Genomic DNA, 70,000 nt, shown 5'->3' with positions numbered 1-70,000 from the left:
CATGCCTGATCCACGAGAACATATACATTTTTGAAATATTGGTTCGCGGGCACCAGCAGTGACCACTATTTTCGTTGTGTCTGTGTGTCTGTGTTTGTGTTTGTGACACTCTCCAGAGCATAGCTCCGTGACGTTTGATGCGATCTTGATGAAACTTGGACACAAGCTAGATATCATGGTCTAGTTGTGTCTTTTTGTATGAGGGGAGTCCCACGCCCCTTGTGGGCGGAGCCACGCCCACTTGAACTTTTCATTTATTTTTTAGCGAACGTAGTGAGCTTCATACTTAACGTGTGCACATGAGAGAATAGGAAACAACAACAACACAATACCCTGGCAATTTGGAATCCATGTCGTTGGCTATGACCCTTTTGCTTCTGGTTTTTTTTTGCTTCCGGTTTTTGGCATGTAGAATGATGCATGCCGGGAGATAAAGGCATCGCCGGAGACATGACAGACCCAAATATCAGACATGGTGTATATTTCCTCCACTGATTTTAATAAAGATATCTCCCGCATCATCAAAAAATAATTTTTAATCGTGATTTACATTATTTGATCGCTGATCCCGAATCCAGGACGAAGTAACCGGAAATTGCGTATACAGTTGTGAACAAGTTACAGGTAAACTCAGAAGCAAATGTAAGAAGAATTCTCCCTTCGCTTCTAGTATTTATTTTTTTAGATGAGATCCTGTTCTAGGCGGTGTAGTTGTTGTGAAGGTAATGTTGATTTTAAAAAAATTAATTAATTATAATTAATTTTAATAATAATAATAATAATTAATTTTAATAATTAATTAATTAATTATTTTTAGATAAGATCCTGTTCTAGGCGGTGTCGTTGTCGTTGTGAAGGTAATGTTGAGAATATATATATATATATATATATATATATATATATATATATATATATATATATATATATATATATATATATATATATATATATTGTCGCGGATTCGCGCCCGCCGGCGTGCGAACGGCCACGTAACTCGAATCGCGGCACGTCGCCCACCGGACGGACAATCCAGTCGTGACCCTCTCGGACTAACGCCGGGAACCAGTCACGGGTGGACCTTTCGGTCTCACCGCGATCGAGCCAATCGGCCCCCGCGTGGGATAGGGTTGCTCGCCAAATTCGACCTACCTAAGTACCCACACGGAGGGTAGACCGGGCGATCGCACCTCGCCGCAGGTCGACTTCGGACACGGGCCACTTAAGCGACCCGTTCCGTACTATCGGGATAACCGAGCGGTGTTATTCGTCGGCCTCGACGGTTCGATTAATTATCGGGCGTATTCAGCCCAGGACCAACCCTTTACGTGAAGCAAGATGGGGATTCAATGAAAGAAATGACGAAGCGAAGCGGGAAAACAGTTCAACATAAAGCACATTTATTCGCGATGAACGGAAAGCACACATCTACAATTCCACCAAAAGCACATGTAAAAGGAAAAGAAACACAATGCAATTTTACACAAAAAGCAAATGTAAAAGCGAAGACACAATACAGAGCTATCCGACTACCGAGCACACGGCAACACTTATACAATTCTACTTCACAGACGGCGCCGACAACACATACCCAAAACCAAGAAAAAGAACACCCTCAAGGATGAGGCGGGCCTGGGGCCGAGACCGGGTCGGGCCTACCCGTCTGATGATGAGGCGCGAAGTGGCGATGGTGCCCCAACTCCGCGGGCCTCATGGACAGTGTCTGGTAGGGGGTGGGAAAAGGGGCCCCCTTTGTCGCACTATCTCAGCGCGGGGGGGAAACAGGAGGGGGTTGCTGATGCTCGGGGAAAGGAGGATTTTTATTCTGTCTCGGGTCCCGCGACGAGCGTCTCCACCTCGACCAGGTCGCGCCGCCGGCCTCCCGCCTTCAGCTCCCGGCACCGACGCGAGCACCCCCTCGTCCGTCTTCGCCGCCGCCACCTCTCCACAGCTCCGCCGACAACTCGTTCCAACGCACAGCTCGTTCCAACGCGCAACTTCCTTCCAGCTCCACCGACGACTCTCTTGAACTCCGAACTCACTCTTTCCAACGCACACCACTTTTCTGACGAACGCAGCCGCTTATATAAGCCCCGTGGCTTCGCCTTTGACCCCCTGCCTTCGACCTTTCACCTCGCTCCCCCATTGGCCTGAGAAAAAGTGGGCGTGAATGCTTTTTGATCCATGAATTTGCATATAGCGACCGCCCTCCAACGCCCTGGAGGCGGGGTCAAATCGCCCCTCGCTCACCGATTGGACGGAACAAAAGTGGGCGTGAGTCGTTTTTGATCCGTTTTTCTGCGGAAAGTCCATGATGTTTTGTACACGCTGTTCGGTGCGCGCCCTGCACGAGTCCAATATCGGTACCCACAAGCGGCGCAAGAACGGTGGCGATGCGACGGTTGCGAGGTGTGACGGTAAAGGTCGTGGCTGTTGTGGTGAAGCGGCGTTGTGGTGGGTGGTTGATGTTGTGATGACTGTTGAGACGTGGTTGGTGGTGGTAATAATGACGGTTGGTCCAAAATAAAGATAGTAAAAGAAAAACGGCTATCCTGAAGAGTCGCAGCCCGCATGAATGACATTTATTCCCTCTAGACAACGGGTTTGGGCCTAACTACACATATACTTACCGAGATACCTCACCTAAGGGACCTGAATGGTGGTTTGCGAATTTGGTCAACCACAACACTACCCCCTCCCCTTTTTACAGACTCGTCCCGAGTCGTCAAATTTTCGTGTGCCATCATGTGTAGTTTTCCCCTCGTACATTTTACCTACGGATCCCTGAGTGCGACATTCATGGTATTCGTGTCCCCAAAATAAATAACCTGAGGGCTGCGTAACTACCTAAACAAACTCACTCACACGGACGACTTAAATAAAATTGCCGGCGCTAGGACAGACATGCCGGGGGCGCACTCATATTTACAGTACATCTTAACCTTAACTTACAAATTTTACACTAAACCATGGCCCAGGATCAATGAACTCTGCAAAAGAAAAGCAGTTAGCAGGGAGCCAGGCTGCTCGCATGCAGTCTCTGGCTCAAAACAATGCAGGTGACAGGGAACGTGGCTGGCTGCTCACACGCAGTCCAAGGCCTTCCTTTTTGAACTGAACGCAGTGAACCACAACGGTGCATGGGCTGCACAAACGCAGTCTCCGTGCCAGCTCAAGTGGCACACGCAATGAACACAACGAATGGATGGATGAATGGTTTGAATTGAACTCAGTGAACCACAACGGTGCATGGGCTGCACAAATGCAGTCTCCGTGCCAGCTCAAGTGGCACACGCAATGAACACAACGAATGGATGGATGACTGGATGGACGCAAACACGGTGCACGGGCCGCCACTGCAGGCCCGTGTTGTAGCTGCCAACAGGGCAGTTCTCGCAGCTTGCAAACTGTTGCCTTGACCCAGGCGCACATGGAAATGAACGGGGGGGGGGGGGGCAAAACAAAAATTGAACGGGGCTGGTGAACGTGGGCAGTGGGCATGGCATGGCAAAGGTGCAGGCAAACACAGCCCGCAGAAGAAGGCCGCTGCAGGCAAACACAGCCGGCAGACGAACTGGCCGGCACAGGCCTTGAAGAAAACAGCCAGCCGGCAGATGAAGTGGGCCGGCACAGGCCTTGAAGCAAAACACGGCCAGCCGATGGCACAGGCCTTGCAGCAAAACAACAGCTGCCGATGAAGTTGGCCGGCCTCTGCCTTGAAGCAAAACACGGCCAGCCGATGAAGTTGGCCAGCCTTTGCCGTTCAGTGGAGGTTGGTGGAGGGAGTGTGGTGGTGCTGGCCACTTGGAAGGCGGGCTCGGACCTACCTACCTGTCTCCCTCCCACCTATCGCCTTTGCCTGTCACTGTACATACCCACTCCCTTAATTTGTCAAACCCCAATTTAGCCCCAACTTATTTTTTTATTTTTATGTTTACTTCCCCACTATAAATCGTCCCCTAACCCCCTTTATCGTCTTTGTTCGGCTAACCTATCCTGTCACCTAGCCTACTCCCAACCCCTACGTTCCCTTCCCGGAGGGGAACAAGGGAGAGCTAGCGTCCTGTGTCGAGGCCCAACTCAAGCCTCAGAATGGCCTCCCCAGAGTTCAGCGATCTTAACACCAAGTGGGTCCAGCGGCCCACAACGAAAGCGAGGGGATGGACGGTGCGGAGGGGTACACTTCCTAATCTACCCTATCCATTAACTGTTAAACTACCCTGGGGCTTTCAACAAGGGCCTCTCGCTTAAACTATTGGTTCTAACAACCCAGATTCCCGTCGCCTGTGTTGGTGTCCTCACAATTTCGGGCCTCGCACCCCAATTTTCTTTTCGTGCCCTCACACGGTCTCATGGCTGGGACACGTGGCCCCCTTTGGCAGGCACGACCCTCTGCCGAATCTCCAGCTATGGCACCCCCGGGCACTACACTGCCTCCGAGCCTACCAGCTCCCAAACACCGGGGAGTGCCCCCCATGGCACCTCCCCTGAAACGCACACGTGGCAGGCTGGCTTCCCAGGCCCCTTTCCGAGGGTCACCCTTGCCCACAACACTGCCCACGCGGCTAATGGCGCCCCGGGCCCCCGCACCAAGCAGGCGCACCCGTGCCCACTACGCTATCCCGGCCCCCCATGGGCCCTTGGCCTACCACGGCCGACTAGCCTGGTGCCCGGGGTACCCACTCAGCGATACTCACTTTTCGCAGCCACGCTCCCAGCCCGTCAACAGGGCTCCTGCACCCCTCCAAACGGGTTTCGAGCCTACTTCCCCACCAACAACAAAACGACTTCCATATTTGTTAATTTGACTAACCCCCTAACTCACTCTACACTGACCCCGGGGTCCCTTGGGCGGGAGTCACTCCTCCCCCCAATCACTCATCGCACCATGCAGTCCCCATTCGCTCCATTCACACAGACCCGCTGGCCTCACTCACTCACCAAGCACATGCTTCCACTTCACTCACCAACTCTTCAACACACTCACCGCTGAACTCTGCCATCCTTCTATCGACCTCCCCTAACTAACTCGTGCTCCCACGTCGTCCCTTAAACTACAGCACGTTCCTTTTAACACTACGTAGCTAAACTACGTCCCCACTACACATTCACTGTCTGTCACTGTCTCCAAATAAATCATTTTATTTCCCAACCTAAATCTCGCTATCATCCCTCTAACTAATCCATTCCACGGACTCCATGAGGACTTACCCCTGCCCCATGAAGTCGGTCTAACTAAGCTAACCCTTCCCCCTAACTAGTTTCCATCCTGTGCCCAGTGTAAGGGGGTCTTCCACCCCTTGCCCAGGAATCCTGTGCACCCGAAAGTGAGGCTTGCTTTTTTTCTTTTTTTTTTCTTACCTGCGCAGCACCAGCGCGGCAACTCGCGCACTTTGCACCTGCCCGTGACGTCATGCAGCTGCACGTGTACCTCGTCCCTCCTTGGACGGTACTATCCGGCAGGGATACCCCTCCTGCCGGATTCCAACCCCGCGTGCAGCCATGACGTCACTGTGCGCATAAAAGAAAACACAAGCCCCACGTCTCGAGGGGTTCCCCACGCGAACACATGTGCTTTGCCCGTTGGAGCTTAACACACACGATCGCGTGGAGAACCCGTCCGGTCCAAATCCGTAATCCTGCCTAAACTTTGTCCGTCCGCGGGATCGGCAAATCCACCGCTGGCGTTTCCGGACCGGGACTTCACTCTCGCAAGCGAGCACGTGGGGGCCTCGTGCGTTGCACAGCACGGACCTCGTGCTCACTGCTGGGTGAACCCGGCACGGTCCCCGAAACAACTGCAGCCGCTACTCGGCTTTCTTTCCTCACATGTCTCCGTCGTCGTCGCCATTCAACCCACGCACACCTGCGTGTTACGACGCTCACAGTCCATTCCATCACATTCACCCCGGGAGACGCGGCTGCGTGCTCCCGCATGCCAACCGACATCTCCCTCACATACCGCTCTCTCACACACACGGTCTCCCTTGCACTCGGCCGTTCACTGACGCATGGTCCCTCATCCACACACCGTGCCTCACTCACACACGCGGGGGCACTTACCCGCGGTTCCTCATCCACACACCGTCCCTCACTCACACACACGGCGACACTCAAACACGGGGCCTCATCCACACTGGCCGTTCCATCCACACACACTGCCTCTTCCACACACGGTGCCTCATCCACACACGGCGTGCTGGGAAGCACGTAGTCTGGCACCATCGCCACCACACCACTCACACACGGGGTCGCTTCCACACACGGGGACGCACTCACGCCTTGCACCACACACACAGGGACAACCACACTGGGGATTCGTGTCCCCACAAGGGTCTCCGGGGCCTCTATACCCCCCAAGCTCTCCGTGCACCCGTCCACAGCACTCGTCCCCTCAACCTCGCAAAGCACGACCGAACTCACCTGGTCGTGACTCGCCTCAAGGGGGCATACTCCCTCCCCTCGTTCCTGGAGGAGGCTATCCAGCTGCTCGCACCGGGTCCCTGCACGGTCCGCCAGCTCAACCTCATCGTCCTCCACTACCTCTGTGTGTGTGTGTTCGTCTCTAACCTTGTCCAATTCATGCAGTCTCTCCTCTATTTTTTCTGTCTCCCGTGTCTCGATACATTTATAAGTTTCTGTTGTCCCCTCCTGTCTATTAGTCTCCGCTTCTTTCTGGCGTCTTTCCCTTATCTTTATGTAGGTCAACCTTGCTTTCTCTTTAAGTCGCTCCCGTCCTTCCCTGTTTTTCACTCCTTGCTCTTTCACGATCTCCGCGTACCTCATCCTTGCTTTCCGTATTCATTGTTCTTTTCTCTCCCTCGCAATTACTTTCACCTCGTCTCTTGTCTCCCGAATTACTTTTTCCTTACCCGCCTCCACCGCGGGCCCGACAGCCGTTGCACCCCCTTCCAGCTCATTCGTTCCTACACGTGGAGTCGCCATTTTAAGCTCCCTGCTAACGGCCTTCATGCCCGCCTGCAGGCATCGGCCCATGTTCTGCGTCTCACCCCGTAGCTCTTTCATTTCTTCCTTCATGTTTGCTTCCATTCCGTTTATTTGCTTGTTCATTTCGTTTTTCATTTCATTTGTATTTGTATCCATCTTTTCGTTCATTTGTTGTGTATTCGCATCCATCCTCGCTGTCATTGCCGCCAGCATGGCGAATAGCTGGGCCATGTCGGGTGCGCTTGGGTGAGCCGATTCGGCAAGAATCGGGAGGTTTTGGTGGAGAGGGGGAGGGGAGGTGTCATACACCGCGGCCGCTGCCGCACCCATTTCGGCCTCTGGGTTCAGTTGGGCGAGTTCGTTTTCCTGTACAATTAACATTTCCTGCACGGGTATTTCATCCTGGACCATGGATTCTACACATTCTACATCCATTTCTAATACCCCCGGCTCCCGCTCGCCTTGAGACGCCATCTTGCTTCTCTTAAAGGGTTAATTTGAATCGCTCGTAATTTGGAGGGAATCGGGGGTCGCTTCTCTCACCCCTGGACCGATTCCCGTGAATTTAATTGGAGACAGGACAGCCCGTTTTCCCGTTCTCCGTTACCAGTACTGCGAGGAGGGCGATGACTTTGTATCGCACGACCTGACACCAGTGTCGCGGATTCGCGCCCGCCGGCGTGCTGACGGCCACGTAACTCGAATCGCGGCACGCCGCCCACCGGACGGACAATACAGTCGTGACCCTCTCGGACTAACGCCGGGAACCAGTCACGGGTGGACCTTTCGGTCTCACCGCGATCGAGCCAATCGGCCCCCGCGTGGGATAGGGTTGCTCGCCAAATTCGACCTACCTAAGTACCCACACGGAGGGTAGACCGGGCGATCGCACCTCGCCGCAGGTCGACTTCGGACACGGGCCACTTAAGCGACCCGTTCCGTACTATCGGGATAACCGAGCGGTGTTATTCGTCGGCCTCGACGGTTCGATTAATTATCGGGCGTCTTAGCCCAGGACCAACCCTTTACTTGAAGCAAGATGGGGATTCAATGAAAGAAATGACGAAGCGAAGCGGGAAAACAGTTCAACATAAAGCACATTTATTCGCGATGAACGGAAAGCACACATATACAATTCCACCAAAAGCACATGTAAAAGGAAAAGAAACACAATGCAATTTTACACAAAAAGCAAATGTAAAAGCGAAGACACAATGCAGAGCTATCCGACTACCGAGCACACGGCAACACTTATACAATTCTACTTCACAGACGGCGCCGACAACACATACCCAAAACCAAGAAAAAGAACACCCTCAAGGATGAGGCGGGCCTGGGGCCGAGACCGGGTCGGGCCTACCCGTCTGATGATGAGGCGCGAAGTGGCGATGGTGCCCAACTCTGCGGGCCTCGCGGACAGTGTCTGGTAGGGGGTGGGAAAAGGGGCCCCCTTTGTCTCAGGGAAATCTCAGCGCGGGGGGAAACAGGAGGGGGTTGCTGATGCTCGGGGAAAGGAGGATTTTTATTCTGTCTCGGGTCCCGCGACGAGCGTCTCCACCTCGACCAGGTCGCGCCGCCGGCCTCCCGCCTTCAGCTCCCGGCACCGACGCGAGCACCCCCTCGTCCGTCTTCGCCGCCGCCACCTCTCCACAGCTCCGCCGACAACTCGTTCCAACGCACAGCTCGTTCCAACGCGCAACTTCCTTCCAGCTCCACCGACGACTCTCTTGAACTCCGAACTCACTCTTTCCAATGCACACCACTTTTCTGACGAACGCAGCCGCTTATATAAGCCCCGTGGCTTCGCCTTTGACCCCCTGCCTTCGACCTTTCACCTCGCTCCCCCATTGGCCCGAGAAAAAGTGGGCGTGAATGCTTTTTGATCCATGAATTTGCATATAGCGACCGCCCTCCAACGCCCTGGAGGCGGGGCCAAATCGCCCCCCGCTCACCGATTGGACGGAACAAAAGTGGGCGTGAGTCGTTTTTGATCCGTTTTTCTGCGGAAAGTCCGTGATGTTTTGTACACGCTGTTCGGTGCGCGCCCTGCACGAGTCCAATACCGGTACCCACAAGCGGCGCAAGAACGGTTGCGAGGTGTGACGGTAAAGGTCGTGGCTGTTGTGGTGAAGCGGCGTTGTGGTGGGTGGTTGATGTTGTGATGACTGTTGAGACGTGGTTGGTGGTGGTAATAATGGCGGTTGGTCCAAAATAAAGATAGTAAAAGAAAAACGGCTATCCTGAAGAGTCGCAGCACGCATGAATGACATTTAGTCCCTCTAGACAACGGGTTTGGGCCTAACTACACATATACTTACCGAGATACCTCACCTAAGGGACCTGAATGGTGGTTTGCGAATTTGGTCAACCACAACAATATATATATATATATATATATATATATATATATATATATATATATATATATATATATATATATATATATATATATATATATATATATATATATATATATATATATATATATATATATATATATATATATATATATATATATATATATATATATATATATATATATATATATATATGCCTAGTGTTGGCGCAGTGGTTAGGGCAGCAGCTTGTGATCCAAAAGGTCCTGAGTTCAAGCCCTGTTGGGCCACTGAATTAATACACCAGGGGGTTGACTCAGCTTGTCATCCTTCCGAGGTCGGCGAAATGAGTACCAGTATACTGGGCTCGTGTATACCCCGGTTAAAATAGGTGTACCATATCCCTGTGTCGTAAGAGGCGACCAGGGTTGCGTCAGGAAGGGCATCCGGCATAAAACATGTGCTAAAATCACTATGCGGATCATACGGATGATCCGCTGTGGCGACCCCTTACGGGAGCAGCCGAAAGAATAATAATAATAAGAAGATATATATATATATATATATATATATATATATATATATATATATATATATATATTTTTTTTTTTTAGAAGAGATCCTGTTCCAGGCGGTGTAGTTGTCGTTGTGAAGGTAATGTTGAGGATTTTTTTTTTTCAGATGAGATCCTGTTCTAGGTGGTGTAGTTGTTGTTGTGAAGGGAATGTTGAGGTAATATTAATTTTTTTAGATGAGATCCTGTTCTAGACGGTGTAGTTGTCGTTGTGAAGGTAATATTTATTTTTTCAGATGAGATCCTGTGCAAGGCGGTATAGTTGTTGTTGTGAAGGTAATGTTGAGGTAATATATATATATATATATATATATATATATATATATATATATATATATATATATATATATATATATATATATATATATATATATATATATATATATATCTTCTTCTTTCGGCTGCTCCCGTTAGGGGTCGCCACAGCGGATCATCCGTATGATCTGCATAGTGATTTGGCACATGTTTTATGCCGGATGCCCTTCCTGACGCAACCCTGGTCACCTCTTACAACACAGGGATATGGCACCTATTTTAACCGGGGTATACACCGGCCCAGTAAACTGGTACTCACTTTGCCGACCTCGGAAGGATGACAGGCTGAGTCAACCCCTGGTGTATTAATTCAGTGGCCCAACAGGGCTTGAACTCAGGACCTCTTGGATCCCAAGCCGCTGCCCGAACCACTGCGCCAGCACCAGGCTGTAATATATATATATATATATATATATATATATATATATATATATATATATATATATATATATATATATATATATATATATATATATATATATTAGATGAGATCCTGTTCTTGGCGGTGTGGTTGTTGTTGTGAAGGTAATGTTGAGGTAATATTAATTTTTTTAGATGAGATCCTCTTCCAAGCGGTGTAGTTGTCGTTGTGAAGGTAATGTTGAGGAATTTTTTTTTTTAGATGAGATCCTGTTCTAGGCGGTGTAGTTGTTGTTGTGAAGGTAATGTTGAGGTATAATGTTGAGGTGATATTAATTTTTTTTAGATGAGATCCTGTTCTAGGCGGTGTAGTTGTTGTTGTGAAGGTAATGTTGAGGTAATATTTATTTTTGCAAATGAAATCCTATTCTCGGCGGTCTAGTTGTTGTTGTGAAGGTAATGTTGAGGTAATATTTTTTTTTTAGATGAGCTCCTGTTCTGCATGGTGTAGTTGTCGTTGTTAAGGTAATGTTGAGGATTTTTTTTTTCAGATTATATCCTGTTCTCGGCGGTGTCGTTGTTGTTGTGAAGGTAATGTTGAGGTAATATGAATTTTTTTAGGTGATATCCTGTTCTCGGCGGTGTCGTTGTTGTTGTGAAGGTAGTATTGAGGATTTTTTTTTTCAGATGAGATCCTGTTCTAGGCGGTGTAATTGTTGTTATGAAGGTAATGTTGAGGTAATATTTATTTTTTCAGATGAGATCCTGTTCTAGGTGGTGTAGTTGTTGTTGTGATGGTAATGTTGAGGTAATATGCAGTTGTGTTATCACAGTTATAGACATGCACAAATAATTAATTTGATCTATAGTATCCCCAATCACACCTTTATGACTAAAAAATTAACAACAAAACTCGAGAGTAAATACTCTCGCAGTTTTAAGTCTCCCTAATTTTATAATAAAGATATCTCCCACATCATCAAAAAATAATTTTTAATCGTGATTTACATTATTTGATCGTTGATCCCGAATCCAGGCCGAAGTCACCGGAAATTGTACCATCGAATGTAAGAAGAATTCTACGTTCGCTTCTCGGCTTTGCCTATTCCATATTTTTTTTTCTCCTCAATTCCATTTCATAGAAGCTGTGAGTAATGTCCATAAGTACAATATATTAAAAAAAATCCGATTTGGTTTGGTCAATTTTGACGGAACAGATATGTTTTTACAGTTGGGCTTCCTCAAAAGCTTCCACTAACTCAATTGTACCTATCGTGGCATTGTTCAACAATGTCCGCGAACCATCGTCACCTCCCCGCTTGGTCATGTTGTATATAGTTTTTGGCCCTATCTCTGAATGGTGAAGAATCACTTTAAAAAAAATGGATCAGATCCGGAGCCAGATCTTCACCAAAATCAAATCAATTCGTCCTTGTCACACACCCAACCTGCCCACCAAATTTCATCCGGATCCGTCCACAACTTTTCGAGGCCACACACCTTTAGTGGTGGAGGTAATAACGGTTCTGTGCCGCACTGCTTCTGGACTATTTTTTTATATCACGAAACTTCCGGTTTTTGTTGTTTGTTGTTTTAATTGAAGTAACACTACGCACGGTGTCCTGTTTTCCTGAACCCTCCAGTAGTTGTTGTTTCTTGGGTTGTCGATTACGTACACGACGTGAGGACGTGATCGAGCCAATAAACGCGCGCTCCCTTCCGACACCATGCAGTCTGTGTGAGTACGTCAACGCGCACGACATGACTGAATTAGACACAATATTGTGAAACTTAAATACGCTTTAGACGACCATCGGCGGGATGGCAAATGTTTTTGTACTGTGTCGCCCTCACGCATGCGCGCCACAAGGCATGACGAAGTCACGGGGTGTGTTCATTTACCAAGCAGCTAGCTTGCGCTTGCCAAGCCAGCCGTTCTTCACCACCAGTTTCCAATGAAGTGCTTAAGCCTTTTTTGCGGGCTTGGTGGCTGAACACACCCCGGCCCGGGGGACCCGTCGGAAACAGCCTTTTATCCCGTATAATAATGTCAATGATTATGTTGGAGCAATTCTTGTGATTCTGTGTTGGTATAAAATGCGCGCGAAAATCCTTTTTGTCTGATTGTGTCCGCTCTCTTTACAACTTCTTCTTCTGGTTCGTTTGGCGCAATATATCGTTAAAGATTTTTTTTTTGTGATTCCACGCTGATGGAGAGAAGAGCTGCGATCGCGCAAATTTTTCAGGCGGTGTATAGCTCCAGTGAAATATTTTCGAGACACGTGCACAATGCACTTTCTACACCTAAAATGTGACTGACCGAATCGGAGATAAATTAAATCGCAGGAAGGATTCTGCGATGGATCACATTTTCTGACGATCAGCCTTTTTTTTTAACCAAAGAAAATAGGAAAAAAATTTTTTTTTTAATTAATGATTGAACGTATCACGTCGTTCAGTCGCTATTATTATTATTATTATTATTATTATTATTATTATTATTATTATTATTTCTATACATATATATATATAATTATTTTGCCTATTGAAAGAAAATTATAATAAGAGGAAGAAGAAGCCGTTCAATGAAATGGCGACCAGTACTGGTCGTCCGCCTTCTGGTTGGCCTCGAACGAGCGGTCACGTCGTTCACAAGTATCTCGATCCTCGTTCCATCACCCTGGATAGAACAATCAACTTGTGAGTTACTGAGACTGCGATAAACAGGGTTTTTTTTTTGTTCTTTTGTGTTAAATACGAGTAATGCTGCAGTTTCCTTGACTTGGTACATTTGCTTTCACTTTCCTTTCTCTCGTGTTGGTTGTTCATTTCGAGGCCATTTATTGTGGTTACAATTAGAATACTGAACTGGCTTCCCACAAGAGTTTGGTTGGAATTTTGCTGAAACTAAAAGCATAAAGGATTTTGATTCTGGAGAACAATTGACCATGTTGCCATTCGATTGTCAGGAAGAACCCAGTTTACTCATTAATGACCTTCAAGGATAGGAGAGGTTACCTACTGTGCCCGGGGTGTGTTCCGTTACCAAGTTTCTTGTAGGGCGCTCCATTCGGAACGGTTGGCTTGGCAAGCGCTAGCTAGCAGCTTGGTAAATCAACACACCCCTGGTCTGCTCTTGATGCCACAACAGTTTGCACATGACTGCTCTTACTGGCTTGCTGACCCTCAAAGCAACATGGAATGGGTATTTTAATTCCATTTGTGAAAAGGCTGAACTGCTAAAGGTAAAATCCCTGAACGAAGCGAGATTTTTGGTGTGTGCGTGTACACTGACTCGGTTCTGCAGGCACTTTTAACCTGCCGTTGCTGGTGTGAAATCTGTGATTCAAATGGTCTTTTAAACCAAATTTTCAGCATTTATACGAAAGTGGCAATTTCAACCATAATTGTTCTGATCCTAAATACAAATAGGATCACAAGAAATATCTGTGGATGAGAGGGGTCTGGTTCATAACATTTCCTGTTGTTACAAGTGAGCAGCGGCAGTGCAGTAAAAACACACAAACACACACTTCTCCTTTTAACAATCAATGCAAAAATGTAGTATACTCTCTCTCTCATGACCCCAGAACGAAATTATATTAATAACAGCCCTCCTGCATCCCCCACCCCAAGCAGGATTAAGAATAAATATCATTTAAAACTTACTTCCCTGAGCCCCAGATATGTCCTTCCTGTCGGCGTTCAGAGCCATCTAATGCAGAGTCCATTTACTGGTAGTGTCCATTTACTGGTAGTCTATTTACTATAGTCCATTTACTGGTAGTCTATTTACTATAGTCCATTTACTGGTATATAGTCCATTTACTGGTAGCGATCTGTCAGGGGTTTGTGTAGCACAAGCTCATTGACTCGGCCTTTGCATCAACCCACATGGTCGGGAATTTGTATGACGACCAGCTGCCTTTTTGGCAAGGTACTTTTCCCAAGTATTTTAAGTTTCTTTTAGTAGGTTTATGGGCCATTTTAGTGAACGATCTTAATCCATGTGGACTTTCTTTCACCCCGAACATGCAAGTTTACTGTGGTTTCTGCACACTGAGCGTTGTGGGACCGGATTATGTCATTTCGAAAGCCGCATAATATAAAAAAAATTACCCGTATCTTGCCAAAAGGTGACCACGTGTGACTTCTTTAAGGTCACACTGAGGTGAACAGAGCTGCTATCCACCAGGAGCGACTCCTTGAGGAATATCTGCCTACGAGAGATTCCGATGAGAATCGTTCTACAGAGTAACCATGAAAAATATGCTTTTGCCTCATAACGTCACCAAATGACGTCATAATGTCATGTCTCAAGCTTGACGTATCTAGAAAGCACTCATCGAGGTGTTCAATTTGAGGTACTACACGATATGTTCCTAAAACTTGAAAATTTGACCTTGGGGTCAAATATGTTTGACCTTAGGCGCTAACCATGAAGGTCAAGGCCAATTGCCACCAAAAATTAATCAGCTGAGCACCAGACCATGAACTATATTCCCATGAAGTTTTAAGACGATCCGATCAAAATTACTCAAAAAATAAGGGTTTCGTCAACTCCCCTGATTTGCGACAAAGTGACCTTGACCTTTGACCTTGACCTTCAAAATTTTATGCACTGAAAGGGACCTCTATAGGCCTCTGATATGCGAAGTTACAAAAATTTCCAATGATAACTGTGCTCTGCAGAATTTTTTATACGTGATTACAGACAAAAAAAAACAAACATACAAGCTGACTAACATATCTTGCAAAAACTTCGTTTTGGCAAGATAAAAATAGTTACTGGGAGACTACCACCAAAATGTGGTCCACAAAACCATGTGAAGTACTGACTTTTCTTCCCCAGGTACCCGCTGACCAATTACACGTTTGGCACGAAGGAGCCACTTTACGAGCGTGACAGCTCGGTGCTTGCACGGTTTCAGAGGATGCGCGATGAATTTGAGCGAATGGGGATGCGGCGTTCTGCTGAGGGGGTTCTTATCGTGCACGAACACCGCCTCCCACATGTGTTGTTACTTCAGCTTGGGACTACCTTCTTCAAATTGTGAGTGGTTGTCTTTTAACTGTCACGGCATTCAAATGATGATACCCCTCATATGTTCTGCCTTATCTACATAGCCAATTTCTCTTGGTCTTACTTTGTCACCACCATCTTGTATAATCAACTTATGTTAGAGTGTGGCAGATTTTGAGGCACAATGGGTTTATGTTTTAATTTTTTTAATGCCTCTGCCAACAAAGTTTCTGGGGGCATTGTGTTTTCACATTGTCTGTACATCCGTGACGCGTTTTTGTTCCTGCATTAACTTAGAACTGCTGAAGGGATCTACAGTGCCTATAGAAAGTCAACACCCCATTTCAAAATTTTCACATTTTGTTGCCTTGTAGCTTGAAATTAAATTGCATTAAATCAGACTTTTTTCCATCTTTTCTTGTACATCGTAACACACAACTTACAAATGAAAAACAAATTCGACAAACTTCAGGAAATTAATTAAAAATTCAAAACGAGAATATCTTGCTTGGATAAGTGTCCACCCCTTGACTTAATACATCATGGAACCACCTTTGACAGCAATTACAGCTGTGAGTCTGTTGGGATCGGTCTCAACCAACTTTGCACACCTTGATTGGCAATATTTGCCCATTCTTCTGTTCAAGCTCATTGAAGTTGCTTAGGGAGTGTTGATGGACAGCAATCTTCAAGATTTTCGATTGGATTTAGCACAGGGCTCTGACTGGACCACTCAAGGATATTTCATATTTATCTTTGTGTTCCTTAACTACTCTCTGTGTTGTGTGCTTCAAGTCGTCATGCTGAAAGGTGAACTTCCGTTCCAATTTCAGCTTTCTTGCAGAGGGCAGCAGGTTTTTCTCCAGGATTTTTCTGTATTTTGCTCCATCAATTTTCCCTTCTGTCCGAACAAGTGCCCCAGTCCCTGCTGATGAGAAACATTGCCATAACATGATGCTGCCACCGCCATCCTTCACAGTTGGGATGGTGTTCTTTGGGTGATGTGCTGTGTTGGGTTTGCGCCAAATGTATCGTTTTGCATTTAGGCCAAAAAGTTCCAGCTTGGTTTCGGCAGACCACAAAACTTTTTGACACATGGCTTCAGAATATCTGGAGTTTCTTTTGCAAACCTCAAACGTGATTCAAAGTGGGGTTTTTTTTGAGTAATGGCTTCCTTCTTGCCACCCTACCGTACAGGCTAGACTTGTGGAGTGCTTGGGATATTGTCACATGCACACAGTGCCTAGTCTTTGCCGTAAAGGCTTGTAGCTCTTTCAAAGTTGCCATTGACCTCCTGGTGGCCTTTCTGATCAGTCTCTTCCTTGCTTGGTCTTCCAGTTTGGAGGGTTGGCCTGATCTCAGCAGAGTCTTGGTGGTAACATATGCCTTCCACTTCTTAATGATTGGCTTGACTGTGCTGCAAGGGATATTCATGGCCTTTTGAAATAGATTTATACCCATCCCCTGATCTGAGCCTTTCCAAAACTTTATCCTCGAGGTGTTTTGAAAGCTCCTTTGTTGTCATAGGTGAGTCTTTATTTCTCATGGGTGACTTACAGGCACAGCTTTTATTATGAAATGATCAGAATCATGACAATTTAACACGTTTACTTGTGTGATTTTTGAAGGTGATTGGTTACATCTGAGCTAATTTACAATTTTAATTATAAGGGGGATGGACACTTGTCCAAACAAGATATTCTAGTTTTGTATTTTAATTCAATTTTCTGAAATTTGTAGAATTTGTTTTTCACTTGGAAGTTGTGGGTTACAATGTGAAAAAAGTCTGTTTTAATGCAATTTAATTCCAGGCTATAAGGTAACAAAGGAGAAAAAATTGAAAGAGGGTGTAGACTTTTGAAAGGCAGTGCAAGTCATACTTGGTACAAGTATGCATAATGTTGTAAAGATAAATTGATTAGGTTATTAGGTGTCAGAGGTCCCGTTTGGTAAAAATTCTGTTACTGTGCCAACTTGTGAACAGTGATGGGATTTTGACCAAACTTGGTCTATGTACATATTGTTACAGTTGTGGGGGGTTAGATGGAGCAATTTAATAGGAAAGTTAGGATTGAATAGAGTAGTTTGGTCCGTGGACGTGTAGGAGACATCTCGATGTAATTGCATAACACTTAAGCTCACAGTTTCCCAACTTGTCACCACATGGAAATTAATTAGATAGGGATAAAGAATAAGTTCCCCCAGTATGTGATTGCCCTCCTGTAACGTATTCCTACATTTTTGCATTTACAAGCGAGCCAAACATGCGGAACAGGCAGAAGCCCCGTCTCCAAGGGTGACGGCGGGCGAAGTCACACCCCCGCGGCTAATTGATGGGCGTGACGTCAGAAGCTAGCCAAACGTGCCGAGCAGACGGAGGCCCCGCCTTCTCGGGTGTTGTGCGAGCAAGCCACACCCCGGAGGAGGAAACGGTTCGGTGACGTCAGAGTTGAGAGGGATGGGAGGAACACCGGAGTGAGGAGCGCATGCGGTCGAGAGAGAACATAGCTAGGAGATGGCTTGTAAGAACAGGGCTTTACGACTGGCTTTCCTTTGACGCATGAAGAAGATGGCACAATTCTTGTATTCGTGCTGAGGTGATTTGGCTTGCGTAATGAAGGCAGACTCGGTCTTTGGCTCTTGGTTGGGTCATGAGGAATGGACCCCAAACCTCATGTATGTCGGTGAGGACGATCGACGCACCAAGCAGTTGCATGGGGTCTCTGGGCCTTAGTGTTGAATACCGCTCACAAATTGCCTGACGAACGTTCCCGCTGCGAGAGAGCGACTTGGCACCATTTTGCATGTATCTACATGTGCAAATAGAAGCGGCTCGATTCCAAGATCCACAAAGACCATCTCTGGGCCAGTCTAAGCGCCAGAATAAAGGAGAGATTTTCTTTTATTTTATTTCCCTTTGTCTATTTTAGTCTGTGTAGAGGTGCCTTGATTTTGAATTTTGGATTTAATTTTGGATCGCATATTATTTTATTCTTATTATTGTTCTTTGTAAATATTTGTCTATTTTCATTAAATGTGTTCATATTTTAAGTGGCTGTATCCGTGTATTTGTCGTGGGGTTCAAGTATATACCCCCCTGTGCTGTGCTTCCCCATGCCCCCGTCGCACCGCCATTGCTCCCTACCCTTCCCAGGTCCCCTAACAAACGGACGCCAACGTTGTCAGACGGAATGAAAACCCGTCATTCTTGTTTCAAAAACAGCTAAAATTGATGAAAAAGCGGCCGAAATTGAAACCAACACAGTAATTACGGTCGCAATAGTAGATATAATGGAAACCAACATGTTTATTCTACACACAAGAACGGTCGTGACGGAAACAAGAATGGACAATCCCGAAATAGATTGGTGGGGAACGGAAGCAAGATTGGTTATTTCCATCGCGAAACGTCTGAGAGCGAAACAAAAGCGGTTCATTCCGGTTAATGTAGTGTGAACAAGATGGCGGATGCAGTCGAACGACCTGTTACGGTATGTAAATTTTTAGTGCTTGTGCCTCGAACATAAATGTAATATAGATAATATATAGTGGGTAGTACCTGATGTAGTTTTAACAATTTATTAAACCGAATTTTGTTGTGATGATAATGTTTGGTTTGCCTGTATTTCGAGCCCCCGAGTGAAGGATCGCTAGTTGTGTATGCCCAGTTCAACATAGGGGATCGTGTATGGGATCTTTCTACAGTTTTAACTTCATATTAACTTTGTTATTTTATTGGAATTCGCAATTTATTATTACTATCAAATTTTACCTCTTGCAAATATAAACGATCAATCGTCACTGATCGCTGCAGCACGGGGGCACGAATTACACGAAATAGCCACACATTAAGTCAAGAGGGCGCATTTATCGCTGCTTGTAAAATATCCCGTACCACAAACGGGTTTTCATTAACAGACATGATATATTCAAGGCAGACTACGTTAAAGTTAACTTCCCATAACTTTAAGAACTTTTCGAGCCGCCATGTTTTCCACGTTATGGTAACCGGAATGAATCGCTTTCGCTTCGGTCTCCGCCGTTTCGCGACGGAAATAACCGATGTTGCTTCCTTTCCCCACCGTTCTATTTCGGGATTGTCCGTTCTTGTGTCCGTCACGACCGTTCTTGCGTGTAGAATAAACGTGTTGGTTTCGGTTATATTTGCTATTGTGACCGTAATTACTGTATTGGTTTCAATTTCGGCCGCTTTTTCATCAATTTTAGCTGTTTTTGTAACAAGAATGATGGGTTTTCATTCCGTCTGACAACGTTGGCGTCCGTTTGTTAGGGGGGCCTGCTTCCCGTGCGCATATGATAATATCCGAGGGTTAACCTGTCTGCTTCATAATAATAAAAAAACGCTCGACTGTCCAGGCTGGCGGTGTTAACCGCCCGTCATCACAATTTGGGTGGGGTGGGGGGGATTAACCTTGGCTGCCAGAGCCGTGACAATATTGTGACACAAAAATGAACTGATTCGACTTCAGCATCAAGAGGTCAAAGGTCAGATGTCATGCCAGGTAAAAATGTTATTGCGGTTGGGATTTGAACTAAACCAAGTGCATGTGCCATGAAGCATATGTACAGATTCGATATTGAGGTCGAATCTGAGCGAGTTGTGAAATAACACCTGATATCTGAGCCGTTTGCCGTATTAACGTGTTTTCTGAAGTACCGAGGTAAATTTTTTTTTTTCCACCCCACACACGCAGCTTTTAGTGTAGTAGATAGTAGAAAAATCGTGCAAATTATGATACAAGCATCAAATTTGGCATTTCTGTTCTGCAGGGCTTTCTGATAAAATCTGCCCAATTGGCCATTTGAAAATCCAAGATGACAGCCATCTTGAAAAATGGCTGCCAAATTAGCCTCCCGAAGTTGACTTTTTGCTTAGAAGTATTTGTAGTTGTCCGATTTGCATGATCTAAGTATGGATTCCTATGTTTTCAATCCTGCTGGAGTGGATTTTCCTGTTTTCAAAGCCCCATGGCACACTTTTTCTGATTTTGCACATTTGTTTATGATTTTAATAGGTTTGCATGACTTAACATGTATGTAGTCGTAGCTACTTATGCATGGAGTGTAGGGGTGTAGTGTTAGAGGTAGTACCTTTGTTTCAGCAGTCAGCCACATCCCTTGGATGGACTACTGGCACTGGTCCTCATCACTGGCCCAACTCTCATCTATGGCTCCAAGAAGTTGCTAGTACATGGCATCGGCCACACCCTGGTAAACCGCGTTGGCTCGAGGGCAAAACTATATGAGGGTAGTACACAGAAGGTCTCTGCGTGTGATGGAAGTCACTTATCAATGCCCTACCTCCACGCACTTCAAAGATATTTGATGACTATGCCAAAGAAGACATCATCCCAAAGGTGGGATCCTATGGTTCCAGGTACGAGATGGTGGATGTAGCGTTTGATGTGTACAAGAAGTCAAGTCTGAAGTCCGAGGCAAGGTCTCCACCTCTTCCTCTCCACCTCTCCGCCTCTTCCTCTCCGCCTCTTCCTCTCCGCCTCTTCCTCTCCGCCTCTTCCTCTCCGCCTCTTCCTCTCCGCCTCTTCCTCTCCGCCTCTTCCTCTCCGCCTCTTCCTCTCCGCCTCTTCCTCTCCGCCTCTTCCTCTCCGCCTCTTCCTCTCCGCCTCTTCCTCTCCGCCTCTTCCTCTCCGCCTCTTCCTCTCCGCCTCTTCCTCTCCGCCTCTGCCTCTCCGCCTCTGCCTCTCCGCCTCTTCCTCTCCGCCTCTGCCTCTCCGCCTCTGCCTCTCCGCCTCTCCCGCATCGCCTCTCCGCCTCTCCCGCATCGCCTCTCCGCCTCTCCCGCATCGCCTCTCCGCCTCTCCCGCATCGCCTCTCCGCCTCTCCCGCATCGCCTCTCCGCCTCTCCCGCATCGCCTCTCCGCCTCTCCCGCATCGCCTCTCCGCCTCTCCCGCATCGCCTCTCCGCCTCTCCCGCATCGCCTCTCCGCCTCTCCCGCATCGCCTCTCCGCCTCTCCCGCATCGCCTCTCCGCCTCTCCCGCATCGCCTCTCCGCCTCTCCCGCATCGCCTCTCCGCCTCTCCCGCATCGCCTCTCCGCCTCTCCCGCATCGCCTCTCCGCCTCTCCCGCATCGCCTCTCCGCCTCTCCCGCATCGCCTCTCCGCCTCTCCCGCATCGCCTCTCCGCCTCTCCCGCATCGCCTCTCCGCCTCTCCCGCATCGCCTCTCCGCCTCTCCCGCATCGCCTCTCCCGCATCACCTCTCCACCTCTCCCCTCTCCCGCATCACCTCTCCCCTCTCCCCTCTCCCGCATCACCTCTCCCCTCTCCCGCATCGCCTCTCCCCTCTCCCGCATCGCCTCTCCCCTCTCCCGCATCGCCTCTCCCCTCTCCCGCATCGCCTCTCCCCTCTCCCGCATCGCCTCTCCCCCTCTCCCGCATCGCCTCTCCCCCTCTCCCGCATCGCCTCTCCCCCTCTCCCGCATCGCCTCTCCCCTCTCCCGCATCGCCTCTCCGCCTCTCCCGCATCGCCTCTCCGCCTCTCCCGCATCGCCTCTCCGCCTCTCCCGCATCGCCTCTCCGCCTCTCCCGCATCTCCTCTCCCGCATCACCTCTCCACCTCTCCCCTCTCCCGCATCACCTCTCCCCTCTCCCCCTCTCCCGCATCACCTCTCCCCCTCTCCCCCTCTCCCGCATCACCTCTCCCCCTCTCCCGCATCACCTCTCCCCTCTCCCGCATCACCTCTCCCCTCTCCCGCATCACCTCTCCCTCTCCCGCATCACCTCTCCCCTCTCCCGCATCACCTCTCCCCCTCTCCCGCATCACCTCTCCCCCTCTCCCGCATCACCTCTCCCCTCTCCCGCATCACCTCTCCCCTCTCCCGCATCACCTCTCCCCCTCTCCCGCATCACCTCTCCCCCTCTCCCGCATCACCTCTCCCCCTCTCCCGCATCACCTCTCCCCCTCTCCCGCATCACCTCTCCCCCTCTCCCGCATCACCTCTCCCCCTCTCCCGCATCACCTCTCCCCCTCTCCCGCATCACCTCTCCCCCTCTCCCGCATCACCTCTCCCCCTCTCCCGCATCACCTCTCCCCTCTCCCGCATCACCTCTCCCCTCTCCCGCATCACCTCTCCCCTCTCCCGCATCACCTCTCCCCCTCTCCCGCATCACCTCTCCCCTCTCCCGCATCACCTCTCCCCCTCTCCCGCATCACCTCTCCCCCTCTCCCGCATCACCTCTCCCCTCTCCCGCATCACCTCTCCCCCTCTCCCGCATCACCTCTCCCCCTCTCCCGCATCACCTCTCCCCCTCTCCCGCATCACCTCTCCCCTCTCCCGCATCACCTCTCCCCCTCTCCCGCATCACCTCTCCCCCTCTCCCGCATCACCTCTCCCCCTCTCCCGCATCACCTCTCCCCCTCTCCCGCATCACCTCTCCCCTCTCCCGCATCACCTCTCCCCCTCTCCCGCATCACCTCTCCCCCTCTCCCGCATCACCTCTCCCCCTCTCCCGCATCACCTCTCCCCCTCTCCCGCATCACCTCTCCCCTCTCCCGCATCACCTCTCCCCCTCTCCCGCATCACCTCTCCCCCTCTCCCGCATCACCTCTCCCCCTCTCCCGCATCACCTCTCCCCCTCTCCCGCATCACCTCTCCCCCTCTCCCGCATCACCTCTCCCCCTCTCCCGCATCACCTCTCCCCCTCTCCCGCATCACCTCTCCCCCTCTCCCGCATCACCTCTCCCCCTCTCCCGCATCACCTCTCCCCCTCTCCCGCATCACCTCTCCCCCTCTCCCGCATCACCTCTCCCCCTCTCCCGCATCACCTCTCCCCCTCTCCCGCATCACCTCTCCCCCTCTCCCGCATCACCTCTCCCCCTCTCCCGCATCACCTCTCCCCCTCTCCCGCATCACCTCTCCCCCTCTCCCGCATCACCTCTCCCCCTCTCCCGCATCACCTCTCCCCTCTCCCGCATCACCTCTCCCCCTCTCCCGCATCACCTCTCCCCCTCTCCCGCATCACCTCTCCCCTCTCCCGCATCACCTCTCCCCCTCTCCCGCATCACCTCTCCCCCTCTCCCGCGTCACCTCTCCCCCTCTCCCGCATCACCTCTCCCCCTCTCCCGCATCACCTCTCCCCCTCTCCCGCATCACCTCTCCCCCTCTCCCGCATCACCTCTCCCCTCTCCCGCATCACCTCTCCCCCTCTCCCGCATCACCTCTCCCCTCTCCCGCATCACCTCTCCCCCTCTCCCGCATCACCTCTCCCCCTCTCCCGCATCACCTCTCCCCCTCTCCCGCATCACCTCTCCCCTCTCCCGCATCACCTCTCCCCCTCTCCCGCATCACCTCTCCCCTCTCCCGCATCACCTCTCCCCCTCTCCCGCATCACCTCTCCCCTCTCCCGCATCACCTCTCCCCCTCTCCCGCATCACCTCTCCCCCTCTCCCGCATCACCTCTCCCCCTCTCCCGCATCACCTCTCCCCTCTCCCGCATCACCTCTCCCCCTCTCCCGCATCACCTCTCCCCCTCTCCCGCATCACCTCTCCCCTCTCCCGCATCACCTCTCCCCTCTCCCGCATCACCTCTCCCCCTCTCCCGCATCACCTCTCCCCCTCTCCCGCATCACCTCTCCGCCTCTCCCGCATCCCCTCACCGCCTCTCCCGCATCCCCTCTCCGCCTCTCCCGCATCACCTCTCCGCCTCTCCCGCATCACCTCTCCGCCTCTCCCGCATCACCTCTCCGCCTCTCCCGCATCACCTCTCCGCCTCTCCCGCATCACCTCTCCGCCTCTCCCGCATCACCTCTCCGCCTCTCCCGCATCACCTCTCCGCCTCTCCCGCATCACCTCTCCGCCTCTCCCGCATCACCTCTCCGCCTCTCCCGCATCCTCCACCTCTACATCTCTCCCACTTCCTCCACCTCTACATCTCTCCCACTTCCTCCACCTCTACATCTCTTCCACTTCCTCCACCTCTACCTCTACATCTCTTCCACTTCCTCCACCTCTACCTCTACATCTCTTCCACTTCCTCCACCTCTACCTCTACATCTCTTCCACTTCCTCCACCTCTACCTCTACATCTCTTCCACTTCCTCCACCTCTACCTCTACATCTCTTCCACTTCCTCCACCTCTACCTCTACATCTCTTCCACTTCCTCCACCTCTACCTCTACATCTCTTCCACTTCCTCCACCTCTACCTCTACATCTCTTCCACTTCCTCCACCTCTACCTCTACATCTCTTCCACTTCCTCCACCTCTACCTCTACATCTCTTCCACTACCTCCACCTCTACCTCTACATCTCTTCCACTTCCTCCACCTCTACCTCTACATCTCTTCCACTTCCTCCACCTCTACCTCTACATCTCTTCCACTTCCTCCACCTCTACCTCTACATCTCTTCCACTTCCTCCACCTCTACCTCTACATCTCTTCCACTTCCTCCACCTCTACCTCTACATCTCTTCCACTTCCTCCACCTCTACCTCTACATCTCTTCCACTTCCTCCACCTCTACCTCTACATCTCTTCCACTTCCTCCACCTCTACCTCTACATCTCTTCCACTTCCTCCACCTCTACCTCTACATCTCTTCCACTTCCTCCACCTCTACCTCTACATCTCTTCCACTTCCTCCACCTCTACCTCTACATCTCTTCCACTTCCTCCACCTCTACCTCTACATCTCTTCCACTTCCTCCACCTCTACCTCTACATCTCTTCCACTTCCTCCACCTCTACCTCTACATCTCTTCCACTTCCTCCACCTCTACCTCTACATCTCTTCCACTTCCTCCACCTCTACCTCTACATCTCTTCCACTTCCTCCACCTCTACCTCTACATCTCTTCCACTTCCTCCACCTCTACCTCTACATCTCTTCCACTTCCTCCACCTCTACCTCTACATCTCTTCCACTTCCTCCACCTCTACCTCAACATCTCTTCCACTTCCGCCACCTCTACCTCTACATCTCTTCCACATCCTCCACCTCTACCTCTACATCTCTTCCACTTCCTCCACCTCTACCTCTACATCTCTTCCACTTCCTCCACCTCTACCTCTACATCTCTTCCACTTCCTCCACCTCTACCTCTACATCTCTTCCACTTCCTCTACCTCTACCTCTACATCTCTTCCACTTCCTCTACCTCTACATCCCTGCCACTCCCTCCACCTCTACCTCTACATCCCTGCCACTTCCTCTACCTCTACCTCTACATCTCTTCCACTTCCTCTACCTCTACATCCCTGCCACTCCCTCCACCTCTACCTCTACATCCCTGCCACTCCCTCAACAGCAACATCTCTTCCTCTACCTCTACCACTACCTCAACATCTCTTCCTCTACCTCTACCACTACCTCAACATCTCTTCCTCTACCCCTACCTCAACATCTCTTCCTCTACCTCTACCTCAACATCGACATCTCTTCCTCTCCCTCTACCACTACCTCAACATCTCTTCTTCTACCTCTACCTCCACCACTACCTCAACATCTCTTCCACTACCTCTACATCTCTTCCACTACCGCTTCCTCTACCTCTCCAGCTCTTCCTCTTCCTCTACCTCTCCTCTCTGATCCATTCAAAGCTGCGTGCCAATTCTCAACCACAGTTTCGCCTCAGACCTTCATTCCGCTCACCAAACTATACCATGCTCACCACAACCACTTCAAACGACTAATACAAATCTCCACAATTCGCATTTACAGATGTGACGTTTATTCATCATTTCATTCATTTCATTCAAGGAACTTCAATTTCGTCCCCACGACGCCACGTGGAAATCCTCTCTCACTACAAACGCCACGTGGAAATCCTCTCTCACAACAAACGCCACGTGGAAATCCTCTCTCACAACAAACGCCACGTGGAAATCCTCTCTCACAACAAACGCCACGTGGAAATCCTCTCTCACTACAAACGCCACGTGGAAATCCTCTCTCACTACAAACGCCACGTGGAAATCCTCTCTCACTACAAACGCCACGTGGAAATCCTCTCTCACTACAAACGCCACGTGGAAATCCTCTCTCACTACAAACGCCACGTGGAAATCCTCTCTCACTACAAACGCCACGTGGAAATCCTCTCTCACTACAAACGCCACGTGGAAATCCTCTCTCACTACAAACGCCACGTGGAAATCCTCTCTCACTACAAACGCCACGTGGAAATCCTCTCTCACTACAAACGCCACGTGGAAATCCTCTCTCACTACAAACGCCACGTGGAAATCCTCTCTCACTACAAACGCCACAACATGTTCGCACTACTCTACAACCGCTGCGACTGCCACATGGTCATCAAACTCTCACCATAGCCTTGAAGGACACAGAGGAGATGTAGGTTGGGTTATTTGGGGGCAGAATTTGAAGCACGAACGTGCACTGGAACTCGTTTAGGGACCTGCAGGTGATGTAGGGATTTCCCTACAATTCCACATTTTGATGAAGACCAGAGCTCGTCCAAGGACCATGGCCGCATGAAAAACTTGGAGCTCCAACACATGGCAAGGTACGCGAGCAACTGAGCCATTTTTCGCGTTCGGGGCCTGGGAGGACTTGGCTACGACCGCTATGGTCCAATGGGAAGGGTGATTTCGCTAACAGCCCTGTTTGATTAGATTTTTGGCTCCTCCCCTCATCTGGGCTCATAAAAGGAGTGAATGCAGCTCCTTCAGGGATGGACACAGCAGAGCGGAGCAGATCTGCGTGTGGTTGGAGGGCAGATCGTCAGGAATGGGGAGAGGACGAGCCGGAGCAGCACGCGCCAGACATTGGAGCTCGGTGAGGAGGACAAGCATCGGCGCAGAGTGAGAGGCGCCGCGAATCCGTGTGACGAAGCGTGGGGTCACGCGTTGCTGCCATGAGGGGGAGCTGCTCCATTCCAATCAATGCTCATTAGATTACAGACACTACCTCACCTCTCACTGTCGCATGCAGATTCTTTCACAAATAGGGGTCTTTCTTCTCACGCCTCTCCCTCTCCTTCTCCCGTGGATGCACTAAAGGGCAATTAACATGGGCAAAGGCCAACTGTTCTTTTCAGGGCAGGAACTAAAAGAGCAAACCAAACTGACTTGCGCCTCACATTTTTCCTCTTGCAGGTCACACCCCCCACGTTGCATTGCACTCTCACCTCACACTCTAACACCCTAGACACCCCCAGTATTCCTCCGAGACTCCCTTTTCCTTAGCGTTCTGGGCTGCTCTTGTCTGCCGTCTGTGCCAGGTATTGAGAGGTCGTTATTCCTCATGTGTGAGTGTGAGTGTAGTATGATGATGATGATGATGATGATGATGATGATGATGACACCTGTGTAAGAACTAAGGGGATAACTCTGCTCTGTCTCCTTTTGTACTATTGTTTGTGTTTTGCTGCACCCCAAAAATTCCTTCCTTTCCCTGCTGTACATTGCAATAAACCCATTTACTGCACCACATAACTTTCCCTGAATTATGGTTTTATAAAAATGTTGTTTATAAATGTTCCAAGCTCGTTATTTTCTTTTCCTCCATTGGTCCAGCATGGCTCGCACCCCAGTTGAGCCAGGACATTATTCCCCAAGAATCTGTTTCAGAGCCGGTGTGTACTTTGCAGCTCTGCTCGGCTGCACCTAATCCGGTAGGTCATCTGAGTAACACAAGTATGTACCGAGGGTGTGATTCCCGATAAGGTCACGTATCCTGAAGTAAATGGTTGTTAGACGGAGGACCCTAAATCACGTGGTCAAGTTATTGGCATTTGCGGTCGATAATTCGCGATCCGTCGTGACACTAAGTCATTTGTGTGTGACAGTCTGCGATTTTAGTGAGTCCTGAGAGGAACCCAAGACAGCCCCTTCCTCGTGGTTCCCCTGTGACGCTGGGTCCCCAACAAGGGTTTTATATAAAGGCATTTGCCTTGGAAATGCTCGGTCGCATCGAGGATGACGAAGATTACTTGAAAAGGTCATGTTCACAGACGAAGCTTGCTTTCATGTATCGGGGAAGGTTAACTGGCACAATGTGAGGATCTGGGGCTATGAAAACCCCCACGTGGTGATTGAACCCATGTGTGACAGGCCGAATCTGCATCTGCATGATTATTAGTGGGATACAAAACTCAAACTGTTCAGCTTGGTGGAGGTATGCGCTCCACTGAGTGCACTTCTAGTTCTCTTACGATTACTTGTGAGCAGGAAGATCGGAAGATTTCACCCCCCCCCCCCACGCCTGAACTAATTTGGTGTTTTACTCTTGATGCTCACTGTCACTTGAAAAATCATGGTTGGCCACTCTTATTTTATTGTGCATTTGTTTTTTAAGGCCTGGAGGAGAGCTAAATCCTGGAGAGGATGAGGTGGAAGGATTGAAACGGCTTCTGGCAGAGGTAATATATTGCAACTTAATTTGATTTTGTGGGAAACTGAGCTGTCGTGCTTCTTGTGAGAATTAGATTATATTTAACTTCATTCTGCCAATCCTTCCTTGTACAACTCTCCCATCTTCTGTTTTGATACACCTGTGCTTCACTTTGGGGGAAGTCCTGGACAAGTAGATCAGTGGTCAAGAAATGAAATGCTTTCTTTCAGATTCTTGGTCGGCAAGATGGTGTCCATCAGGACTGGATCATTGAAGATTGTATTAGCAACTGGTGGAGACCAAACTTTGAACAACCTCAGGTCTGTTAGCCTATCTTATTTTGTGTTCACTTGGCTGTTGCTTAACTCAGTTATGTTTTATATTTTTTAACTCGTACTCATTCAAAGATTAGAGTGGTTTTGTTTGTCATTCCCAGTCAGGAGGATGATCAATGGCTTAATGTAGGTGTTGCTTTTACCTGCAGCAATCGTCTTGTTGAATTAAATGGAGCACATTATTATGTAGTTTTGGAATATAGACCTAAAAAAAAAATAGAAAAAAAATTAACTGCAGTTTAGCTCCTTTGGTCCAAAATGTGAATAACCACCTCTTGCTTACATTCTGCAGTACCCTTATATTCCTGCACATATCACAAAGCCCAAGGAACACAAAAAGCTTTTTCTTGTGCAGCTACCAGAAAAAGGTAAGGCGGTGAGATGATAATAATAATAATAATAATAATAATAAAGTGTCTGTCCATATTATGGTGCAAAACGCTTCATTAATGCGAGTCAAGAAAAGACCATTGGTGTTTGGCACAGTTCAACAGTTGTTAATGAATCTGAAAAATTTTGTGAAACCATAGATGTTGTGTGGCTTTTTAAAATGGAATGGGAAAGGGGATTCCCACCTGCAAGCAGATGAATTGACTCACTAGGGTGGCAGTTTATAGTCACATTGGGAATTTAAATCTAACAGCTCGAAGCCGAGCCCACAACCTCTGAGATATCCTATTAGCACTTTGGGAGGCACACTTACTGTGTTTTATTTATTTATTTTTAAATCCCCCTATGCATTGTCTTTATTGCAAGGGATCACCGCTTTCGAAACTCGATGGCTGATCATAAAATGCAAATTGAAAAACACGTGCTGGTTTCTGTGTTCAGTTTGTCACATGCTGGCTTTACTTGCCAGGTCACGATAGAGTTCAAAGGAAACTAAAAATCAACTACTCGGCTTATTTTTGTATCTCTTCAAATGTCTCCACATTTTTAATACTAAATTGCTATTAAAGATGTAGAATTGGGAAAGAAATGTACCGTTAAAAAACTTAAGTTGGTAAGTACATTTCTAGTTTAATACATAAAATGAAACCGGTGTACGGTGTTGCTAGTTTTCTAACAGTACACACCTGTGAAGTCAAAATGGGCAACTATCAGCATCGGTAGGAGCTGATCAACATCTCTTATTGTACTAGCATATGCAAACCTCAACATCCCTTGCTAATGTCTCTATCTCTATATCTCTCCTCTCTCTATATCTCTCCTCTCTCTATATCTCTCCTCTCTCTATATCTCTCCTCTCTCTCTATATCTCTCCTCTCTCTATATCTCTCCTCTCTCTATATCTCTCCTCTCTCTCTATATCTCTCCTCTCTCTCTATATCTCTCCTCTCTCTCTATATCTCTCTCTCTTGATTTGAGCTTTAACACCTCATTAAAGGCTTCATCTTTATGAACAGGATTATTTTGAGTAAATATCCATGCTTTATTGTGTGGTGGTGCCATTTTGCAGGGGGAAAAGGGCCTCCAAATGCCAACTCTCAGGTAATACTAGGAATGGGCGGAGAGTTGCCATGGGAGGAGACACTCGACCAATTGGCAAGATCAAGTGTAGTCCAATCAGAACCCAGATAGGAGGGGTGGGATTGTTGACCCGATTAGCGGAGGGGTGGTGCGTATAGGGTTAACGTTTAACGTATAGCTTGTGGGGGGGGTATACAGTAGGGTTCTGATATGTACTGTTGGAAAACTAATAACATCGCGCACCTGTTTCATTCTATGTACTAAACATAGAATTGGGAAAGAGGTTTGTATTTGTTGGTTTTCTTTCCTTTCAAAGTTTTTCTTCCTGCAATGCCATAAATGTAATGATTGGCTGCATGGATTTTTATCTTGCCAAAACGAAGTTTTTGCAAGATATGTTAGTCAGCTTGTATGTTTTTTGTTTTTTGTTTTTTTTTGTCTATAATCACGTATAAAAAATTCTGCAGAGCACAGTTACCATTGGAAATTTTTGTAACTTCGCATATCAGAGGCCTATAGAGGTCCCTTTCAGTGCACAAAATTTTGAAGGCCAAGGTCAAAGGTCAAGGTCACTTTGCCGCAAATCAGGGGAGTCGACGAAACCCTTATTTTGTTGAGTAATTTTGATCGGATCGTCTTCAAACTTCATGGGAATATAGTTCATGGTCTGGCGCTCAGCTGATTAATATTTGGTGGCGATTGGCCTTGACCTTCATGGTTAGCGCCTCAGGTCAAACGTATTTGACCCCAAGGTCAAATTTTCAAGTTTTAGGAACCATATCGTGTAGTACCTTAAATTGAACACCTCGATGAATGCTTTCTAGATATGTCAAGCTTGAGACATTATGACGTCATTTGATGACGTTATGAGGCAAAAGCATATTTTTCATGGTTACTCTGTGGAACGATTCTCATCGGAATCTCTCGTAGACAGATATTCCTCAAGGAGTCGCTCCTGGTAGATTCACCTCTGTTTACCTCAGTGTGACCTTAAAGAAGTCACACGTGGTCACCTTTTGGCAAGATATGGGTCACCTGCGGGTGATATTGGTTTTTATTTTTTTTTATCTTCCATATTTATTAGTCCCCTTCCGGTTTCAACAGAGAGGACTGCAGGTTTACTCTGTCCATCCCACCTGTGGGTTTTTCCAACTCCCCCCCCCACCCCCATGCCCTTTAACATGTTCAACTGAAACTTGGTACGTAGCTTTAGTATGATAAGTTGCAGAACAAGTTTGAGTTTTAGGGTTTCATCAATTTTTCAGTTATGCCCTATTTAGACTTAGAAAATATCACATATTACACACCAGCAAATGTAACTTGTCGCTTTGCTGACGGGAATGGAGAGATAGAAGCCATAAAGGGTTGGGGGGGGGTGGGGGTTGAAGGTGGGGAGAGTGACACCACCAAACATCGCTATACACTCCAGGAGATGGGTGGGAGCGAGTAGTGGAGGGGGATTTGGAGGTATGTGTGTGGGGAGGGAGGGGAAGATTGAGAGGATGCCAAGAGTATGCAAAGCTGTCAAGGCAAAGGGTGGCTATGTTAAAGAATCTAAAATCTAAAACATATTTTGATTTGTTTAACTCTTTTTGGTTACTACATAATTCCATTTCAGTTCTGTGTTGTTCATAATGTGTTATTTCAGTTCTGATATCTTCACTATTATTCTACAATGTAGAAAATAGTAAAAGTAAAGAAAAACCCTTGAATAAGTCGGTTTGTCCAAAGTGTGTGTGTGCGTGCGTTAATGTTGCAGTTCTGTGAAACCGCATGCCTCGAAGGCAATGGCACCCAACATAGTGATCCCCATGCAGTTATCTCATTGGTCTTCGTGTAGTCAGACCTTCCCCTCATGTCTAATGGGTTAACGGGACGAAGTGCATTGTGTGGGTCTCGTAGTTCGGTCAACCTATATCTCTATCTTCCATTCTATTCTGATTTCCATTCCAACCCTTTCCTTTTGGCCATGGTACAAATCAAATCGAGCAAGCAAACAAACACCCGTGCGGCCTCCCATGGATTGAAAGCAACAAACTTCCTCCACTATAAACACTGTCCGGCGTGTGCATGGTGTACCCTTTCATTCAAATCTGCATGCCAATTTCTAATGGCATCTCACCTAGCTCATTAAAAACTCACCATCTTGACCACCAACACCTCCCGCACACAGGAAAAATATTCCCCGCCTCCTCATACCTCTGTATCGATACAATTCGTCACTAAACAGAGGCGTGCTGCATGGCTTAAGGTACTCAGACCGTGTGAGGCAGAGACAAGTAGTGGGTGTTAACAGCACCAACCACATCTCACTAGGGATGCCCCGAATGGGCACGCGGGGTTATGACCCTCGTCCAGTCGCCAGTACGGGAGGGGGTCACAGGAAAAGCAGTCCGGGAGTTCGGTACGGAACTCCGGGCTGTCACGCCGGATGTGCTAATGAGACCGCTTCCGGTCCCAGGAGCCTGGCAGGGCATGGCTCGGACCGCTGTGTCCCAATAGAGAAGCGGGATTCAGGTCACTTCGGGTGGTCACCCCACCCTTCGCCTGGGGCTTATAAAAGGTGGATCGCGGAGCTGTCCACCCTGTTTTTCTCCTGTCTGCCTCGCTCTGTCTTTGCCTCTCTGCTTTGCCCTCTACTTCACTGCTCCTCGTTATCCGCACATCTCTGGATCTACACTCGTGGTTGGTGTGCGACAGACGTTCCTCTGGGACCAGTGCAGAGCACACGTTTCCACGAGCCCGGAAAAGTGACGAAGCAGGAGAAAATGCACCGACTCTTGAGGTGGGAACGCTCAAGCGGAGCGTCCCACAGAGATACACGCTACACTCAGACCTACCCGTATGCACGACTAGGCAAGGAATCTCTTGCCTCGTGTATCTTCTCTGCTCTCTATCTTTCCACCCCTGTATCTCATACCCTGTGGATGCACAAAAGCGCATCCTACTGATTCGCAATCAGTTTCCTCTGGCACGTTTTAAGGTATTGTTAAAACATTTTTTAAGGTCCTTGAGTAGTAAAGCTGAGCACTCTATCTTGAGATTCATTGTAAAGTTTGCAGCATGGAGCTGAATAACTGAGGAAGCTTGAGTGGTATGCCATAAAACAGATAGTATTTCTTTCTACTGCCAGGAAAACTGAAATTATTTTGCATTTGATATGAAAGCTGACACTGAGAAGCAAAGTACAAGATATAGAAATATGCAACTCGTGCAAAAGAAAAAAAATGTAATGAAATTAAAAGATAAGTTGGACTGGATGTGCATCATACACAAACTGCCATGAGCCTGAATATGAGAAGGTGCTCAACTGGACAAGCTGCATGGTTCCGCTGGTCATTAATTTGCACAACCTTTGGTTTGTCCAGTCGATCAAGACCGGCCGCACTCTGCGTCAATTTCCCTTTGTTGCGAGTCACCAAACAAAGGTTATTTGATCGATTTATTCAATTGGAAGTCAGGCATAGTTTATTCATGATACAATACTCAAACACACTGATTATGGCACTGTACAAAGCAAAAGGTGGCTGGCCCCTCTCTCTGTTCTTCCCTTCTGTTTTACCACTTGCTTTTCTGCTCATGACCATATCTAAAAGAGCTCGTAAATACGAGTTTATTCCATATGGAGCTGGTGATAGAAACCGCTTGTTACTGTGAGAAGGCTCCACATTCAGAAGCATCCAGAAATTTCCCAAACACTCGCAATCTTTTCAAAAGCTGCAAAGTCTAAATTTAATATTCGTACTTGTTACATTTCGACTCTATTCTACATTTACACTTGAAATCTAACCTCAACAAACATTACAAAGGCATAGCCAGTCACTGTGATAAAGTATTTGTGATTGTCCACTTCGTAGGCAATTTTTCCAACAGTTGCTTTGAGCGTTATATGTGGGATAAGCCCACAAATTAATTATTTTACCTGAATAATAATAACTGGAGTGAAGTCGAGGATCGCCATCACAAATCCACATGCTTCTCACCTAAAGAAAAGCAAAGCAAAGTTGAAAGGTGGAAAAAAAATGTTCTACCAGGAAAGGCACACTATCAAATTTTGAGTAAAACTTTTTTTTGTTGTTGTTTGGTTTTGACCGCTGTGACCCAAAGTCCCCACCCCCTGAGGCATGAACCAGGGGTCAAATCCAAAAAATCGTTCCACATTTTGTGTGTCCCACAATGTTGGTTACATATATGTCTCATTTTAAAATGTGCCTGTAATTGCATTTTTTTGGTATTTGACCTTTTGACACTACTCTTGTCCCTTTGTTCCATGTGGTGATCATAACGACCAAGTTTGAATTTCTGCCCAACCAATTCAGAGGAGATAGATCGAAAGATTGTCTATCTATCTATCTGACGGACAGACGAAGCAGATTAAAATACCCCCTCCCCCCCCACTTTTCTTCTTTTTTTATTTGTTTCAAAAAGTGTGGGGATAATGATAACATTTATATTGTGCCTTTTGCCATTGTACCAAGGGGCTGAATAGCACCCTATCATCTGCATTGAGGAAAGCATGTTCCAAATTTCCAAGAAGGTCTCCCACAATTTACCAGAAGCCCCAATCCATTTGGTACGTCCACTCTGTGTACTTGCTCTTCCACGAGCCTCGACTATGTATGCAAAAAAAACCCCCATTGATGTCACATCCTTGTTGCTCACATTTCTGTACATTTGAAGTGCTCACTAGTCAGAGTGACTCCGATCATTTGTTTTGTCAAGAAAGAAGTGGATTTGGTGGGTTTTTTTTAATGTAATTTTAATCGCTTGAAAAGTAAAAATGATGTTATTATGTTAACATTCACCTGGGATTAACACTAGTGTGTGCAGCTTTTGCTGTCAGGTCAGGTATGGGAGCAAGTGCCAGAACAGCGCGTCGCTGCGTCCACTTTCCGCCGGTACTCCAGCGGCCTCCGTCTGGCCATCCCCCAGGCAGATGCCAGGCCCATCTCCTTGAGATGATGGTCAACCTGCTGCAACCACGAGGCACGTGGTCGGCCCACTGGCCTCCTCCACTCATGAGACTCCCTCGCTGAGAGAATCTGGTGAGCAGGATCAGCGTCAGGAAAACGAGCCACATGTCCATACAGCCGCACCTGACGCTCGCGGACTATGCAGGTAACAAATCTCATCCGAGTCTCTCTCAGCAACCGCTCGTTGGACACAAAATCCGACTAGCGTTAGCCAAGGATTCTCCGAAGAGACCTGGTACCAAAGGAATTAAGTCTCCATCTCAGATCCTTGGTCAGAGTCCAAGTCTCGCATCCATAGAGCAAGACTGGAAGTACCAAGGACCTGAAGACTCGGACTTTCGTCCTCCCGCACAGGTACCGGCAGCGCCACACCCCATGATCCAGTGAATCCATGACTCCCCAGGCCCGACCCAGACGTCTATTGACCTCTGACTCGCAGCCAGCAGAGACATGAATATCACTGCCAAGGTAAGTGAATCTCTCCACACCCTCAACATCCTCACCACAAACAGACACAGACAGGACAGCAGCATCCAAGATGTCACCGAAAGCCTGGGTCTTAGTTTTGATCCAAGAAACCCGTAATCCAAGCGGCTCCGACTCCTCATTCAGCACCTTGAGGGCCCCCAAAAGGATATCTAAAGTCTCTGCAAAGATGACTGCATCATCTGCAAAATCAAGGTCCGAGATCTTGACATTCCCAAACGATGCATTGCAGCTTGATCTCTCCGACATCCTCCCTAAAATCCAGTCCATACAAGTGCTGAAAAGTGTGGGGGCCAGTACACACCCCTGACGAACTCCAATAACAACTGGAAATAAGTCAGAGATGGTACCACCACACTTCACAGCACTCTCGGTACCAGAGTAGAGTTCAGACATCAGATCGATCAGTTTTGGTGGCACCCCACGAAGACCAAGAATCCTCCAGAGGACATCCCGATTCACTGAATCGAACGCTTTACAGAGATCAACATCGGCTGCAAGCAGCCCCGGCCGAAACTCTCGTCTGCGTTCGGTGAGGACACTAAGAGCAAGGATACGGTCAATCTTTGACCTCTTTGGTGTAAAGCCTGACTGCTCTGGACGCTGGTGCTCAAGCAGATGGTGGCGAACCCTATCACGAATTATCCGAGCAAAGACCTTGCCCCGTTTCAACTGGTTCACCGCAGCCCGTGTTTCCACAAGCGAAGGTGGATCACAGTTGATTCGAGCGTCAGCAACAGGGATTGTAACACCCTTGACGTCCAACTCGACAGCTGGGAGATCAGCCTGGTACAACCGCTCAAAGCAACCGGCCCAGCGGGCCTTCACTTCAGACTCCTCTGTCAAGAGCCTACCACTCTGCTCTAACTGCATTGCTCCGAGGGATGGGCTTGGATGAATGCAATGCGCGAATTCCCCTGTAAGCGGGACGAGAATCACCTGTCCACAGGTGATGCTCTACCCCCTCACAGATTCCTCGCACATAGGCCTCCTTGTCCACCCTCAGTGCACGTACAGTTTTACGCCTCAGCTCCCTGAACAGCTCAGCTCTGCCATTCAGCCTGGCCCTGCGACTCTGGTCAATGGTATCCAGTGTCCCTTGAGAGACAAAATTCTTCTTTGCCCTACGGTGAGTTCCAAAACATCCAGCGGCAACATCAAGGACGGTTGTCTTGAAGGTGCTCCACAACTCTTCAGGACCCCCCAAAGCACCCAGAACCCCCCAAGTGTCCACTCAGCCTGTTCGTAAACTCCTCAGCTACTCTCTCATCCCTGAGCTTGCCAACATCCAGCCTAGGCTGGGATGGTACCATTCTCCAGGATTTAAGGTGCAGCTTTAGAGTTGATACAACAAGCCTGTGGGCAGTATTGAGGAACTGAGCACTCCGGTAGACCGTGCAGTTCTGGATCATCCTCCAACGACCGTCAATGAGGACATGGTCAATCTCCTTTGCCACACCGCCAGCGTTGGAATACCAAGTCCAGCGATGAGCTTGTGGGCGCTGAAACCATCAACCAGCCACCCTAATTCCATGACTTCTTGCAAAGTCAAGGAACTTAGTGCTATTCTGGTTTATAGTTCCTGACCGATGGGGACCAACACACACCTCATAACCATCCCTATCAGTTCCAGTCAATGCATTGAAATCCCCCAAGACAAGAAGTGTGTCTCGTCTGGGGCACTGATCAACCACAGACTCGAGCGTGGCGTAGAATGCATCCTTCACGGTGAGATCACTCGCCTCAGTCGGAGCATAAACAGAGACCAGGGAAATGACACCTAAGGAGTGACGAATCCTTAATTTCATAATACGCTTGTTGACCGGTGTTACCTCTTTTATCATTGGGGTCAGCTTATTGGACGCAGCTACAGCAACTCCTTGGGTATGGTGACCATCAGAGCGACCAGACCAATAATAGGTGTAACCACCCACCATTATCTCGCCGCAATCCGGTCTCCGAACCTCAGAGAGAGCTGCAATCCCAATGTCCAAACGCTTGAGCTCAGATGGTAACAGAGACAGGTGATCATCCTCTCTTAGGGATAGGACATTCCAGGCACCCACCCGAAGGGACCGCCTCAGGTTAACCCAAGGAGATCGCCGTCTGGTGGACGACACCTCAGCACCACTCCGACACACTCTCCCGCGATCTGACCCAGGGATGTTACCCCGTGGTTTCCCTCCTATCATCAAAGATTGGGGGTCCCGAAGGCTTTGCCCCAATTCCGTCATCCGGTGACCTGCCCTGCGAAGGGAAGCTGCACAGGAGGTACTCCCTCGGAGTGAGTTTTCAGATTTTTTGCGTTTTTGTGTTTTGCGGAATGAAGGGTTTTACGGTGGCCGGAGTGCAAATCCTGCCACCAACCTCCTAAGAAAAAAGTAACCCAACTGCAGGACGTCCGCATACACAGTTGGGCACTAGATATGGATGGCCGTTGGCTCACAAGGAGCTCCTCCGCCCTTTGACAGGTTTTGTTTTTAATCCTGCTGGGTGTCCATATCCAAACACCCTCCTCACCAGAAAACCTGGTGGAGGTGACGGTTTAGTCGCCGACAACCCGACCATGGAACAGGTTAGTACAGGTTTACATGGTACCTGGAGCAGGTCACAGATCTAACCTGACCTGACAACTATTTGCTGTCAAATATAATGCAAACGTGTTCATCACATTTAGATCGCCTGGGATTTTCAGATAAATCTCCTTGACATATAGTCAGCTTGATTATCATAACCTTGTGGGACTTGGGGAAAATATGAATTTTGAAAATGATATCACACATTTGCTATCAAATATTGATACTCAGCCTTTCTTGAGCGGCTTCAATTTCCTTTTTTGGCTATATATATATATATATATATATATATATATATATATATATATATATATATATTTTTTTTTTTTTTTCACCACTTTTACAAAATCATAAAATTGTACCTTTTGTTCATTTTAATAAAACAAAACTGCAAATTCACATTGAGCAATTTTAAGTTGCCTTGCAGTGATCTGTCAGACAGTTTTGGTGCTACTCCAGCAGTCTCATTCCTACGATTACATTGGGTGATTTATGATTGCCTTCCCACTGGTAGCCAGGGCAGAAATTTGGAATTTTGCCCTTTTGTATGAGCGATAAACCTCACCTGAGGTTTCGTCCACCATGGGACGTGTGGGAGTTGTGGGAGTTTGTTACTCTTCGTCAAAACGCATGGTGGGATCTTTTACAGCCACAAGTTCATGCTAGCAGATGGGTTCCTGGCTTCACATACATTCAAGGAATGCATCATCACTGTGATGTAACACCTTGCCTGTAAAGCCCCAATGTGATCGTTTACAAACAGACTCGGAATTGAACCTGCACCACACTACCCAAAGGCAAGTGAGCCATCCACTGTTTGCTATCGTGTTGGGCAATTTTGGCTTGCACAAGTAGAATCTTGATACTTGTAACGTATACCAACTATTTGTCTGTTGTCTTTGTTTGTTAGTGTTACAAGGTTTAAGGGAAGAGGTGATACAAAAACAACATTCAGAACAGACGGTACAAACTCTACCGACCATTTACCAAATGCTGTAAAATCTATCTTTAAAAAAAAAAAATTGTGAACTTCTTTTAAAATAGAGATGGGATCTCTCTCTATCTCCCTCAGCATTATTTGCTGTGCCGAAGAATTACAAGCTTGTGGCTGCACCTCTGTTTGAGTTGTATGACAATGCATCAGGTTATGGTCCCGTCATCTCCAGTCTGCCACAACTATTGAGCAGGTAATTGGTTGCTGTTTCCTTAAAAGTGTATCACAAGGTTACTTTTGTTCCCAACATTTTAAGCTCAACCAAAGTTCACAAAACAGTCGATCAAAATTTTTCTTCAGATGATTTTGTTCATGCCTGCAGCATCCTCCATTTTCATGTGAGATGAAAGAAAAAGGATTATTTCATATTTTGGGATGACATTTGTGCCTTAGGCCTAAGTCACATTTGCTCTACGGTGGCCGTACGCCCTCTGAATTTACAGAAACGTGCGGTGGCCGCAGAGTTTCTGAGGTGGCCTCAGGGTAGCCCTACGCCGTATGGCTATATTTTACAGGCCGTAAGGTCGCCGTGGAATTATAATGCGGAGTTATAACTTTTTTTTTTCATTTCTACGTTCGCCATAGCAATTCGACAAGCTGAAAAAAAAAACTGGTTAAAAAAAAAATTAACCCATTCGTTACCGTCTGTCTGGCCGCACGTTCGCCTTAGGGCCCCCCTGCGGTCGCCTTGCGGGCACCTTGCGTCTGCCTTAAATTCTATGGCCACTGCAGGAACGCCCTAAGGTCACCGTGCGACATCAAATCAAAGACCGTACGGCAACCCCACGTTTTCGGTCTCCACAATTTATAAATACGCCGTGCAGCTCCCCGAAAAATAAAAACATATGTGACTGCTACATTGTGTGACCGTGGAAATACTGCGGGCGCCGTATAATTGCTAGTGGCCGTAGATTTTGGAGACCCCACGGCCGCCGTGGCAAATGTGACGTAGGCCTTGCTGTGCAGTTTTGGGTATGCAGTCATTCATTACCACTGCTTTAGATGTGTTCCATTGGTCATCTTTCAAAGTTCTGAGCAATGCTATTGGTCATCATTTCAAGGTTCATTTGACAAATAAATATAAATGCAATGGGAACTTTTAGAAATAGTCGCTGCAGAATTTCCTCAGTGTAATGTATTTTTTTGATTTTTCTCATCCTGATGGTCTCCTTGCATTTATTGTCATGCTTTTTTTTCATACAAGATCAAGGCTCATGGAAGAGTAATGTGACAGATGATTAAAAAAAAGCAAGGAACTGGCAGTTGGACACAAGCCTGGAAATGAACCAATAGGAAAAGAAAGGAGATGATGAGAGGAGGAAACAGGAAGAGGGTTGGGTTAGTTTAGGTTAGAGTGGGTATAAAAGGTTGTGGGTAGGGATGCGGATGATCCTTGATATTAAATTCTCTCTTTTTGCCCATCCAGGTTTAACTTCATTTACAATTGAAAGTCCAAGTGGTGAGCCCGTATGGTGACCTCAATCTGCAGGTGGAATGTGAAAACTTCCAAGGTCTCCAGAATGAGCCACTTTCATCCTGTTTTATCCATCCTTTGAAGGAAGACAGGACTCACATCTGAGTGGTCACTGTCAAAGGAATTTTATTTTTAAACAAGTCTTGGTTAATTTGTTTGTCGTATGAAGGGCATTTTCTCTTGTCTGGATGAACAATGTAATTGGATAGTCAGTTTTTGGGATTTTATCATCATTTTGTGATGGTTGAAATGGTGAATTGAGAATGGAAATAGCACACCAGCATTGGTTGTTTGTGCTGCCTGCTTCACCTTAATTTTTTTTCCATGTAGATTTCAACTCCTTTTAGTTGCATTCATTGGTGAGATGTGCTCTTTGATACTGAAAGTCAAAAAAATTTTTTTATTGAAACTTCTGAAATGCTTCATTGCTCTCAACATAAAGCAGTGTTTTTATATTCGAGTGCTTATATACATTTTATTTTTTTATTTTTATTTTTTAATTCCTGCAAAACGCACTGCCTGCTCTGCACCTCCAAAACATGTATTACATGTTTGTGTGTTTTTGTTTTTCCATTGGTTAATTTATTTATCTGATTGGTTAATTGGACACATCTTTGTATCATTCAATCACTAGTATGATCATCGAGTGCGAAAACTGCATTTTTCAGATTGTGTGCGAAAATCGAGTCATATTCTTGACGTTTCACAGAAAGATGTAAACTCTGCACAAGCGATGCATACTCGGATATTATAGAGCTGGTTATGCATTGGCACGTTTTTTTTTTTTTTTTTTTTTTTTTTTTTTTTTTTTGAGGTTACATTTCATTATGCAGTGTTTCTTTTCTTTCAAATGAGTTGGGGGGTCCAAGTATCTATTTGAAGCCTTGAGTGAGGATTTTTTTTTTTTACATTGAATTTTGCTCTAACTAGGTGGTAACCCATGTGAATGGACCAGAATTATTTGCTTATTTTCTACCTTATTTAATTTTTGGAGTTATCACTTGTGTATTCCGATGTTCAGAAGGTCTGTTGGAGCGTTGGTGCTCCTGAAGCAGTTTCTTGGCCAGGATTGTACAGGTGGTTTGCCATTTCCTTCCCTGCAGTAGTTAGGGCAGGAATTTTGTGATGGTGTCTGCAATCGCTTGCCTACTCTTTGTGAAGGACACCATGGAATCTATTGTCCATCAAATAATGCTGGCAGACAGGACCCCCAGTTTAACGTCCATCCGAGGGATGGCACGCACATTGATGAAACACCCGGATGACAGTTTATAGTTGGGGCAAGATTCAAACCCAAACCAGACAGGGTGGAGGTAAGTGTGCATATCTCTGCCATCCTGTATCCCCAGTTGTAGTCATTAATGAGGCCGAGTCCATTTATTCCTAATATGTTAAACACCCTGCAACCTGTATCCCACATGTTGCGCTTATGAATTCGTACCACACTTGGTCTTTGAAACTTTCGGGGTTTTTTTTTTTTTTTGTCCAAGTGAAAGAGATTTAGCCAGATTCACAAAGGAGAGAACATTAAAATGGGGTTTATAGGGATTTTTTTTTTTGTTTAAGACAACAATTCAGAATTAACATTCCCAATGAGGACCTGTTCCCTACAACATGCATTTAAAGAATATTTTTTCCAGTTCTTGATAAGTCTTGAATTGTGTGGAAGTCCTTGGCATTTTGCAAAATTTAAGAGGTTTAATTCCTATCTCTTACCACCATTCTGTTGATATGTGAAACACCCTGCAACCCATGCTTAGAGAAAAGACTTGGATCACTGGCTGCATTTTCCATGCAATCATCATCTTCTTTTGGCTGCTCCCGTTAGGGGTCGCCACAGCGGATCATCCGTATGATCCGCATAGTGATTTGGCTTAGTTTTTGCGCCGGATACCCTTCCTGACGCAACCCTGGTCACCTCTTATGACACAAGGATATGGTACACCTATTCTAACCGGGGCATACACCGGGCCCAGTACACTGGTACTCACTTTGCCAACCTCGGAAAGATGACAGGCTGAGTCAACCTCCTGGTGTGTATTAATTAAAGCGGCCAACAGGGCTTGAACTCAGGACCTTTTGGATCCCAAGCCGCTACACGAACCACTACGCCAACACCAGGCTATTTTTTTTCCATGCAATCATGTAACTTTAAAAAAAAAATATCCAGGGGTAGTTGTTCCACTGTTGAACGTTTTGTGACGATCACTCAAGCAGTTGTGGAGAAAATGAATTTAAAGGTGAAAAAGTGAAGACGGAAGAAAAACAAAAAGGTGTGCCTTTGCTGACATTCCACAACACCGTCAAGGATGGTTGTGGATGCTCATTACTGGTATTATATAAATTCAAACGCACAGAAGAAGGAATTGAGCAGAACATTGACAAAAAATATTACCTTTATTTAATTACTGTACACTTAAATGCAACTCCACTCCTTTGTAATAATATGTTGATATAAATTATATATGTGAATGGAATGTTTAACACAGGCATGCACATATTAGAAATCCTTCACTCCACTGTAGTAAGTTTTCATAAAGCGAATTTATCTTTACTCTCGTCTCTACACAGAGATAAATGAACGTCAAGACACAATCAAATACACCAAACACTATATTGGGACATGCTTTTTGTCATTAACTTACTCTTAAATCATCTATGGCTTATGAATCAGTGCAAGCCGGCAAATAACAGGGTCAGCCCCAACTTATGGTTTCTTAAGTGAAATAGTGTTTTCTTCTTTCTGGCTCAGATTGACCCTGGCACACAGGATTTAGACTTGCCACCCACCTTTAAAAATACATTTTTTGTATGCATTGTCGAGGCTCGTATGAGAGCTAACACACAGAACACACAACAAGGGGGCAGGAGAGGGAAGGACAAAACTGGGGAACAGAGACAGGTGATCTGTGGAAGGGAGAGGGATGGGGTAGGGTACTCGGGGTAATCAAGATGGACACCACAGGGAATTTGAAGGAGGTGGATTAACGGGGATAGAAAAGATCGGGTTTTGGATGGGGGAAGAGTGGGATTGAAGAGAGTGTGGGAGTTTGTTCCAAAGGTGGGGAAAAAGAGGAATGAAGGTGAGCAGTGATTCATGATTTTGCTAGTTTTACCAGAACGGGCTTACTGGTGGACCTTCAGCACCCTGCGGGAATATGGGGGGGGGGAGGGGTGAGACCGGAGAGGAGACTGTTTCAGACAGAATGACCACTGACCTGCCTGCGGTGAGAGGCCCAAAGACTTGGCCTCACCGCAGGAGCTACCAATGATCCTAAATGCCTTGGTTTCGACAGCATGAAGCGAAGAGAGTGGGAGCACCAGCCCCGATGGTAGAGCTGTATTCCATCAGGCTGCGGCCAAAAGCTTTGTATGCGGTCAGGAGCTTAGATAGGCAGAGGAAGCACTTTCCACGACGGAGGATGCCCAGTCGGCAACTGGCTTTGGAGGCCAGTTTGGAAGTGTGGCTTTCCTAGAAACCATTTTGATTCTTCAAGAGGATTGTTGAGAAAGTAGATTGGGGGAGGGGAGTTTGAGATGGTCCTTGCGGAGAGACAGTGAGATTTGTCAGGATTGAAGGATATGTTCCATGTGTTGGACCATTTTGTGATTTTATCCTGATATGCAGAGAGTAAAGAAGCTACTGCTTACCACTCTGAGGGATGACTGATGGTCCAGCAGAGGATGGAGTCATCAGCAAAGAGATGGAGGATTTTCGAAAGAATCGAAGAGATCATTGATGAAAACCAGAAAAAGAACGAGCCCAGAACACTGCCTTGAACTCCAGCCTGGACAGGAAGAGGAGATGAGAGAATTCCATTTAGGGCCACACGTTGGCTGCAACAGGAGAGGAAGTCTGCGAGCCATGAGGGGAAATGGCTTTGTATACTATAGGAAGAGAGTTTGGTGAGCAGGGCAGGGTGCCAGACCATGTCAAAAGTTTGGGATATGGCTCTGATTTCATGTCTGGCATTGAGTACCTCCATCCATTGTTGGGAGAGTAGGATCAGCATATCCAGGGTGGAGTGACCTGGTCTAAATCCAAATTGATGATCAGAAATCAAGCCATTGGAAAAGGGGTAGGATTTAATGTCTGAAGCGATGATGGATTCCATAACCTTGCTGATGATTGCGAGAAGGCCGATTCATCTGTAGTTGCAGGGATCTCTTTTTGCACCTATTTTTATGCAGCGTGGTAATGTTTGCTGATTTCCAAGCAGATGGCAGATGACCTTGAGCAAATGAGAGGGTGAATAGAATGGTGAGCAAGAGCAGGTTTTTAGGACACGTGGGCTGATGCGGGTTGCAGAATCTGAGTCGAGGTTTGACAGCAAGCTCTCCACTTTGTCAGAAGAAAAGGACACAGAGTCCAGGGACAGCTGGGTGCAATTGGGTAAGGTGGGTACCGAAAGCAATGGGTTTCAGACAAGATTTAGATGCAAACACCGAGTTTTGGCATTCAGCTGTGCGGCCATTTGAGGTAATGGAGGGGGAACATGCACCAGAAACAGATTTAACTGGATGCCACCAGGATTTGGAGGAGGGAGACAGGTTTGAGAGTTCAGACTTGAGATTAGAAAGATGTTGCTTTCTGGCTTTCCTGAGAGTACACACACTTGTTCCAAGCTTTTTTGAAGGAACTGAGATTACCCTCAGATTTGTTTTCCATGAGATACAGGCAAGTTGCTTTTGGACAACTGCCTCACCACAAGCTTCAGCAAACCATGGGTGGGAGGGAAGGGTAGGACAACTGAAGAGAGAGGATAAATCTGTACATGAGAGAGAAAGTTTCTTTGAAAGAATTCCCAGGACAAGTTTATGTTGGAGGAAGTAGTGATAGGAGACCAGTCTCGAAGTTTGATGGCTGCTTGAAGACCCTGCCAGTCAGCCTGAGTGAAATGCCAAACTTGACAATGCTGAGGTGGTTCCCTTATAGCAGCTCGAGAGAGAGAGGTCTACTTTTACAAGCATATGGTCAGATGAACCGATTGCAGTGGAGAACGAACAACATATTTTCAGGCTAATTGATCAATATCAGATCCAGAAGAGATGGAATACCTGGCCTCCCCAAAACTGCTTTCCAAACAACACTCTTGCTCTTCTGGATTCGGTGCCCACACATGTAGGTTTAGTGCAGCGGTTAACTGGCTAAATTTCCCCCATTTGTTCAAATCACAATAGATGCATGAAATTTGATCGAAATGTACTGTTCTGTTCTTGCGTGTGGCTGCTGGGTAGCTATGAATTTATTGGAAGCGAGGCTGTGCTGCTGATGTGCCCCTCTACCAGTACACTGGTATTCATATGGCAGACCGAATCAACCCCATCTGTTGTTAATTCAACAGTAAACGGGGCTCAAAATCAGGACCCTGCGATCCTAAACCAGCCACCAAAGCTGCTAAGCCCACACCAGGCTGGTGGAAATGTACTTTATTACATGTAGAATGAGAAATGATTGGTACCCAACACGGCAACAACTGAGAAAACCATCAAAATGGTTGCCATTTCCCAGAAGCTGTGGTGTGTATATTTATCATTTAATTATCATATGCAATTCAAAACTAAACACACTTTCTGATCATATCCTTCTGACTCATTAAGATGGCAGTTTTCAGCACACGAGCATGGGATGTGGCATGGAAGCCCAGCTGCAAGGGCCGTGGCAGGCCTTTTTGCAACCCCAATGAATGAGTTCCTGACATTTCATTCCGCAGGCTGAGTTGTCAATTTGGGAGTCCAGCCATGCTCACAAGACTTCCAGCCCCAAAGTTCTGGACTTGGAAGGTCCAGTTACTTTATGGTTGCCTGAGCCCAGATGTATCCAGCTTGGAGGACATGTGGTGGAAGTTTTACACAGAAGAGAAAACACTTTATAGTCGAACAGATCGTTTAATGTATAAACACAGGTGTGGAGAGAAATGCTCGTCTCAAGTGTTCAAGCAGATCTCTGACAGAGGCAGGATACATGGTCTTTTATATGATTGGAAATAGGGAGGGGTCAAAGCATCGAGGGTACTAGTTAATCAATACTAGACTACAAGAAAGCTTTGTTAAACAAACGTCCTTCAAAGCAAAGCGAAAAACAATTCCATGCATAATAAAACATGAGTAACAAGATAAAGCAGTGAAGACACATGTGTCCTTTGCTTCAGGGTTTGCGTGGACAGAGAAACTTTCATTTGCATCGGCAAGATAAGCATTTGCACAAAGTGCATGACCTCAGCAGGCCCGTGGAGCTTCTGTTAAATACATAAGGTAGAGCTTTGTAATACAAAGAGAAGTCCATAGTCTCAGGAGGCCGATGAGACTTGTTTTACAATCCAATAACAAAGCACAGTCAATGAGACTTGTTTGTATAAACAAACTTTGCAATGCTGGGAGAGAGAGACAGCGCAGCCGGGGTGGGGAGGAGAGAGGCGGCCGGGGAGGGGGGAGAGAGGCGGCCGGGGTGGGGAGGAGAGAGGTGGGAGGGAGGAGAGAGGCGGCCGGGGTGGGAGGGAGGAGAGAGGTGGGGGGAGAGAGACGGCAGGGGTGGGGGAGGGAGAGAGACGGCAGGGGTGGGGGGAGAGAGACGGCGCGGCCAGGGTGGGGGGAGAGGCAGGGGTGGGGGGAGAGAGACGGCGCGGCCAGGGTGGGGGGAGAGAGACGGCAGGGGTGGGGGGGAGAGAGAGCTGTTAGGCGGATCCCTCCACCCGCCTGGGGGGGGGAAAGGATAAGAAAGGTGGTCGTGTTGGGAGCTCGTGGCTCGTCGCTCTTTGGTCTGCATTAGTCGTCGTCTTGGTCTGGTCTGAGGTCCTTTTTCGGGTTCCTCGTGGTGGCAGAGGTGTTCCGTGGTGCTCGTATCGTCGTTTGTGGCAGCCAGGATCGGGGGCTCGTTGGATTCCGGGTCGTGGGTTCGAGTCCCACCGTGGTGGGTTGGAGTCGGTGAAACCGCACGAGGCAGACAGGTACCCAGCCAGATTCTGACCCCTATAATGCCAGAATAATGACAATGCCAGGAAGGGCATCCCCCACCTTCATACGGAGTAGATAGGCTCGGAGACAGCCTCAGCGACCCGGGGGTGCTGTAGTTAGTGTTTGGCAGACGGGAATCCCTGCCAAGTGAGCCACGCTGCCCAGCCACAAAATTGTGCAAGGGCATGAGAGAAAATTTGAGGGCCAGGCCCAAATTTATAACGAACACCAACACAGGCGACGGGAATCATGATTTCTCGAACCAATAGTTTAAAGAGACAGGCATGTTGAAAAGCCCCGGGGATAGTTCAAAGTTTATTAAAGGATAGGACAGATAGGAAATGTGTACCCCTTCGCACCATCCATCCCTTCACTCTCTGAAAGCCGCAGGACCCACCATTGGAAATTGCTGAAGTCTGTGGAGGTTGTTCTGAGGCTCCATTGGGCCTCGAGGCAGATCCACCTGTCTATTCCTTACTCCCCTCAAGAAGGATCTCAGGGGTTGGGAGTCGGCAGGTAGGATAGGTTAGCCAGACAAGGACAGTAGAAGGGTTAGGGACACTGGGAATTATAAAAGAAAAAAAATGTGGGGAAATCTCAATTTTGTTGTTGCAAACTAAGGGAGTGGGTATGGACAGAGACAGGCAAAGGCGATAGGTTGGGGGGGAGACAGTAGGGTGGGTCCGAGCCCGTTTTCAGAGCGGCCGGCACCACCGCACTCCCTCCAGAACCTCACAGACCAGACCAGAGGTCGGCCAGCTTCATATGCCAACCTGTTTGTGCCGCATCTGCTGGTCCGCATTTGCCTCGCCATACTTTGCCTTGCCTGCCTTTGCCTTGACCCCATGCCTGCTTGCCCTTGTTGCATTTCCCCTGTCAACCATCTCACCATGTATGCCAAGACCATCCCAGCCAGTGTGTTTGCAAAGACTGCCCTGCAGGCACTCACACCACGAGGACTGCATTGAGCAGCCCGTGCATCGTTTGTTATTGCATCCAGTCCATTCTCCATTCAGTTCACATGTGCCAGAGACTGCATTGTGCAGCCCAGCTACCCCCCTTGTTCTTCTTGCATAAAGGCCACTTCAAATGGCCTGTGGAACGGCGTATGGCCTGCCGTGTTCGGGTGAGTTGCCTCCAGCAGCCAGGAATGGAACAGGAAGGTTCAGTGAAACAAAAAGAGGGACCTTTTGAGCAGGCCCTGAAGACGTCTGACCTTCCAGCTGCTGGGCACTCACGCACACCAACTGTTGACTTTACTGTGCCTTTTTCCCACAGATCACAGGTCCTGGGCCATGGTTAGTGTAAATAGTTAAAGATGTAAATAATTTCAAAACCCACATGTGTGTCTGTCTCGCGCCGGCAATTTATTTAAGTTGTCTGTGTGAGTCTGATAGTTTAGTTACGCAGCGCACTCGGTTATTTCTTTTTGGGATATGTATTCAACTGTCGCACTCAGGTATCCGTAGGTAAAACGTACGAGGGGAAAACCTACACCTGCATGGTGTTATGATGATATGCTAGGTGGTCATATTTTGGACCATTAGCTGTGTGTTAATCAGCTGTCGGGATTCTAACCTTGCTTGTAATTGTGTATTATTCAAACCTTGCTTTAAAATGTTGCTTTAAATGTATCATGCTGTTTTCACTATGTCTTTGATAACCCTTTATGGCTCTGCAGCTGCACAACAGCATGTCCTTGGGAAAACTGTGTATGCTGATATCCCACACATTCCTGTTCTTAGTCATCACCAGAGTTTCGCCTTTGCTATCAGCAGGTGCCAGTGTAGGGGTGTAGGAGTCTTAGAAAGTTATTAGTTTGCAAGATGAACTGTTGGGTTGCGAATCTGAGGATTGACTGATCCAACTTCCCTGAGGGCCCCTAGGGAGGGGGGAAAGAAGCCCACTGCCGCATTTATTTCTTTATTTCTTTATCCCTTAAGCACACACTTGTAGTCCACACCCATTTCTGCTTTTGTGTGATTATATATACAACTGTTTTGAAGTAAGAATCTCAATGTGGTCCGGGGGCACCTGACTGAAGGGCCTTTGGGCTGCATTCCGCATGCGTAGTGCCATCTTCTGAAATAAATCGTATCATTCGAGAACCCTCATTCGACTCTGTCATTACTCGGCCGGGTGAAGAGTCATAACAATTGGCGACGAGGATGCGATGCGACTGATGCTGGCGGTGTGGACGGCGGGACTCCACTTGGTGTACAGCGATCACAAGGGTTCAGCTAAAGGTACGTGGAAATTGCACGTATAGGGCACCTAAGACAGGGAGCCCTAGTTAGGTGAAAACTGTACACTTGGTGGGCAGTGCCCCGCTGGACGCAGCTCCAGGATCTGCTCGGATCAAGAACTGTAACGGTAAAACATATGAGGTGATTCGAATGCGGTTTGTTTGAAGGGCACAAAGAGGGCTGGCAGGCCGTATGTTAGAACCGGTAAGGGTCGAGGATAAAGGTATCCGTGTGAAATAAGGAGGAAACAGGTTGGAATCCTGTACCAAGAGAGGGAAGGTTAGAGGCCTTCATTGGGTTTGAGGCTATTAGGCGGCGGGTCGAAAGGGGACCTCGGTCCCGGTGTAAAGGAGAAACGATTTACAGCTATTAGGCGGTTGGTAAGATAAGAACAAAAGATGGGGAATAACTCTGCAAAGAACATAGAGTTACCCAAAGGAACAACACTTAAAGTTATCGGTGAAAGTGGAAAACACTGGAGAGCGTTTGCAGCGTGGCTAACGGAGTCACAAAGAGAGACAGGACGTAGCGATTCGATTCAGAGGGAATCTTGAACCAACGGGAAAAGAACACAAGGTTAATGAGCCAGGAGAAGGGCTGTTTGTAGAGTTACCTATTTGGATGTATTTGTGAATACAATGTGGTGGGGAAGGTTGAGTTTTGTGTTAGACGTAAGTTGAGTGTTCCAACTTGGAACTTGTATGTGTGGAACAACTTGTATGTTTGTATGGAGATAATGATTGGTCGTCATCGTCAATGTGAAGACTTTGGACGAGGTGAATTGCGCACACCAAATCCGGAGGAAGGACGATGATGACCGATTCTGCACGTGTTGTTAATTCAGTGATGGGCAAATGTCATTTTGAGAGAGAGAGAGAGAGAGAAAGAGAGAAAGAGAGAAAGAGAGAAAGAGAGAAAGAGAGAAAGAGAGAAAGAGAGAAAGAGAGAAAGAGAGAAAGAGAGAAAGAGAGAAAGAGAGAAAGAGAGAAAGAGAGAAAAAGAGAAAAAGAGAAAAAGAGAAAAAGAGAAAAAGAGAAAAAGAGAGAGAGAGAGAGAGAGAGAGAGAGAGAGAGAGAGAGAGAGAGAGAGAGAGAGAGAGAGAGAGATTGAGAGAGAGAGAGAGAGAGAGAGAGAGAGAGAGAGAGAGAGAGAGAGAGAGAGAGAGAGAGAGAGAGAGAGAGAGAGAGAGAGAGAGAGAGAGAGAGAGAGAGTGTGTGTGAACTCGATGGGGAATTGAATAATTAAAACCACTTCAGCAGACAGTTTGTCAAATGGGATGTCAAATGGACCAACGTTCGGGTTTTCTCATGGTCCGATAAACTCTGTATGCTGTTTTGGCTTTGAACACTGTACGTGATAAATGGATGGTCTCCACGGAGCATCATTTTGATTTTAAATTCAAATTCAGTTCTGTTTCCACTTTGCTTGTTTCGTAAGGCTGATCGACGTTACGGGTTCGTTTTAACGTCAGTTTCAATTCTGGTTTCATTGTTGGGGTCATTAAGCATGTTTTATACTTGATTTTCGTAAATCTGGAAAAAAACTTATTTTATGGGGTTTTGCGAGTCACGTGACGTGCCATAGGATTTAACAGGCGCGACGAAAGCACGAAATCGTCCCGTCGAAGGACAGCTTATCGTGAGGGTTTACGAGATGGATTAGCACATTTTACAAGATGGGGACGCCCTTCTTAGGATTCTGTAAAAATTCCGATTTAAAACGAACGTATTTGAGATGTCGTCAAATATTTGTTCCGTGAGTTTGATCGTAAAAACCAACGCGCTGATAAGACGTATTGCTCATGTGAGTGCGTGATGACGTAATCACGCATGGGCCCAGCGTGCTTTGTCAAACTTGAAAGTGCAATTAACACCCTGCTGTGAACGTGCCTGCTTGTCGGAGCAATGTACAAGAATTTATCGAGGCGGCTGATTTTGAATATGGTGGACAAACTAGATTTTAAAGAGATAGCTTTGTGGTAAAATTAATTAATAAGGACATTGACGTTTCAAAGGATCGCTCGATTTTGTGTTTCGAGGCGAGTGCACGCGCTATCGGTACATGGAAGCGACAATGCTTTGAAACAAGGCTGTAATATATATATGTTTGTTCCGGTTGTTGTTGTTGTTGTTGTTGTTGTTGTTGTTGTTGTTGTTGTTGTTGTTGTTGTTGTTGTTGTTGTTGTTGTTGTTGTTGTTGTTGTTGTTGTTGTTGTTGTTTGGGCTTCGTGACCGGAAGAGGAAAAGAGAAAAAAAAAAAGAGACGCGGAAGAGGCGCAGGACCGAGGGATTTAGGATGGATGGTGTTGTGATAATGAAGTGCCGTACTGTGATTAGCGGCAACGGAGATTGGGCGGATGTGGCAGCACTGTGTATGGGGGTCGGTGGCTAGTGATGACTCGTATGCCGCGTGCTCCGTGGAGGGTCGTGCTGGAACAGTAATGGTATGTAGTATACTGTATTAGGAATGGTGTACTCTGAGGAATGTAATTGGGATTAGAGTATGGAGTTTGCCTTCAGTATTATGTGTACAAGTTATTGTATTTTGTTATTCTTACCCTATGTATATTTATGTTGTTGTAGATATGCGTATGGGTTTTGTGAGAATAAAGCCGATCGAAAAGGTTTATTGTTGATTACTACAACAGATGGAAAGGGGGATTTTAAATGCTTTGAACAAGGAAGGGATTTTATTTAATGTGGGTTTATCTTTTAGCCGCGTCTCAGTAGTGAACGCCGGCTCTAAGAGACCTCCGCGTTGTTCTTCTTCTTCTTCTTCTTCTTCTTCTTCTTCTTCTTCTTCTTCTGGTGAAGACAAAACCTTTAGGACGTGGCTCTTGGACACATTTGTCCTTGTTTACATGTCAGACATCCAAGAACAAGGACGTTTGGTAGGCTACGCACTTATCAGGATGTTTTTGGTGTTTTTGGGAAACATGATGATGCGGTGTTTTTGGGAAAAATTACGGGCGGAGCTCGTGCTGTTTGAACACGCAGCCATCGTGGGCCTTGACGAGGGAGCGTTTCGATTCTCTGCCTGTCAGGGTCGAGATGTTTGTCTGGAAGCGGACAGAAAAGCATGTCTGTTGTCTTTATATGAGCCTCTATCTGTCAGGATAAATTCATTGGATTTGGGAAGCATAAGCGGAATTAAAGGGATGTAGAGGAATGGTTGCTTAGCAACGACATCGATCTGGAAGGAATGGAATTGGCTTTGCACTGCACTCACTGTTGACTACGATGAAACAGGGCAGGATTATGAATACGTGGCCAAAGCACATAGAGATTACACCGTCAAACGCACTCTGATGAAAACCAACCGATGGATCGGGAAGGAAGGAGCGGCGGTGGAGGTGAAACAAGCCGCCAGAGAGCGCGAACTAATGAAGCACAGAGAAGGACTAACACCGTACATCTCAATGGCAGTTAGTAACGGACATAGTGCAGGGGAGTTAGGAAGAATGGTGAACAGATTGAGATGCGCCCCAGAACCACAAGATGGGGCAACGAACACCAGAACACTTTACAGGCCGTCAGACAAGGAGATGGATGGAAGGTATGCTTGCCTGATCAAAATCCACAGTAGTGTACAGTAAGGTCTCTGGCCTTCACATCCACTCACCACACACCCAGAGCAACTTCCAGTCCTGCAAGCTCTAGTCATGGTGGGAGCCTCGTACGGAGGTATCATTTAAAAATAATCTTTTACACAAATACTTGTCATTATGTTGCAGTTGACTGCAGTGTTCAGTGCAGTGGCATGCTGTAAACCTTGTAGTAACGGAGACAGTGACAGAACCTTTGACGACACAATATGCAACTCCTGGTACTGACACTACTCCTTTGTGGGGGACCTATCACTAGGCAACACACTCAAGCCAAAGAAACCGTATACACCTCCGTGGCAAAGGGGGACGTCAGAAAATGCAGAAAAGACAGAAGTGGCTTGGCAGAACAAAACGCAAGACAAAACCCAGTGGGGGCACTTTGCACAAATAGGATTCATATGGGGTCAACACGCATCTCTAATTACCCAAGTTCCATGGGCCCCGAAAGAACCCTTTTGGAGTATAGTTGTGAAATCTTGTGAAAATACAGTAACCTCCCGGAGAAGAACACATTTCACTTATAGGTGTTTTCACCTATAAGGCTTGAAGCTCTCACTAGCGATCGAGTGGAACGCAAGGAGGGTTACGCAGGGTGGAGATCTATATTTCATGACTGGGGAGACTGGTTACTGTGCCTGGTAGGGGCAGCAATCCTAATCATCATGGGAATCATTTTTGGAGTATTTCTGATCAAACGTCTCATTTCCATTTGTCTAAAGAAATGCTGTGAAGCCTCACCCTCACCCAGGCCATCATAATAATTAACAGCGAACTCATGGAGGAAGACCCCGAGGACCTCTGTATGGGGCCACAACCAGACCCGACCCCCACCAGCTGAGGAGCCAACAAGGTGTTCTGGCGGAGGGCGCCCTGGGGAAGACTCTTCCAGGTATTACTGATTACTCAACGAACTTTCAAGTGAAAAGGTAAGCCAAACATGGACTCATGCATCTCACTACACACGAAGATACAGGAAGTTGTAACAAGAAAGAAAGGAAATCTACAAGTAAAATGCTGATGGAGGTTTATGATAGATGTGGCAGTGTTTTGACTAGCATATGCATAATCGTGGAAAATGGACAATACCAGATGGTGAAGGCATGTATGGAAAATACTTGTATGACCCTTATATGTAAATATGCATCTCATGAGACTCTTTTGTCTTCTAGCGCAAGTTGAGAAAGGAGCTTACACCATGCCTTGAGCGCTCACAGTGCTGCTCACCCATTATTACATTTGCATATTGTAAATATTATTATTGTTGTAATTAGTGTTGAGTATAATTGCCTAAATAATAATGTTGCTGTTAATATTGTATAGACTTGTAGTGCCTTTAATATTGTGTGGACTTAACTAACATCAAATTTGTATATGACAACTTAATGGGAGACTTGTGGCAGTGGGCAAGACAAAAGGCAACAGAAGCTAACCTGAACCACTGGCAGTTGGGGACTTCTCATTTGGGGAATGTTGATGGCTATCCACGGCATTTGCAAATCCCGTTTGGCAGGCGCGGGGCCTAGGGGTAGCTGCTACAGGAACCAAATAGGGGTCCACTCGGTTGGTGAGTATCAGGTGTGGCTGGGTATGGTCAAAATATGACCAAGGAGGGAAACTGTTATGATGATATGCTAGGTGGTCATATTTTGGACCATTAGCTGTGTGTTAATCAGCTGTCGGGATTCTAACCTTGCTTGTAATTGTGTATTATTCAAACCTTGCTTTAAAATGTTGCTTTAAATGTATCATGCTGTTTTCACTATGTCTTTGATAACCCTTTATGGCTCTGCAGCTGCACAACAGCATGTCCTTGGGAAAACTGTGTATGCTGATATCCCACACATTCCTGTTCTTAGTCATCACCAGAGTTTCGCCTTTGCTATCAGCAGGTGCCAGTGTAGGGGTGTAGGAGTCTTAGAAAGTTATTAGTTTGCAAGATGAACTGTTGGGTTGCGAATCTGAGGATTGACTGATCCAACTTCCCTGAGGGCCCCTAGGGAGGGGGGAAAGAAGCCCACTGCCGCATTTATTTCTTTATTTCTTTATCCCTTAAGCACACACTTGTAGTCCACACCCATTTCTGCTTTTGTGTGATTATATATACAACTGTTTTGAAGTAAGAATCTCAATGTGGTCCGGGGGCACCTGACTGAAGGGCCTTTGGGCTGCATTCCGCATGCGTAGTGCCATCTTCTGAAATAAATCGTATCATTCGAGAACCCTCATTCGACTCTGTCATTACTCGGCCGGGTGAAGAGTCATAACACATGGCACACAAACATTTGCGACTCGAGACGAGTCTATAGAAAGGGGGGAGGGGGGGGTAAGTGTTACGAATCTGGCAGCCATTTGCACACAACAGCCAGAGTCCCTGCAGTTCAGTTATTTCAATAAGTATGTGTTTATAGTTAGGGTCCCGTCCCTATGTTTAATGGGTGATTAAGTGTCTGTGCGCTGCGAGTTATTTTTTAGTTAGTATTCTACATCGATTCACTTCACACCACGGTGCCATAACCCATGTGTTCAAGGCTACGGACGTGGGCGGAGCCCCCTCGCCTCAGGGCCGACTCTGCCCCAGCCAGATGGGGTGTTCCCCTCGTCCAATCGGGGGTGAGATCACCTCAGGGCCAACCCCGCCCCAGCCAGATGGGGTGTTTGCCTCTTCTAATGAGGGGAGGACACCGATCGTCCGACACCCCCCCCCCGACCAATCCGGAGGTGAGTTACCTCAGAGCGGATCCCTCCACCCGCCTGGTGGGGAAAGGATAAGAAAGGTGGTCGTGTCGGGGGCTCGTGGCTCGTCGCTCTTTACTTGTGGCTCATGGCTTTTTGGTCTCTGGTCTGCAGTAGTCGTCGTCTGCGGTCTTGGTCTGGTCTGAGGTCTTTTTCCGAGGTCTTTTGGCGGTCTGCGGCCCTTTTTCGGGTTCCTCGTGGTGGTGGTCGTGGCGGAGGTGTTCCATGGTGCTCGTATCGTCGTTCGTGGCAGCCAGGATTGGAGGCTCGTTGGATTCCAGGTCGTGGGTTCGAGTCCCACCGTGGTGGGGAGGAGTCGGTGAGACCGCACGAGGCAGCCAGGTACCGGGCCAGATTCTGACCCCCAGCTTAACTATCCTCCTCGGCTGAAGGGCCGAATAAAGACCCACGGGGTCCATTTCTTTTTTGGTGTGTGTCTGTCTGTGACCAGTCTGAAAGTAGAACTGTTTAAGTGATTCCATTGTATATTTTCCTGCATATTTGTGATTAAGTCTGCTCTGTGTCTCCCTTCCAGATTATTGTAAATAATCCCCTGTTAAATGTACCACCTCATTGCCTGTCATTTCTATCATTGACCCAGCACGGTGCGGGCTTGAGAAATAGGGAGGCCGTTTGTGCCGTAAATTGTTCATTTGGTCCGGCAGGCTTTGGTAATCCCCGCTCGGTTACGCTGGATCCGGTTACGGTTACGCCGGTTACGGTTACGCCGGTTACGGTTACATAATCGGTTACGCCGGATCCGGATACGGTTACGTCGGTTACGGTTACATCATCAGTGATGCCGAATTTTTCTAAACCCTCTTTTTAAAGGGGTTTGTGGTTATCGCAATTTAATGGAAAACTTTATTGATGCTGGATACACCAAGGTTAAACATTTTGGAACTCCTTTTCCTTATAAATGGAAGCCAGCTGCTGAGGTCGCTGTAGCCACTGGAATTCGGTCCATTCGAGTCATAGGGAGAATTTTCTCTGTAATTCTATGCTTTTTCAAGCAGTGCGAGTTAAAATGGACTCCACAGCTGGACTCCACACCTTCGCTCCAACACCCCCAACCATCACTTTTACTTCCCTTTCAAGGTTTTATCACTTTTAACTCAATGGAAAAACGTAGTTTATTTTTTGTGTATTAAAACCCTTGTCCCTGAGAGACCCGCAGAACCACAAGCACACTGGAAGAGGATGCTCCATGTTACTCCATCCACTGCAATCCATGGCTTGTTATGTACAAGGCGCCCATTGCCACGCACTCTGGAGACTTACATTGGCGGTTGGCGCACTACATTTTACCCTCAAATGTTTTGTCTCATCGCATATGTTCTCGTAACACGGAATTGTGTCCTTTCTGTGGTGTTACTGAAAATATTTTCCACATTTTTATTGAGTGCCCAAGGCTGCCCCCTCCCCCCCCTTTTTATGATCTTATCACATGTACTCCGAGGGCTAAGCCTTGTTTTCCACGTTGTGTTTTTATCTTCGGTTTTAGTATCTCTTACCGATGCAAAAGTGAGTCTTTTAGCAAATTATTTGTCTTCCGAGGTTAAACTTGCTATATACCTGTCAAGGAAACATAGAATACAAAATACTGACAATCCTGATGACGATGTAGTTCATCTTTTTAAAGCCTTTGTCACATCACGTTTGCACTTTGAATTTAAACTCAGTGATTTTACTTTGTTTTCACAGAAGTGGTGTGTGAAGGAATCATTATGTGAACTTGTTTATGGTGTCCTTACAGTTAATTTATGATCTTGCCTTGTTTATGTACGAACTCTTCCCTCATTTTAACTTTGTACAATGTTTGCCTTTGGTTTATGATTTCCTTGTGCACAATGATTCCTTGAAATAAAGAGGAACAAAATGTCAAATGTTTCTCTCTTTCTCTCTTTCTCTCTTTCTCTCTTTCTGTCTCTAGTCCAAGAGCTAGCTGAGATTTAATTGACATGGGAGCTACAAAAGCTTTGACTGTTTGGTAGGGTACAGGTAGCCTATCTGATCACAGAAACCCTTGTCTTATGTGCAGTCATTGGTGGGTGGAGTAGGGGGGGGGTCTTTCTAATTACCCCCAAACTCAACTTTTTTTTTTACTTGGTGCCCACAAGGCTGACACCAATGCCACATCGTGAGGAATGCCATACTAATTATGAATCTGCAACTTAAGACAAAATTTTGTGGTGGAAAGGTCACTTAAGACAGACACTAATTAGGGATATTTAACTTCAGTGCTAACATTGAAACCACATGGAAAATGTTGAGTAAGGTCTAAATATCAAGAATCACCAACTTAAGACAAGATTATTTGGTGCAAAGATCACTTAAGACAAGGTCAAAGGTCAATTTGCACCGAATGACCTTTGATTCTATTTTAATTAACATAGAACCTACAGAACTGAAAACTGGTGGAAAATGTAGAGTTCGATATCTTCATCAATAATCACCAACTTAAGACCACTTTACATGGTGGAAAGGTCACTTAAGACAAGGTAAAAGTCAATTCACATCAAATTACGAGGTAGATATTTCGTGGTGCAAGTATGACTTTCCATTCATTGCTAAAGGCCCTGTCACACCTTGACGATTTAGCCAGCTTATGCCGACTTATGAAAAATTTGTCTAAAACGCCGGCACACGTCGAATACGTTATGGGTAAGTTTTGATAACGTTAAGAGCATGCTGAAAAACACTGCCGTATGTCGTAGTACGCTGGCTTTCATCGTTGTACTTTGCGGTTGTCCTCAAATTTTAGCATGTTTGAAATTTTATGACGTATGCCAGCGTATGACTCACATGTTCTGCTACGCTGGCCATAAGTTGTAGGCACTTTATGCGATCGTTGACACACGTCGACACATGTTACTTGTAAGTTACTCATAAGTCGAAACACGTTGAGGTAATGATTAGCGTACCCGAAACTTATTTATAACCTATAAGTAACGTGTTGTAGGCACTGTAGGGACAATGTAGGGTTGTAGGGATAATGGCAAGGCAAACAAGTATGCCCAAGACAAACGTATTACATCACTGGTTTGTACTCGGGATCTTATGGGATGACTAGTCATCATAGCTTGCCAGAGAAAACTAGATTTGGAACATGTCATCTCTTATCCACTGACACCAGTTCCCCTATCTATGTGTAGCACTGATGGCACTATGGTGAAGACTGAGAAGAGTAACCTTCTGGACATTCTTGAGAAGAAAGTTCCATCTGCTATGCCTCGCTCCATTGGTGCCTGCGTCATAAATGGCATTTTCCTGTTACACCTTCTTCCACCACACATCCCAGGAACATATGGTGCCTTAGCTGCAGGGGTTTTTAAGACAGGTTGTTGCCCTGTCCCATTTAAGAGTTCACCTTGTGTTCGATGCATACCCTGTACCATCCATAAAAGACAGTGAAAGGGCACTGAGGGGACTGGATCACTCAGAAGAGAGAGAATACACCATAACTGGGCCAGAACAGCACCGACCTAGAAACATCAATGACAGTCTGCATTCGCGATCTTTCAGAGAACAGCTGCCAAAATTCCTCGCAACAATGGGAGGCACAGCAGTATGCACAGGTCATTCAAGGACCTCAAGTGTACCTCTCCTATCTTGGGGAATGCTTCCGTTTTTATGTGCTGGATGGAAGGGTCATTAAAGAAGAAATGGAGGCTTTGAAGACAAACCATGAGGAAGCCGATATGTTGATATATACTCATGTAAGTCACATTGACAATGACAAAGCGACAAACATTGCAGTAAGGGCTTCAGACACTGATGTGGCCATCATTCTGTTGAATCACTGTGAACGATTCAGGGCTCACATTTGGATGGATACAGGGACATTGGCCAAGAATAACATGAGATTCATAGACATACAGTAACTTCTATCAGTCAGGCATTGGGAACACCACTATATCAAGCACTTCCTGCTTTCCATGCCTACACCGGCTCAGACGACACTTCAGCATTCTACAAAAAAGGGAAGAAACGTCCATTCAAAATCCCAGAGGAAAACATGAGCGTCCAAATGGCATTTGGAGAAATGGCTCGAGGAAAGTTGGGAACAGATGCCTTAGAAACAATCATGTCCTTGACAGCAAGAATGTATGGTGCCAAAGCAAATCAGACACTTTCTCTGAACAAACATCGTTTCAAGGTCTTTGAAAAGACGTATGCATCAAAAGCTAGAGCAAAGAATCCCCTCGAGAAACTGAAGGGGATCGATGGATCAATGGTTCCACCGTGTGAGGCTGAAGTCACCCAGCAAATCAAGCGTGCAACGTTCATTGCCAAAATGTGGGCAGATTCCCATGAGAAAGTGATACAGCAACAGCCCACAAAAGAAGATGGATGGGAACTTAAAGGAAATGTCTATGAAGTCCTGTGGTTTGATGGACCCCAAATCACAGATTCACTTGTCCCAGAAGAAGGGGAGACAGAAACTGATCTGGAGGATGACGATGATCTGATGGAATTTGACCCCAGCTCCTCAGATGAGGAGGATATGCCATCCTCAGATGAAGATGAGGAATTGTAATCGCACTGGTTATATTGACAAAATATGGCATTAGCATTATTCGTCACAGGAGCACAGCAACTACCAGTTTCAAAACTCAATACAAACAACGTGGCATCTTCAAACCCTGGATTTGATGCAATTTGACCTTTGACCTTGTCTTAAGGGACCTTTCCACCACATAATCTTAGCTTAAGTTGGTGATTCTTGATATTTAGACCTTACTCAACATTTTCCATGTGGTTTCATTGTTGTAGCTTTTAAGTCAAATAAATCCCTAATTAGCACTAATTAGTGTCTGTCTTAAGTGACCTTTCCACCACAAAATTATCTTAAGTTGCAGATTCATAATTAGTATGGCATTCCTCACGATGTAGCATTGGTGTCAGCCTTGTTGGCACCAAGTCAAAAAAAGTTGAATTTGGGGGTGATTAGAAAGACCCCTCCTACCTCACCCACCACTGACTGCACTTAAGACAATGGTTTCTGTGGTCAGATAGGCTACCTGTACCCCACCAAACAGTCAAAGCTTTTGAAGCTCCCATGTCAATTAAATCTCAGCTCGCTCTTAGACTAATCTCTCATGTATTTCTGAAAAATTAACATTTTGTGATATAATATGGAATAGGCAAAGCCGAGAAGCGAACGTAGAATTCTTCTTACATTCGCTTCTTAAATATATGAAATTAAACAGTTTTTTTGCTATGAAGAAAATAAATATTACCTCAATATTACCTTCACAACAACAACTACACCGCCGAGAACAGAATCTCATCTAAAAAAAAAATCCTCAACATTAACTTCACAACGACAACAACACCGCCTAGAACAGGATCTCATCTAAAAAATATATATATTACCTCAACATTACCTTCACAACGACAACTACACCGCCTAGAACAGGATCTCATCTAAAAAAATAAATATTACCTCAACATGACCTTCACAACGACAACTCCACCGCCTATAACAGGATCTCATCAAAAAAATATATTACCTCAACATTACCTTCACAACGACAACCCCACCGCCTAGAACAGGATCTCATCTAAATATAAATATTACTTCAACATTACCTTCACAACAACAACTACACCGCCTAGAACAGGATCTCATCGAAAAAAATATTACCTCAACATTACCTTCACAATAACAACTACACCGCCTAGAACAGGATCTCATCGAAAAAAAAAATATTACCTCAACATTACCTTCACAACGACAACTACACCGCCTAGAACAGGATCTCATCTAAATATAAATATTACCTCAACATTACCTTCACAACGACAACAACACCGCCTCGAACAGGATCTCATCTGAAAAAAAATTAATATTACCTCAACATTACCTTCACAACAACAACTACACAGCCAAGAACAGGATCTCATCTAAAAAAAAAATTATATTACCTCAACATTACCTTCACAACTGTGGTGTAGTGGCCTGCGGGGGCAGGGCATAGTGCGGGGAGTGTGGTGGAGGTGTGGAGGTGTGGAGGAGTGGTTTTGGAGTGGTCACGTGCCTGCACGGGATATAGGTGTTGCTCTGCCTGAGGCGTTGTTTAGTCTGTTGTAGTCGTTGTAGTCTGTGGTGCCGGTGTAGTCTGTGTAGTAGTGTGCATCTGGACGGGCAATAAACAGTGTTCGAGAATCCTCACGACTGTCCGAGTCCCGCTGCCCTCCGGACATTACATTGGCGACGAGTCTGTTCGGATCGGCGTGTGCAGAGTGCCTGGGTTATGTCCGGATTGACGTGCAGTTTTTGGCTGGGGCGAATGGTTCGCTGCAGCGAGTAACTCAGCGCACCTCGCGCGGTTCGAGGTCTACACCGGGCGAAGGTCCCGGAGAAGCGCATCGCGAGTTTCGCGCGCCGCACGCACAGGCTTCGGGGCCAGGCGTCTCGCCGTCACGGACGGCTCGAGGATGGCGGAAGGTCGGGGCACGGCGCACGGACGCGTGCCCGTCTTCGTCGGAGTTCGTTTTATTTCTGCTTTGCAAACCTCGGGAATGGTTTCTGCGATTCCACGGCTGAAGGACGTGGACATGAAGTTCAGCTCAGACGCGGCGTCGGCTGTCGCACGAGCTCTGAGGAATGTCCGGGGTCTCGAGGGTCGGTGCGCAGCAGATGATCCGGAGGTCAGCGCGATGTTCCAGGCGCACACAGCCGCATGCACGGTCTTTGGCACGGGTCGGGACCGAGCGTTGCAATGCAGTCAATCGGACGGCGCTCTGAGAACTCGGGGACGTCTACGGTGTGTGTGCCGAGAGTCGTTGCCCATCATAACGGTCATGGATGGCGGTGTGCAAAGTGACCCTTACGTCCCGGGTCGAGACATACTGCCGGTACGGTGTTCGGTGCATGGCGTACACTTTTATGCCCCAGGTCGAGTCATGCAGCCTGGGTATAGAGATCCCGGTGACCCGGAGCAGGAGATTCTGCCGATATTGAACCTGTCTTCAATTGGTCCGGAGGTGACAAGATCAATGACAGTGGAGGTCGAGATGATCGGGGCACTGATCGTGTGTCGAGTTAAGTCCGCTCGTGCTACCCTCGCATTGCACACGTATGCCGGTGAAGCACTGCCGGCGGTTGGCGGGGCACACGTCTTGGTTGCCCAGCAGGGTCAGCGGGTTGCGCTCCCATGGTTCGTGGTGCGAGGGGGGGGGCTCGCAGTTCCTGTTTCGGAGTTCACACCTCCAGGTGCACCTGTGCCTCCTTCGGGGCACGTACCTCCGTTTGGGCCCGGGCCTCCCTCGAGACGCGAGGGTGAGGTTCCGGCGACGGGGGCCGCGACGATGCAACGGGAGCTGCCGTTCACTGCTTCCTGCGACGATGATGTACGGTTCTGGAGCAATGGGAGCCATGCCAGCTGCGATGAGCTCTCGCGCTTCGGCTGCGCTCATGATACAACGCATGCCCGTGTCGTTCAGGCGGTTTCAGCGGGGGATTGGAGCGAGTCAGTTGCGTTCAAGAAGTTCGCGGATCGCGACCATCGACGACAAGCAGGTCATCGCAACGTCGCGACGACAACCGAGAGACGGACACATGATGTGATTCATGGGTTGCTGTTTGTTGCGTATTTGATTTTAATTGCATGAGTGATACAATTTAGTGTTGTTAAAATAAATGCTGACGGTTCGCGTGTGAGCATAATATGTTTGGCTGGGATCAATCGATGGGATGTCTGATATGATCGATGTGATGTGAAGGCCTTGGGGGTGATCATGGCAAATAAAGAGGTCTCGCCGACCTCCAGCTGCGAGGGCAGCCCACGGTTCGCTACCCTGTCATGTGTGGGATTTATGCTGGGGGGACGCGCTGTACGTGAGGGGAAGGTTGCGTTGGAGCAGATAATGTTTTTGTTGTTGTATGACACTGATATGTCTCCAGGCTGCACTGACCGTCCGTGTGGACGTGCATGGTTTTCTCAGTTGGGTTGGATGCGCGATCGGATCGAATGCCTAAAATATTGTGTCCCTAACCCCTCTCTCTCTCTTTCTCTTTCTCTCTTTCTCTCGCCCCCTGCTGGTCATTTGTTTTCTGGGCGTGGTGTCATGGCCGCCGTGGGCTGCTGCTCTGTGTTGTGGTGAGTTTTCAGTGTCGTTTTCGTCCCCTCCCCCTCCCCCTCCCTCTTCCCTTTTTCCTTCCTGTTGTGTTCTGTGGTGTTTTTATTCACGGTTTTCCTCCTCTGTTATCGTTGAGAGAGAGAAAGAGTGAGAGCTGGCCCTCCCTTTGGGCACGGCCTACCCATTTAGGTTAAGGATAGATTTTGCCTTGAGGTTTTGCTCTCCGCTTCAAACCTGTTTTATTTTAATTTATTTTATCTTCTTTTAAGTTCGTTTTTGTTAATTCCCTCTTTCCCAAAGTCAGAGGAAGTTGGAGTGCCTTGTTGACTTCCTTTTCCCGAGGTAGGGAGAAAGTTGGGCCCTATGTACTTAAACATGGCGGCTGCTCGTTCACAGCAATATGCTGCATTCGAGCATTTATCACGTAAACACAGTATAGCTTGCTCTCCACCAGAAGGTGTTACGGTGGAAGCGATTGTCATGGTAATCGGGAACATAATCAGTTTTGAAAAGGTAAGTGCTGCTTCACGTATGAACAAGCGTGTGATCATTTTTGTATCTGATGAAGCGTTCGTTGCTCAATGTTGAACTAGGCTTGGCCCTTGACTCTGGGACATTTGTAATGGCATACCCCCTTGACTCTTGTGCATAAACGGTAGTAATTAGTCATCTCCCACCGTTCCTAAAGAATGACTTCATACTTTCAGCCTTGCAGCGCTATGGTGATTGTGTGTCTCCATTAATAATGCTCCCTGTCGGCTTTAAAGAGAAACAGGTAAGCCATGTCATGAGCTTCCGTAGACAAGTATTTATGGTTCTCAAAAAGAATATGCTTCACTTAACGTTACTATGAAGTTCACTTCAAATGGTCATAACTATCTAGTATATGTCTCTACCGATACCCTAAAGTGTTTTGGTTGTGGAGCGATTGGACATATGAAACAGTTCTGTCCACTCAGTCAGAAACAACCTCCCCTCAATGCTCCTAGTAATGATTTTCAGACTAATACTATCACCTTCACCCGAAATGATTATCCTCCCCCCAATGTTACCGACTCCGTCGGTAACGATCCCCTCCCCAGCATTACTGACACTGCTCGTAAGGTCTCTGCCTCCAATGTCACTGACTGTGCTCATAACGATCCTCTTCCCAACGTTACTGATTCTGTTGGTGACGATCCTTGCCTTAATATTAATATCACCAACTCAGTAAATAACGTTGAGCTTCAGTCGAATGTTGCAGCTTCCCTTTCAACAAATAAACAAGATAGGCCTTTAGTAATTGAACGAGTTGACACAAGCACTTGTAATGAACACATGGACACCACGAACGAGGGGTTCGTTACTGTTTCTAAAGTTAAAAAACGCAAGTCTGTTGTCAGAAACGTATCACCCTCCGGGAAACGACCAACCAACACGAGCATAAATGGCACTGAAATCTCACTTTCCAACCAATTTGCCTTGTTAGAAGAAGAGGAAAAATCGGATGTTTTACTCAATAATAATATTAATGATGATGGAGTAGATACCAAATCATTAATATCGAAAGACTGTATTCCTGACTCCCTAGAATGTACCGCTTCACAAAAGGGGGCCTCTCCCCATAACGTAGAGCAGTGTTACGAATGTCATGATAATGCTAAAACACCTACCCGAACTGACAAAACTGGTACTCCCACCGTGCCTGACGAATCTGAGGTCCCCGGTCAAATTGATGGAACCTCCCTCCCATGTACAGTTACCCCAGTCAAAATCAACACACCGGATGTACAGATTGATTGTAATTTGGAGGCAGCCGTGCCTGTGATATCTAATCAAGTCACTGCTGAAGAACAGCAGGGTATTGCCGCAGATAGTATGGGGGGATACGAGTCTGACGGGACATCTTCTTCTGTCTCTTTTTCAAGTGATGTGGGTAGTGATACTTCTTCTCAAAAGCTCGAAGATGCTTCTTCAATTTCTCCAGATACTATTCACACCTTCTTGCACAAAAGTTTTCGAAAAAAGAATGTCAAAATTAAAGACAATTTTCCAGTTCCAGAAGACTTTATTCAAGTGACCCGAATAATGATTTCCAAACCTGATCGATACAATCTTACCGACCCTCAACATCATCGTTTGAGGAAATGTTTAAGTCGTGCTCGGAACGAACTCAAAAATAATGGTTGATGCTGTTCTACCTGATGACCTCTGTCCTTTCCCCTCTTCATACCTTCGATGAAAATATCCATTGCAAGCTTAAATATCAATGGTGGTCGTAATTCTCTCCGCAAAGTGCAAGTTAAACAACTAATCGATTGCAACAAGCTTGATATCTTATTAGTAAAGAAACTCATTCCACTGACTCTTCTTCAGCTGAATGGGAATTATTTCTTAAAGGACATTGGTTCTTTAGCAGTCTTTCAAGTCCGATTGCCGGGATAGCCATCTACTTTCAGCAAACTCTTCCTTTAACTTTAGTCTCCTTCAAAGAAATTGTAAAAGGACATTTAGCTTCCCTGACCTTTTCCATTCATCAGCAGCTTTTCACCATTGTCAATCTATATGCTCCCAGCACAAATCCTGAAAGATCTTCCTTTTTTGTTTGTCTTAAATCATTTCTTGCTAATATCACCCCCCCCCCGACCACTTTCTATGTCTAGGAGGTGATTTTAATTACCTCCTAGCCAGTACGAGAGCTCTTGCTCGCTCCATTTCAAAATTCAAGTTGACTGACATTTGGCGACTGGAACATCCAACGCAACAACAATTTACTTGGTGTAGCTGTTCTAACAATTGAGTGTCTTTAGCTCGACTTGATAAATTCTACGTTACCAATCATTTTCTTAACCTTGTCTTAAACACCTCTATTTTCCCATCTGGGTTTTCTGATCACCATGTTGTTGTTATGTGGTTTCAATTGCCACTAGTTAAGAGGGGGAGCCCTTATTGGAAGTTCAACACAGCACTTCTTCAAAATGATTTATTTGTTACTTCCTTTAAAACCTTTTGGGCACATTACATCACGAACGATCAGAAGTTCTCTTGTCAACGTCAGTGGTGGGACAATACCAAAGTTCAAATTGGAGTTTTCTGTCAAAACTTCTCACGACACAGTACTCTGAATCGTGACATTGACATAGAATTAGTGAAGACACAAATTCTAAACTTGCAAAATACAGTGTCCTCCTCTAATAACAATAGACAGCAGCAAATGTTTCATGAAAAGAAAGCTCTTCTGAACGAGTTATTGGTCGAGAAGGCAAAAGGTGCACTCCTTCGAATGAGAATGATTCACCTACAGCAACTAAACACTCCCAGCAGTTTCTTCTTCAAGTTGGAAACAACTTCCAAAAATCAGAAACAATATTATCCTTGCTTTCTGCTGATGGAAAGATGCTGACTGATTCAAGTGATATTAAACTTACTGTTAAAAAATATTTTTCAAACCTCTATTAGTGGTTAGGGTGACGGCTTGGGATCCCAGGGTCCTGAGTTCAAGTCCTGTTGGCTGCTGAATTAACACCAGGGGGTTGACTCAGCCTGTCATCCTTCCGAGATCGGCAAAATGAGAACCAGTGTACTTATCCCGGTGTATGCCCCGGTTAGAATAGGTGTACCATGTCCCTGTGTGTCGTAAGAGGTGACCAGGGTTGGTGTCAGGAAGGGCATCCGGCCATAAAACATTGCCTCAAGAAAAAGCCCAACCCCTGCACAGCAGGGAAAAATGGCTGTAAAAACGGTCATTTTTTTTCCTCTATTCTGCCAAGCACACTTCGTTAAACCACACGCTTCTTTTTACTCCTTCCTTCCCTGCACTTACTGAAACACAGAAATTGACTGTTGAAGGTGAAATAACCTTAGATGAACTTACAAGTGTTTTAAAAACCTTGCCTACCAGAAAAGCACCTGGGTTAGACGGGTTGCCAGTAGAATTCTACAGCGCTTTCTGGGATCTGCTGGGACCATGTCTATTAACAGTCTTTCAAGAAAGCATACAAGCTGGTGAACCTCCTTTGAGCTGCAGACGTGCTATCATCTCACTAATCCCCCAAAAAAAGGTGATCTTCAACTTGTTGAGAACTGGCGCCCAATCTCTCTACTTTCTGCTGATTATAAAATCCTGTCCAAATTACTTGCCAATCGTTTAAAAGTTATAATAGGACACATTGTAACTCCTGACCAGTCCTATTGCATTCCTGGTCGATCAATATTTAACAATATACTTTCTGTTCGTGATTTGATTTCGATTTGCCATTGTCAGAACGTCAATACTGGGCTGATCTTTCTCGATCAAGAAAAAGCTTTCGATAACGCCGACCATTCATATTTATTTGAAGTTTTAAAGGGTTTGGGTTTGGATCTTTCTTTATTTCCTGCATTAAGTTGCTGTATCACAATAATTCCAGTCTACTAAACATTAATAACAGTTTGTGTTCACCTTTTCCAGTTCAGCGAGGAATTAGACAAGGTTGCCCTCTTTCTGGGTACCTGTACTCCCTTTTCATTGAACCCTTGCTCATTCATTTACACCACAAGCTCTCTGGTTTTTTAGTGGTACCTTCAGTTAAGGTTCTTGCATATGCTGACGATCTGTGTGTAACTGTCAATACTCAATCTGACATTGCTGCTCTTAAAAATGCTATACAAAATTTTAATCTTGCATCTTCTGCTACTGTTAACGAGAGAAAGAGTAGAGCGTTGTGCCTTGGTCCTTCAGAGTTATTTAACCCACCTCCGCTGCCTAATGCCTTGCAGTGGAGGCATGATGGTGTTAAACATCTGGGTGTTTTTCTCGGGAATGTGACCTTCTCTCTAAAAAATTGGGATCAGATGGTGGATCAAATCTCTCACACTCTTAATTGCTGGAAAAGATTATCCAGCTTACTGTCTTACAGAGGTAGAGTGCTAATAATTATTAATTTAGCTGCTTCAAAACTCTGGCATCGGATGATTGCCTTACAACCCCCCAAATCACTAATCCTGAATTTGCAACGAATCCTTGTTAACTTTTTCTGGAACGGTATGCACCGGCTCCGAGCAGATCTTCTGAGTGTCCCGCTAGAAAAAGGCGGTCAAGGACTCGTGGACATTACCAGCAAAATACTGTCCTTTCGACTGACTACCTTGCGTCAACTTCTATACAAGGAGGTCCTGTCCTGGTGGCCGCTGGCTTCCTGTTTGCTCCTGCAAG

At 46.8% G+C, this 70,000-nt stretch overlaps 1 protein-coding gene across 2 annotated transcripts; it reads left to right on the top strand.

Moving 5' to 3' along the window:
• The first annotated feature begins 12,145 nt into the window (after nt 1-12,145).
• NUDT21 (nudix hydrolase 21) lies at nt 12,146-41,933 on the top strand. 2 transcript variants are annotated; one of them, XM_085895037.1, is made up of 7 exons: nt 12,146-12,268; nt 15,383-15,583; nt 28,856-28,919; nt 29,122-29,211; nt 29,519-29,594; nt 39,804-39,918; nt 41,152-41,933. In XM_085895037.1, the coding sequence occupies exons 1-7, from the start codon at nt 12,258-12,260 to the stop codon at nt 41,171-41,173; spliced, it is 579 nt and encodes a 192-aa protein (XP_085751163.1). In that variant the 5' UTR covers nt 12,146-12,257; the 3' UTR covers nt 41,174-41,933. The 2 variants fall into 2 exon arrangements, with proteins under 2 accessions (XP_085751163.1, XP_085751162.1); XM_085895036.1 differs by lacking the exon at nt 12,146-12,268 and adding an exon at nt 13,091-13,230.
• Nucleotides 41,934-70,000: the final 28,067 nt, after the last annotated feature.

The sequence above is a fragment of the Eptatretus burgeri genome, chromosome 9 (genome assembly GCF_056783735.1).
Source record: "Eptatretus burgeri isolate ZD-2024b chromosome 9, Ebu_testis_v1, whole genome shotgun sequence".
In the NCBI taxonomy this organism is placed as follows: Eukaryota; Metazoa; Chordata; class Myxini; order Myxiniformes; family Myxinidae; genus Eptatretus; species Eptatretus burgeri.
The sequence above is the reverse complement of the archived record's forward strand: the minus strand, read 5'-3'. Positions and strand labels throughout refer to the sequence as shown.

What these genes read in the sequence shown, in the direction of transcription:
- NUDT21 (XM_085895036.1), top strand. Translation starts at nt 13,121, where the DNA reads ATGGCGACCAGTACTGGTCGTCCGCCTTCTGGTTGGCCTCGAACGAGC. An exon ending in GGGACTACCTTCTTCAAATT is followed by an intron (nt 15,584 to 28,855) that starts GTGAGTGGTTGT and finishes TTGTTTTTTAAG; the next exon opens with GCCTGGAGGAGAGCTAAATC. An exon ending in CAAACTTTGAACAACCTCAG is followed by an intron (nt 29,212 to 29,518) that starts GTCTGTTAGCCT and finishes TACATTCTGCAG; the next exon opens with TACCCTTATATTCCTGCACA.